The sequence below is a fragment of the Gossypium hirsutum genome, chromosome D12 (assembly GCF_007990345.1).
Source record: "Gossypium hirsutum isolate 1008001.06 chromosome D12, Gossypium_hirsutum_v2.1, whole genome shotgun sequence".
Classification (NCBI taxonomy): Eukaryota; Viridiplantae; Streptophyta; class Magnoliopsida; order Malvales; family Malvaceae; genus Gossypium; species Gossypium hirsutum.
The window spans coordinates 49,450,595-49,522,683 of NC_053448.1; the positions used below are offsets into that span (position 1 = coordinate 49,450,595).

Below are 72,089 nucleotides of genomic sequence, written 5' to 3' on the forward strand. Positions count from 1 at the left end.
TTAAATTTGTTGTTATTAAAATAATATAACTTAAAGTTTAGAACTTTAATATTGACTTTAGATTTTGTGATAAATATTTCAACATCCAACATGAATTAAGGTGAGATTAGTTATCGGATGAGATTGGATATTATAGTAGTAAGATTAAATTCAGTGGTGAGATATGCATTTGGATTTAATCGCAGTTATAGCAGTGAAATAAAAATAGAAAATAATTATTAAAGATAATAATATGTATCATAATATTTTTTATAGATATTTTAATTATTTATTATAATAAATCACTATTAAGTACAATAGTTTGAGTTTATAATATAATAATTAATTATTTAGAACCATTTATATTAAAAGTTTAATTATGCTTTTGTTAAATAATATTTAAAAGTATTAAAAGGGAATGTATATTAAAAATTAAATTATTTAAGATTATGTTATATTAAATAATAATTTATATTGTATTTATGATAATAAAATTTTATATTATTAAAATATGAATAAAAATATATTTTTTTATAATTTTTATATAACAACAAAATTTATTTGTATTCACTTTGAATAATTATTATATTTTACATTTATATTATCTAATGATACTATTATTTTTTTTTATAAAAACTCAAAAATAAAAAATGGTAATAAAGAATTTCAACTTAGTTTTTTCTCCACTAGTAACTTTGGGGCTTTTTTACTTTTATAATACAAATTAAAAAAATTAAATATTGAAATGGTATGCCAAAACTATTATTTATCAAAATGAGGTGTTTGAAACCGTTCCAACTTCCAAGGGGTGTTTGAAATTTTTTTTATCTAAAACGAGTAACAACATATAAAATCAAATAATTGTTTGTAATATGTTAGTCTAAGAAAATATTCAATAATATGATTGCTAATAAAATTAACAAGAAAAATAAGCATCTATATAATTTTATTTAATTGCTCTAGTATTTTGTATTTGTTAAGCTATTCTCTTTCCAACCTTAAACATATACTCATTGTCAATCTTCGGTTGGTCTTTGGCTAAATCTGAAAAATTAATAATAAATACTATAAAGTTTAGTTAAAATTAATATAATTAATTTATAATAAATACTATGTAATTTAGTTAAATATTTAGTAGGTCAAAATATATGAAAATTCTCTCATCTATAAAATTTTCATATTATTTAAACAAGTTTAGTGTACGGGATCGACCCGTATAAAGCAACGAACAAGTGAATGAACTAAATCGAAAATATCAAACACGCAAAATTTAACATGGAAAAACTCTTCAAATAAGGATAAAAAACCACGGGCAAAAGAAGATTTCACTATAATAAAATGAGAGTACAGGAGATGGAGAGAATTAAAAGAAAACCCTTACAAAGCAAAGAATAGAATTCTCTCAATCTAAATATTTCTGATGTGTGTCTAACTTAGAGTAACTTTGGCCTATTTATAGCCTAAAATTCATAGTATAATATGACTAGAATACATCAAGATTAATCAGAATTTAACTAGGAGAAGAAAAGTCAAAAACTTGAATTGGGCGTTGCGTCGTTACGGCGCTGCTTATCTGCTTGTCAAGATGAGCCTTTGTTTCTCGCCAGGACGAGACCCACTGTTTAGTCCAAATAGAGGCATTCTCCCACAAATCTCCACATTGACTCGTATTTGGACCAACTTCCTTGCCGAGCCCTATTACGGGCCTACTAATTTGATCTTTGTCAGATACTTACTAAGTCCAAGCAATACTCAAACTTTGAAATTGGAAGACTCTTCGTCAACATGTCAATCGGATTGTGTTCTATGCCAATTTTAATAATCTGAACATCCTCTTGAATGATCACTTCTTAAACAAAATGGTAACGAATGTCTATATGCTTCATTTGCTCGTGATGCATTTGATCTTTAGTGAGATGTATGGTGCTTTGGCTATCACAGAATACGACAGTTACCCCCTTTTCACTTACCAATTCATAAAACATGCCCCTCAACCAAATTACTTCTTTCATTGCTTCGGTAATTGCCATTTATTCTGCTTCAGTAGTCGAAAAAAACCAATGTAGCTTAAAGTGTAGCTTTCCAACTAATGGCACAATTCTCAAAAGAAAATAAGCAACCTGTGAGAGATCTTTTTCGATCTAAGTATCCTACATAATTGGAATCAACATATCCGATTAAGCCCTTTGGGCTTATTTCGAACTCTAAGCACATGTTAGAACTACCCCGCAAATATCTAAAAATCTACTTAATTGCATGCCAGTGTAACTTACCGAAATTGGCTATATATCGACTAACAACACTAATAACATGTGAAATATCAGAACAAGTGCATACCATTGCATACAACATAGTTAAACCAATGATTCTTTTATCGATGGATGGTTTAACTAGCAGACAAGTCTCATTCTTATGAAGGGATTTCATCATTTCTTCCATTTTAAAGAGCCATTTGCTAGAATTGGAGGCTTGAATTGCCTCATAATAACCCGAAGGATCGGTTGAATCAATGCTCTCAACAATACCAAGAGCATAAACCACTATGTTTCCTTCACAATATTTCTATGGTGGTCGGATTTCTCGTTTCTTCCTGTCACAAGCCAACTTATAGTTCATTAACTAATGTGGTGAGGGTACTTGAAGGTAGGATGAAACCCTAAAATGATCCGAAACAGATTCAAAATTACAAAAATCAAGATTCTGTGTCGTCGTCGCGACGTTAAGTGACTCATCATTGGGACGAACCCTCTATTCGTCGTGTCGTTATGACGTGGAGTGTTGACTAGTCGTGACGTCGCCTGCTATTTCTCCCTTAGTCCAAGACACTATGATTTGTTGTGTCTTTAAAGGTAAAAGGCCCATTTTTTTATTAGAACTTAGTAGATTCATCGAATGTAACTTATTTGCTAACAATGATTTTGTCAGATTCCAAACACCACAACTTAAAACCTTTTGTATCGATAGTGTATATTAAAAAGATTCATTTAACGACCATTGGATTGAGCTTTCCCTGGCTAACTTTAGCATAAGCAGAACAACTAAAAATTCTAATATTAGAATAATTTGGAGGATTACCTGACCATATTTCCTCTAAGAATTTACCGTTCAATGCTAAATGATTAGATTGATTCACCAAATAACTTGTTAGATTTACGAATTCAGCCCAAAATTCCTTTCCTAAGCCTGCATCGGGCATTTTCTAGTAAGGTTCTGTTTATTCTTTCTGCAACTCCATTCTACTATGGAGTTCCAACAACGGTTTTATGTATTTCAATTCCTTCCCGTTTGCAGAAATCGTTAAACTTTAACGAATAGAACTCAAGGCCATTATCCGTTCTCAACTGCTTCACGAATTTTTCGATTTGTTTTTCTAACAGTGTCTTCCACTATTTAAAGATTCTGAAGACTTCACTTTTCTGTTTCAAAAAAAATATCCAAACTTTTCTAGAGTGATCATCAATAAAAGTTAAGAAATGTTTATTACCTTTTATTGATATGTCGGGAGACAGACCTCATAAATCGGAATGAATGTAATAAAGAGTCCCTTTTGTTTTGTACACTGCTAAATCAAAATTAACTTTGTTTTGCTTCCCAAAAACACAATGCTCTCAGAAACCTAACTTATCAACTCTAGTGTCTTTTAGAAAACTTCTGTTGTACAAGGCTCTCATACCTTTCTCACTCATATGACCTAAATGCATATGTTAATGTTTGGTTGAATCAGAATCGGTGGAGAAAAAGTCACGTCACGTTGTCAGGACGTGGAGCGCATTCTTGTAGTGACGTCATGTCGTCACGACACCATGATCTTCCTCATCTCGACGTGGCGACGATTTTGGTTGTTCTTCAATAATCGCAATCGCACCAGGTATCGTAGATCCTTGAAAAACGTATAGGCTGCTATTTTTCTGTCCTCTAATCACAATGAGAGCTCCACGAGAGACTTTTAAGCCATTTGATTCAACGACTATCCTACAACCATTAGGATCCAAAATTCCCAACGAAATGAGCTTTTTCTTTAAATCAATTACATGGCATTTGACAGTGTTCGAATGATTCTGTTATGCGTCCCGATCCGTATGGTCCCTACCCCGACTATTTTACACGGAGAATTATTCCCCATTAGCACAACTTTACCTTCAACCAAACTGTACGTGGAGAACTAGTCTTTATTGGGACACATGTGATAGGATCACCATGAATATAGGATCCATTTGAAAGTATGAATAAAATTTTCACTTTGTGACATCAATAAGAAATCGTCACCTCTATATTTGGCTACACTAGCATCAGCAACATTAGTTTTCTACTTATCTCTCTCGTTGCTTTTGGCATTCCTTTTTATTTTATTTTGAAGTTTTTAACATTCTGTCTTAACATAACCTTTTTTTTTGCAATAGCCACAAAATTTGTCATAGTTTCTGGATTTGGATCTCGCTTTAGACTTGTTACGATTTGTATTTTTGGATTATTGTCTACCTTTTGCAACTAGGATTGAGGCTTGCCCGTTTGAATTTTTGTTTAAGTCTAACTCATTGTCGAGTTTATCATTGCTCAAAAAGTTTCCCTTCACGTCCTCAAATGAGAGATGATCTCTCCCATAGATTAAAGTTTCCTTAAAATTTTTATAAGAAAAGCGCAAAAAGCACAATAACAACATAGCTTGATCCTCGTCACTAATCTCTACTTCAATATTCTTTAGATCGTTAAGAAGGGTAACAAGCTCACTAATATGAGATCTAATGGACTCACCTTTGGCCATTTTGAACGTGTAGATACGTTGTTTTAATATTAACTTGTTAGCCAAAGATTTCATCATGTATAGGGCTTCTAGTTTTTCCATAACTGATATGTTGTTTTCTCCTTCAAAACCTTCTCTAACATATTGTTTGTTAGGCATAATTAAATTATGGATAGAACCTTTAGATCTAAACTATCCCATTCTAATTGTTCCATGTCTATCGATTTTCTTTTTGTAAGGATCCTCTCTAGATCCCTCTAGATCAAAATTGTTGACATGCAAACTTGCCACAAACTAAAATTTGCAATGCCATTGAACTTATCCATATCAAACCTTGATGCTGCCACCTTTGAATGGGTTGATTACGAAAATCGATCTAGCTTTGATACCAATTTGTAGGAGATTGACCCGTATAAAGTAATGAACAAGTGAATGAACTAAATCAAGAAGATCGAATACGTAAAATTTAATGTGGAAAAACTCCTCAAATGAGGATAAAAAACCACAGGCAAAAAGAGATTGCACTATAATAAAATGAGAGTACAAGCGATAGAAAGAATTAAAAGAAAACCCAAAAACTCACAAGAAAAACCCTTCAAAGTAAAGAATAAAATTCTCTCAATCTAAATATTTCTGTTGTGTGTCTAACCTAGAGTAACTGTGACCTATTTATAGCCTAAAATTTGTAGTACAATATGAATAGAATATCTCTAGATTAATCAGAGTTTAAGTGGGAAGCTGAAACAGAGTTTAACTAGGAGAAGAAATGTCAAAAACTTGGATTGGATGTTGCGTCTTCGCGACGTTGCTTCTCTGCTCATCAGGACGTCAAGATAGTCGCGTCATTGAGATGAGCCTTTGTTTCTCGTCGGGACGAGACCCACTGTTTAGGCTGAATAGAGACCTTCTCTCACAATCAGTAAAGTAACATACAATTATATTTTTAAAAGAATGTCTTAAAATTAAAATACTTTTATTAGTATAAAAATATCTTCTTAAACTTAAATCATGTATAAATGTGTTTGGAAAGTCATAGGGTAATTGAATTTAAGTGTAACTATTTGTAGTAATTACCTCGATTCTCATCTTTTCTTTGGAGTGTAATTGTGATACTTTAAATACACTCAATTTAATGAGATCCACTAATTATAATGATTAACCAAACTGCCATGAATGTATAATTACAAAACCACTATACCTAAATTCAATTATTAAGTTACTTTCAAAATGCACCCTAAAAATACTTTGCTAAATTAGAAAATATTAAAATGAGATAACTTTAAAATTAATTGATGAACTAACCTAATTCAAATTCATATATATACAAACAATGTTTTTAATATTTTATTTTATTAGTTAACTATAATAAATTAGTATAATATTAAAATAATTAAAATAATTAATTTAGAAAGATAAATTCAAAAATTATCCTTTTTTACGAAATATTTTTAAAACAAACTTTAAGTATTTTTTTCATTAAATAAAAAATTTAAGTTAATTTATTAACATTTTATAGTTTAATTAATTTTTAACATTAAATTAAAATATAGCAGAATTTTGTTAAATTTGTTTTCAAATCATATTCTTTGGTAAAATTTAATACACTTATATATTCTCAAATATAATGACAAATTTTAAGATAAATTTACAATTTAACCCATAAAAATAATATACTTCATTCAGAATCAGACCCTCTATAACAAAGAAACAAACCACGGCGTAGATCCAAGGCAGAGCGTTTTTCGTACGTGGAACCAAAACTGAAACCTTGGACGGAAGAATCTCCCACCTCAACATTCACAGTTTTCACTATCAGAGTAAAGCTCCACGTATCTTGTTCATGCAAATTAACCTACTATTCTCTTACAGAATATATAGAATCCCCCACCTCACAATGTATGTAAAATTGTACCCGAAAAGAATGGCCAAACTCACGCTCTTAGCAGCTTCCTTACTCCTTACTCTTTCTATTGTTAATGTTGTTGCAGTTTCTTCCTCTCGCAAAGGTCTCAGGGGTTGCGAGAAATTTTTGACTGAGAGCTGCCGGCGGGTGAGGGACGATAGCTGACGTGAACGAATGAAGTTATGCTGTGGGGAACTAGAGCGTATTGAGGTGCAACGGCGGTGTTCGGTGATAAGGAGGTTGGTGAAGGAACTGCTGGAAGATTTCAGAAGTAAACAAAAGCGAGAAATGTTGCAGAAGGCTAGAAACTTGCCGGCTTTGTGTCGCATGGGAATCGGCCATTGCGACATTCGAGTTCCATTTCCTCCGTCTTGGTTTACTAAATTTGCCTATGTGTTCGGTTGAAATTTAAATCTTAAATGTTTTAGATTACCACTTCTTTTTTTTCTTGTAACTTCTTATTGTCTTGCTTATCTGGTTTCTACTCGGATTTTGATTGCAATATCGTAGTTGCAGACGTAAATTTGATCGTATCTTAAGAAATTAGGTGTTGTTGAAAATCCAATACCTTCTTTTAATATACAAATGTTCTTTCCAATAATACATAATCAACAGTGTGTGTCTATATCCTTGCTTTATCTGTGTGTATAAATAAATGTGAAAGATAGTTGGATGTTTTGGTTGAAGGGATTTCATCACAAGTTACCAGACCAATCATAATCCTGATACATAATATTAATATGGCCATCATCAGCCAAAAGATGGGCCAAAAGCCCCGATTGCGTAGAATCCAAGTACTTCATCACCCATTTCAGGATATCTTTCTCGGTTCCAAAATCTTCATTGTACCATTTGATGATACGAGTTAAATAAACGGTCCTCTTTTCCATGTTAAACTGAATTGCACCTCTCTGGAAATACTCCTTGGCAGCACATCTTAACTCACTTTCAACACCATCAGCAGTGAAAAACCTCACTGCAGGGCTGGACCTTGTCCCATTGCATAGTCCAAAATGTATCAATGGATTCAGTTTGGGAGGAGCCAGCTGTGATTTTCAAAATAATTAATATTGAGATGATCAACTAAGACTGGTTACAACAATGGATGGGGATGAAGTAGAGAGGGTACCTCTAAGCGGCGGTCACCTTTGCTGAAGGGTCTGAAGAAGGAATAAGGGGAGGTCCGATTGCGACGGAGGGTACCGTTGAGAATAATGTTAAGGGAGTAAGGGTATCCACCAACTAGATATAGGAACTCATTGAAAAAGGCTCGCTTGTCAAGCACTCCTTCGGGGTGTCCGATGCTAATAACAGCATGGATGGCCATGGCGTTGTGCAAGTTTAAGAACAAGGCTAGCCTTTCATTGGGACTCAGTAATTTCATATTCACCCTTTGCAGATCTCGAGCCACATTTAAGTATCTGCATCACCCACACCCACCCACTCATAATCCATATGGCATGTTTGGCTGATGAGATAATTAGTAAAATAACAACAACATGGGGGGATAAGGATGATAAAACCTTCGGAATTCTTCACTTCTGTCGATGCCACTATAATTAACGTGGAGCCTGTCATCCGATGCATAAGCTTCGAGAATGGCAAACATTAGTTTGGAAAGCCTATCGGCAAGAAAAGATGCAGGTTTGGGCTCACTATCGTTGGTTGAACTTCGATAATTGAAGCATCCCATTATGAATGGCTCATGTTCTAGGAATCGGTAAAAGTGGTTTCCTTCTTCAAATTCATTCTCTCTACACCATTTTCATATCATTAAATTATTTATTATTTAATGACAATCTTTACTACTAAAGAAAAAAGACTAAAAATTGAGCTGTTCTTACCCGAAAACATGATGGAAGAAGTGCTTCTGAACCATAAGCTTTGCAGTTATGACGCTCTATGAAAACAAAAATTTGTAAATTAATGTTTGCGGAATTTCAACATGAGGAAAAAGAATATGTTGATGATTCTTAGAAAATATTAACCGCTGAAAATTACATTACCACAATCCACCCATTTCATATAATTTAAATAATTATATGAGTGCACTATTCGAATTTACGAACAAATTTTTTTATTTTAAATATGAAAAATCATATCCAAGGTCATCAAGATGATTATACATCTGGATTCGCTTCATCCAAACTAATTCAACTGGATTGTTTAGTGAGAATATTAATTGAATATTATAAATACGACACATACAAAATAATATCTATAAAATATTATGTGAAAAAGCAAATGACCTTAAATTGATTGAGGTTTTAGAGATCATGATATCAAACTTTCTATATATAGATTTAAATTAATTTTATTGAAATTTAAGTTGTATGGTCTTAATTTTTTCACACTAAATTTTGTGTTTTTAGTCTATAACACTAATTCAATAATAATTTTAAGCAGATTCTTACACATGGGTAAAAAATTATGTGAAGAGATAAAATAATTAAAGTTACATGTATTTTTTTGTACATATTCTCCTATCAACAAAAATATATGTTATATTGAACTTGAATTTAACAGAAGAAATTTAGTTATGTTAACAATTTAATTTACATTTTTAAATTCAAAATGTAGATGACTTGAAATAAAAGGATTAAATTCTAAATATTTCAAGAGTATAAAAATTTAGAGCATATTTTAATCTAAATGTTTATGTTTAAAAGCATAGTCTTATGTTGGAATCTTATCATGTGTGAGATTTTATTGATTTCATATAACAACATTTTAACAAGGTAAAAACATCCTTATAATAATATAATTTATTTTATAAAAATAATATTTTTTAATTAAATTAATACTCAATTGACTAATAACATCAACTTAATTAAGGGTTTAAATAATAACGTGGTTTACCAATTAATTCAACTTGAATTTTTCGATACTATTGAAAATCATGTATAATTTCAAACCTTATCAATAAATCACAAAAAATAATAAAATTATAACAGTTATATGGTTTTTTAAAAAACATAATAAATATATTTTTAAAAATACCAATTAATTTGTTAATAATATAAATTTATTCGCATGACGGTATTTTAAAAAAGTTACTTAATTCTAACATCATATAAAAAGAAAAAAAGTGCTAAAATTATGGCATGTAATAAAATGGTATGAAAATCCTTTGGTGCATCAGATATATAATTAGGATTCTAATTAATTTAAGATTATGTGATATAATTATAATTAAAAGTGATATAAAGTAAGAGTAGCAGTACCTTTTTCCTACCACGGTCAAGATGATCCATAATGCCTTCCACCAAATCAACACCAGAGAAGCAATTCTTAACCATTTTCATCTTAATCAAACGATCTTGAATAGGCAAAGTCTTCCTCAGAGACCTCACCGTCTCCAACAACACGTCATCTTCTTCCTCCTCATCATCCACACCATATACTGGTATTGGCGGCGCTCCCTCCGGGCATCTCTCCCCCACCATTTCCCTCAATTTCACTTCCATCTCCCCACTATTCCTTAATTCATTCAAAGCTGTCAATCCTCCATACCACTTCTCGTTGAAGAATATCTGCGGCACTTGGCTACTCCCCGTTCTTTCTATCAACTCCTTCTCCCTTTTCGGGAACACGTCGATGTTTATTTCCACGTAGATCAGCCCTTTCTCTCTAAAGAAATGTCGGACGGCGGTGCAATCTCGGCAGTTCGATCTCGTGAAAAATGATATCCGACCTTTCAAATCCAGCCCCAGTCGTTCGGCTTCGCTTTTCAGCTTTACTATTACTTTCACTCCTGGGATATGGAACTCCGTCACCTCTAAGTTCAACGAGTCGTTTTTCACCACCAAGTCCCCGTTATCCTCTTTCCACGACGATAAACGTCTGACGATTGCTGCTGAGAAACTGCTGCTTCGGTCGCTTATGTATTTGCCAATGGAAGGCATGGTTTCTGCGATGGACAACGATTGCGAACGTTCCACCCTCGGCGTCGCTGGTGGGTCGGGTTTAGGGAGATGTGCTTGTGATTTAATGGCCGGCAAGTAATGGTTGCGGGCATTGCAGTATATTTTAGGACTATTAATGGTGATCTCCTTATCGTTGAATTCTTCGGTTTTGCTGGAAATGGAAGTCGATTCTTCCTTGCTTTCTTGTGGGGGCTTCTCCTCTTTCTCTCCTTTGCTTTTCTCAATCTCGACGTCGTAGAAGTCTCCGCTATCTTGATCAGCCGACGAGGCGGTTCCTTTCGGTTCGCCGCCGTCTCCACCATAACCGTTGGCAGTCTTATCCTTCTTCTTCTCAACACCAATATCTCCGTCAACTTTCTCTTGCTCTGATGAGTCCATCGCTATTTGATTTGTAAAGAAAAAGTATAGAAAAGGAAACGAACAGTTATAAATATATAAAGGAGAACGGAGATTAAGCATAAACAAAGCGATGAAAACGGAAAGATTTAATGGAAGGGAAATATAGTTAAAGATGAAGAATAAAAAACAATGGTGGCCATTGGCAATAGCTTTTGAGTTGAGAGAAACCAGTAAAAATAGATTTTGGGAAATATTTCTACTTGCGTTAATTTTAGAAAATAATTGCATGAATTCACACGTCACAATATCACAATAAAACTATTTAAAATACATTTGTTGAGTCTCTACGTAATTACGATGTAAGAGGTTTTCAGTATGTTATCTACGAGTTTTGTCCCAATACTTTTTTTATTTTTTTTATTGTGATTTGTACTAATTGTAATTGTTTAGGTATGTACTCATATTATTATTTATATTCTTGACTAAGTTGATGTTACGAGTCAATTAGGTATTAACTCGGCTAGGGAAATTATTAAAATATTCTTTCGCATTTAAAATAAGTTATATTATTCGATGACACTTTAATATTTTTATTTTTTTTAAAAATAATATATATATATGTGGTTAGATTTCAACTCATGTCAATTGCATTAATAGAACTTTAAATTCTTTATTCAACCAAAGCTTTATTTTGATATTTTTTACATACTTTAATTTTTTTATGCACAATTCACCATCAAACTAATAATGTTGTTGATTCAGATGGTGTCTTAAATTAACTCGACATCAACTCATGATTGATATCAACACCATAATAAACAATTTTATATTTATCTAGTATTCTTAATCTAATGTATTTATGCGTTTAAATTTTGTTTTTCTCATAACTTAATTTAATTTTTTTATCTTAATATCATACATATTTCATATCTTACTATTAATTTGTTTCAAATTATACGTTTCATTAATTATTATATGTTATTTTTAAACGCATGTGATAGAATTTCTATTAAATATAAAATCTATTATTTTTATAAAGAACATAAACCTTGTTAAAATTTAAATAAAATTTATTTTTATAAGTTTAATATAAAATAAATTGTTAATACTAAATTATGGCACACTCATAATATAGATGAAAAAGATGTAATAAATATATTTATAAAATATTAATATAAAAAAATTAAATAGAACTTTAGTTGAAATATTAAAGTTGAGATGTTAATTAATCATTATTATGTTTTATGATCACTTACATGTAATTTTTCAATTTCTAAATAAAAATATAAAAGGCAATTACACTCTCATGGTAATATTTGTTAACTTTTTTTTTTTGTGTGTAATTTGTCAATCAAACTCATACTTATTGCTAAGTGGCACCAATCCAATTAGCCAATTAAAAAAAATTTTATACATGCACAATTTTTTTTACTACTTTAAAATTGTAAAATAAACACTTTTTTTATCAATAGAATTGATATCACAAATATTATAATATTTGTCTTTGTAATAGATGATTTGATTATTATTTGATAGTAATTGATTTTTCATGAATGAAGATGTAATGGTTACTATGAGATAAAATAGGATCATATTGGAAGAACAGATTTACTACAAATAGATTAAGGATATCCTATAATGGTAACACACTTATAACAAGGTCATTAGGCGAGCACTTATTAAGTAGCTTTAGTAATGATATGTAATTAGGGAGTCTTAGTCGCAATACTATAGTAGAATGACTTCGTAACTAAATAAATTTATAATTAATGGACAAAAAAACTGGAACTTAATTATTAATTATTTGAGCCTTAATTATATATGTCAAATTGGTCCCTTCGCTAGCTCGTTGAAACCAGAAATGAATTGCATATAGAACCAAATGAACAAAAATAAATAGAAATGAAGTTCGAGAAATAGGTCGCGTTCACAAATGCACATGTTTTCTCACTAAATATAGAAATCATTTGAGAATTAATTTAAGATTTTTGAATTATTATTTATTTAATTATAATGAAATAATTAAAGTTTGAAAATGGAATTAAATTAATTAGTCATTATGAATTCGTTGAATATTAAAATTAAATATATTTCATCATAGATTCTTTTATGGTAAAGTTGTTATGACTCTAACGGAATTAGAATTGGTTGAGAAAATTATTTAATTGAAAAATTAATTTATCTAATTAAATTAATTAACAAATAATATTTATTTTGGGAAATAAGAAAAATATGTGTTGAGTTTAATTAAATTATAAACTGTTGGATTAAAAGCCTAGAAAACACAAATAATTAGACTCAATAAAAGAGAGGCCCAAATAACATCTTGAAGCTCATTTGATATACCTACATGAATCACGTTATTGGTCCACTTGTTCAAGTAATATGTTATTCCAAAATATATAATAATGAAAAAAAATATGATAATTATATTATTAAATAAATCTTACCTTATTACGAGTGAAAATTTGTGAGGGAAATTTACTTAGGGACGTAAATATGGTAAGTGGCACCATGCCCCTGACTAAGGAAAGAATATACATCCACCAATTTTAATTTTCGGTGCTTTAGCACCTGGACACGTCTCTCGGTACAATGTAGTCAAGATAGTTGATCTGTAACACCCCTAATCCGTATACGTTGATAAATTAGGGTTACGAGGCGTTACCTGACAAAACACAACTTAACACAGACATTCAGTAGAATTCAAAAATTTTACATCTATGTTAAATTAGTCAAATATTAAGTAAGTATAATTATAAATTCTACTTTAACCTTTTATAACAAAACATAACATTTCTGTTTAGTTAAACCATAAGAAAAATAAGCTAATTTCGTATGGCTATTAATTATATATATATAGTACGTTAAAGTACGACTCCCAAAATATTATCTAGCCTATACATGCCTTAAGTTAAAATTTAAACATTTCAATACCGAGACAGTAGATAGAGTGATGATCTTCGCTAACGATCCCCGAGTCTGCAGCTTGATTTTTATCTATAAAACAAATGGACAAAAAACAATCAAAGTAAGCTTTTATAGCTTAGTAAGTTTATAGCATATCTAAAATACATATAAACTAACATATGTAATAACATTATATGCTATAAATCAAATTACAAACATTATCATTAATTGCATATACTGAATGCTAGTATACTTATCATTTGCATTTCATCGAATGCATATCTATGATCTTTCAAATACATATGTCAAAAGCTTATATTGTTACTTATCAACTACATGAGCCGAATGCACATCTATACTTATAATCCACATATGCCGAATGCATACATATATTCAACAATTTTCATAACAACCAATATATGTGCCTACTAACTAAACACAAAGATCCAAACGTTTATATGCTCATCAAATACATATAAACAAGTGTTCATATACTTATCCATTACATATAACCAAAATCATATATATATATCAAATGCATATAATCACTTAATTTAACAGATTCACCGGCACTTAGCCTGCTAGGCTTATAGCCTGATTCAGATCACCGGCACTTAGCCTGCTAGGTTTATAACCTGATTCAGATCACCGGCACTTAGCCTGCTAGGTTTATAACCTGATTCAGATCATCGGCACTTAGCCTGCTAGACGTATAGTCTGAATAATTTCACTGGCATTAAATCCAATTAGTACTGAGCTTTAACAAAAGAATCTCAATTCACAGAAGTTGTATCTCATATTTGTATATAAAATCCACATAAAATTCAGCTCAATATTCATAACTTATATCAATATAAATATTTATTCATAAGTATACATGCTTATTTGCTCCAACTTATACAAATATTTTATACTAAATTCACACCTTATTCACACATACATGCATATGTTTGAATATATCTCATACCTTTGTAATTTCATACCTAAATTCAATACAACAAAATTTACATGTATACACATGTATATTCGAATATAATTTATACGTACATATATGTTCATACCTAAATTTATTACAAGGACATTTATATGCATATTTGCATATTCATAGTCATTCGAACCTATCTCACACACACACACACACATATATATATAATTTCATACTTTCAATTCGAATTTTATACTTTTAAATTTAACTCAACAAAAATAAAATTGATATACATACACATATACTAATTTAATAAAAGTAAATAGCTAATAGACTTACCTCAGATATTAGTGGACACGGTCGACTATTCAACTACTTTCGTTTTTCCCCGATCCAAATCCGTTTTCTTCGTTCTTGATCTAAACATATTCAAATTTAACCTTTTTTTATTCATCAAAACATTCAATTAAATCCAAAAATACATAAATGGGTAAATTACCATTTTGCCCCTGACATTTTACACTTTTTACAATTTAGTCCTTTTAGCACAAAACACAAAATACACAAAATTTGCCCACACTACACTAAGCTAGGGCCGAATGTTCCTATACTTCATACAAGTCCACACATTTCTTTTATTTCACATTTTAGTCCCTCAAAAATTTATTTTCACAATTTAACCCTATATATTCAATTTCACCAAAAATTTAAAGACAAAACATATTAATCTAACACCTATATTTCATATTTCATCAACTAATATCATAAAACTCAAACATTCATCAATGGCATATTCCAAAATTATCATCAATTCACAAAATTGAAACATGGGTTTTGAAGAACATAAAGTAACGATTCCAAAAACATAAAAATTATCAAAAGCCGAACAAAGAACTAACCTCAATTAAGCTTCAATATTGCCGAATAGAACTATGTTTTCTTTCTTTTTCTCTTGTTTAGTTTCGGCTAAGGAAGAAAAATAATAACCATGGCTTTGTTTAATTTTATTATAACATATATATTAACAATTTATTAGTTTACTAACTTAACCTTTAATATAAAATATATATAACATATAATTCAAGGTCTTTCTTGACCTTTGTCACCCACTACCAATAAAATGGTCTAATTGCCACATAAAGCCTCCATTTTATAAAGTCAACAACAATTAAGTACTTTCTTATTTAACCATCAAATTTTCATTTTACGCTATTAAGCCCTTTTTATCGAATTGAACATTCAAATGATTAAATTTCCACACGAATTTTTCACACCTATAACTTAACATATAATAGCACTAAAAATAATATTAAAATATTTTTTTGATTCGGATTTGTGGTCTCGAAACTACTATTCCGATTAGGGTCAAAATCTGGTTGTTACATGATCCCCAACTAAGCTGCCTGACTTCTTTTAGGTCGATTAATTCAAAATTTATTTATATAATACATAACAAAATATCTCCGTAAATAACAATATTGTATAATAACTACCAAAAACATCAACTATTTACTCAAATTCCTAATGAAAGCACAATTTTCTAACCAGATACTCAAAGTCATATTAGAAACGCAACTTTGTAAAAGATCTTACAATTTTTTTAAAAAAAAAAGTGAACTTTTTAATGCTAAAAAAATATACTTTTTATGAATTTTAATAATTTTTTTTATGATTTATCAACATATTTATTTATATAACAACATTTTATTTGGATAACAAAATCTATAATATATACCAATAAATCTATTTATATAATAAAATCTCTCTTGGTCTGCACATACAAAGTAACTTATAATCGGTTGATTTGGTAAAAGCTTTTACTATTTTTTTTGGAGCCTACAGCAGAAGCTCCCTGTTTATAAACTTGGTATTCCCTTTAAGCCTTAATTTTTGGGTCACACTTTCTAAGAAACCGCCACGATAACCATTTAAAATGTTACCACTTGTCACATATCTCATAATCACCTCCAAAAGGTGTGGAACTCAAGTAACGATTCAAATCATGCTCCGCTAAGCCACGCCTTAACATCAACTTAACAATCAAGTCATTATTTGAAATTCAAAGTCCAAAAAATTTAAAATCGTTGGATTTTCAAATTTTGTTCATTGCAAGAAGAAGTTATCCTCCACATTGGATAGAAGTGAGAAACTTTCACCACACAACACAAAAATGTCTGTCTTTGAGAAGGTGTAACAACCTAACTTTTAGTGGTACTGAAAAATGTAATTTCGGAACCCATTTCTGTAAACTAAGTGTGTAAATATTAAATATGAATATTTATAGGGTTAATATAAAAATATATTGATGTTTGGTCCACAATTTTGTCAATTAAATATTTAATTTAGGCACAGAGACTAGATTGTAAAGTTCCAATTACTATAAATTTTTAATTGCCAAAAGGCTTGAGGATTAAAATAGCAACTAGCCAAGGGTCCTAGATAGCAATTGGACCATTTCTCAATAGGAGAAAGTGGATAGTGATGTTGGAGTCCACTAAAGTTGATTAAAATTAAATTAAGTTAATTAAACCTCGATTATGTTAATTAAACTAGTTTAAATAAATCTTAATCAAGGTATATAAGTTAAGTTAAGTTAGTGGGAAAATAATGTCATCTTCATATTTTATCTCCTCCTTGCCATCCATGGAAGGAAGAAAACCATATTTGAAAGCTTAATATTCAGCCAACAAGTAGGTATGAAATTTAAGTCATTTTCTTGTAAATTCTATAGATTTAAGCTCATGGGAGCTACATTTAGCTAGCCCATGTACCAATTTGTAAAACTAATAAAGTTTTAGAAAGTTTTCAATATTAATTTCTTGAAGAATTATGCTTGAAATTGATAGATTTTAAGCTTAGGTTATGAAAAGGATTAGATTATAAAGTTATTTAACTTGTTAGTTAACTTTTTTACATTAGGGACCAAATTGAATAAAAGTAAAACTTATTATGAAATTAGGTTAAAATAGAAAGTATAGGGTCCCTAGTGAGAATACATGAATTTAGATTTTTATTCGAAGCTTCAAATCGAAAGTTATGACTATCCTGAGTTCAAGGACTAAACTGAATAAAATATAAAATTTTAGGGATATCAAAAAATGAGTTCATATAAGTTCATTCATATCATTATATAATATGAAAACATTTAGTATTGATTGATTGTATAAAATAATTGTATAGATTAAGATTTGGGTCCAAGCGGCGAATTAGTCCTTGAAATATCCACTTTTTTCACATTTTGAACAAGAAGTTCATGGAAACTTACTATTTATGTTTGTTATGTATGATTTTATGGTTGGCTTCATATATGTTTGAATATAATAAGATTATTTATTAATTGGCATGAAAGGCTATAAATGGACCAAATTCAAATGTTATGTGAAAATCGGTATGTATCAGTACAAGATTCAAATGTGATGGTTTGATTTATTACATGCATGTAAATGAAATATGTGATTGCGTACAGGGTACGATATGAAAAATGGATAATTACAGAGATATGTGATGGTTATATGTGTAAAAGATACTCGTATCAACTTTGTAAAGGGTTAGGATACAACTGACATGCTAATGGGGTCTTATGCGTTCTTATACGAGATATGTGATTATACAGAGATTGTCATAGGTTATATCGAGATCCAACATTTGTTGCAGATCATCAAGTTTTATATGTCTCTATGGAGACCCTGGTGTGGTAGAGGGATGTATTAGCATATGAACATGCATATAATGCCTGCGGGGTTTGCACTTCTATGCCCTAGTGTGGTGTAGCTTTAGCTTGGACGAACAATCTGGTGTGGTGTAATTTACCTGTGTATCTGAGTCCGTTTACTAGGATTTCATCGGGCGAAATAGTTTAAACGGAATCAAAAACCTGAAAACATGATAAAATGAACTTGATAAACAATCAAAATGCTATTGAAAAGGTTCAAATGTAAATGTTACATAATTATGTATTGATAATAGGAAATGTGATTGAAATGAATTATGAATTATTGACTTACACTTATGAATTTTTGGTTGAATATGTTTTATGATCGATTATATGTACCATTGATATGATTTGAGTTGCTTATAATGTTTAATGTCATGGATATGTATGTATAGATATATGCTCACCTTATTAATGTTGTAAAGTGATATGATCTAGCAAACATTGTGCCAATTTAAGGTAGCTAACACGCTTAGGTGAAAATAAGGTAAGATAGTGCTTCCCATTTGAACTTATTAAGCATTCTATATACTTACTTTCATTGTTTTCCTTCCCTTGTAGATCGCCACCTTGCGGAATGTATTGAGTCGAATCAGTATGAAACACACACTATTAAAAGACAGTAGAATTATGTTCTTTTAAGTAGGGGTGAGCAAAACTCGATTCGACTTGAAAAAATCGAAAAAAAATTCGAATTTTGAGTTAAACGAATCGAGTTATTCGGGTTAATCGAGTTATTCGAATCAACTCGAATTTTTTTTCGAATTTCGAGTTCGAATCGAGTTGAATTTTCAAATTCGAATAACTCGAATAATTCGAATATCAAACTATAATATTTTACATTTTTACCCCAAACTCCTAAACCTTTTTACTTTTCCCTCAAAACTTTTACTCCTTCCCACTTTCCCCCTAAAACTTTTACTCCCCTCCCCTCCCAACCCCCCAATCTACCCAAAATCTATTTCCCACCAAAATTTTACTCTCCCATTTATTTTTTCTCAAAATTTTACTCCCAAAAACCCTCAAAACCTTTTATTTTCTCCTAAAATTTTTACTCTCTCCCACTTTTCCCCTAAAACTTTTATTCCCTTCCCATCCCACCTCCCATCTACCTCAAACCCTCCCCCCTCCAATTTTTTTTTAGTATTTTTCCTCCAAAATTTTACTCCCCCTATTTACTTTCCCTCAAACTTTTATTCTCCAAAACTTTTTATTTTCCCCCTAAAATTTTACTTCTCACCCTTTACCCTCAAATAAAAAATCAAAGTTATCCAAAAAAAATTTACTAAACATAAATAGTAATAATTTTATTTATATCTACTATTTATATTATTAAATTAAATTTCACATTTTATATTATTTATATTATTGAATTGTTTAGTAATATTGAATATTTATATTAAAATTGAATTATTAATTATGCCGTAAAATATTCGTGTTAAAATTTTATATTGGTATCAATTTCACATTTTATTTTTAAAATAACTTTTATTAAAAAATCATATTTTTAAATTTAATATATTTTTTAATTCTAAAATACATAGTGACAAGAATCTGAAGATAATTGAAACAACTACGCAAGCAAAGAAGCTAACCAATAAATAAAACATTAATAAATAAATTATGAGGTGATGAAAGTTAATAAAAAATTTGATTAAGGTGGGTGACAGTAGTTACAAGGACCCAAAATTATTTTTTAAAATTTAACTCGAACAAATATATTCGATTCGATTCGAATTCGAATTCCATCTCACTCGACTCGATTCGAGAAAACTTCAAATAAATTTAGGATGATAAAATGAGATTCGAAAACTCGATTAACTCAAAAATTTTCGATTTGATTCGATTCGATTTGATCGAATGCTCATCCCTACTTTTAAGTACAAAATTGTGGGATGTATATAGGAACACTTAAGTTTTCAAATGCTCATTTTGGATAGCTAGTTTTGTGACAAATTGAGCATAATTGATTTTGAATAATGTGAGTTCTTTGTGGCTTGGTAAGTCTATCGAAATGAACATATTTAATGCTATTACAAGTAATAGTCATAATATTGAGTGATTTGGTAGTTAAGTTGATGTTTAGCTAGTAATGGTATTAACTCATGTAATGCTTGAAATATGTATTTAGTACTTGGTGGTTGTTCTTCATGCTAAAGTCACATAAGTCATTGATGCACAAAATGTATAGAAATGGGTAATAGCCCGTTTTCAATAAATTTGGAACAGTGATTTCGGGACCACAAATTCGAGCAAGAAAGAAAAATTATTTTAATATTATTGCATAGTCTACATTATGTTAAGAATGATGTATGAAAAGTTTCGTGAAGAAATTTTACTGATTACATGATTAATTGATAAAAGGACCAAATTGCATAAAATGAAAAAGTTGAATTCTAGTAGCTAGAGGGATCAAATAGCTATGGAATTCAAAACTTGAGGTCCTTATATGGTAAATAGACCATTAACAAAAGTTAGTAGATAGTTATGATGATTCATCCATGGAAAATTATAAAAAGAAAAATATTAAATTGGAAAGTTGAAAAATTAATGGATTATAAATTAATTAAATGAATAAAATAATTTCATATCATCATCTTCCCCAAAATTTCTATAGAAACCCTAGCTAAGAGAGAGAATTTCAAGTAAGCTTAATTGGGTAAGTAATCATGTTCCGTTTTTAGTAATTTCTATCTTTTCGAGATTGTAATAACCTAATCTATCTATTTTGGGGATCAATTTGTAAAGTTATCAAAGTATTAAAATTTTTCCATGGATGAGTATGCTGAAATTTTGAAATTTATGGTAGAAAATGAAAGGTTGTTGATAGATAAACAACTTTTGTAAAGGAAATTTCCATGAAATTGTCATTTAGGGACTAAATTGAAAAGATGTAAACTTTATGGGAAATTTCTAATTTTTCTGAAATGCCTGAGCTGTAAATGTTATATGTAAAAATCGGCTAGGCTTGGATAAGGATTAAATTACACGAATTTCATTTTCCGAGCCTAAGGATGAAATTGGAATTAATTAAAAGTATAGGGGAAAATGATACTTTTGCCTAAGATGTGAATTGAGTTGAATTGAATATGAATTGTATTAAATTGAGTTAAATTTACTCGTATAGATTTGGATAAACCTAGTACAGAGTTGGATTGAGGAAAACAAAAAGTATCGGATTAGTAGATTCTTGTATACAAACAATTGTCGAGGTAAGTTCGTGTAACTAAATTATGTATATATATATGTTTGAATTAAATGTTGTATATGTGTGAATGGTATAAATGTCTTATGTATGAAATTGATCACATGGAGGATAATGCCCTATAAGTAACAAGTCTCGTTTGAATAAATGAAACTCAATGGATACAGGATTTTTCATATTGGTTGTGGTCCTGCATATGTTGCGGACACACCATAGCTCAAAAGAGCATTTTGTTATAAGCTCTCTCGAGCTTCCCGTTATATGGTTCTTGCGAGCATCCCGATCGGTATTAATCCTACATGTGTTGCAGATATACCACAGCTCTTAGTGAGCGTCCTGTTACATGATCGGTATGGATGCTGCATATAATGCAAACATACTGTAGCTCTTTATGAGCGTCCCGATATAAGCTATTTGTGAGCTTCTTGATATGGCTCGCTTGAACTTCCTGTTATATGGCTACCTGGAGCTTCCTGATAATAGGTCTTTGGAGTTATCCCGTTAAGCTCACATGAGCTTTCTGTTTTAAACTCTTATGAGTTTCTTGTTATTAAGCTCGGATAAGCTTTCTGTTACATGGCTCACATGAGCTTCCTGTTATATGGCTTGAGAGAGTGCTTAATGATTATGTATTCTATAAGTACCCCTGAATATGAATTGACGGATTACAGTTTTGTACACTTTAAGTGTACTACACGTGTATCCATTGATATTTCAAATAAATTCTACGGGCAAAGTTCTGACATGGTTAAACTGAATTTGAGATGATTTATCATAGAAATGTACATGTTATATGGAAATATGATAAGAAAAGTATATGCGTATGAGCTCATTCATGTTTCTTGGCAATTGTGTGAATTATAATGACTAACATGTTTTGATGAAGTTGGGTGTTTAGGCTATTAGCCAAACTTATTTGATGCATTTTGCATGTTTATTTTAATGGAAATGAATGGTAAGTTAAATTTCCAGTTATACGAACTTACTAAGCATTATATACTTACTCTGTTTATTTTCCTCTGTTTTATAGTGCTCGAAAGCTCGTAAAGGTTGGAAGTCGGTCGGAGCATCATCACACTATCCTTCAGCTCATTTTGGTATAAATAGTAAACTTATTTTGGTATAATGACATGTATAGGTTAAATTGCTCAATGATATATCATGTATAAGATTGGTTTTAATGTCTTGAATTGGTTGGTGAATGTATTTAAGAATTGTTGTAGGTTGAAGGTAAATTTGGGTGAGAAAAGTGGCCTTGAAAATGACCTATTTTCGTCCACACGGGTAGATGCATGGGCGTGTGTCTCAACTGTGTGTAACACACGGCCATGCGCACGGGCGTGTGGTTTGGCCGTGTGTCCCCTATATCCTTAAAATTGAAAAATAGAATTCCCAGGTATTTTAACACTAGCAGAGACACGGGAGTGTGTATCAACCGTGTGTGATACACGGACGTGTGATTTGACCGTATGAACCCTACACCTAATTAATGCAAGTCAGTATGCTTACACGGTCTAGCACACAGGCGTGTGGCTTGGCCGTGTGACCTAAGTCAATAGCTACCCTAATTTTGAGCACGGGCTAGGACATGACCGTGTGCCCCACATTGAATGCCCAAATGGCCTAGGACACGGGCATTTCACTTGGCCGTGTGAGCCACACGGCCTACCTATACGGGCATGTGTCCCCTACATCTAAAAAAAAATTGAAATTTCGCGAAAAATTCTTTAAGTTTTCGATTTAGTCCTAACTTATTTCTAATGCATAAATTGGGCCTCGAGGGTCTATTTAAGGGGCAATATGATTAAATATGATTGGTGTCAGATATGAATAGTAAATAACATGAATTAATTGTAATTGTTATGTAAACTCCGGTAATACTCTGTAACTCTATTTCGGCATGGAAATGGGTTAGGGGTGTTACATTTATTAGTATCAGAGCTACGATTTAGCCGATTCTCAAACTAATGTAGCAAGTACGAGTTTAGCTATACATGCCATTATATAAATTATGATAGCGTGATATCTCCTGACCATTTTAAACATGTTTTTCATATGGTAATGTCGTCCAACCGAGCTGAATCCGAGGAAGCTGAGAGCAATGCTCAAACTTCAGTTCAAAGAACTGCATCAAGTAGTAGAAGGCTCGTATCTGAGGGACAAGTTGAGGAGGCTAAATAATCCTTCTTTCAAATGATAAATGAATGGTTCACTGAATATTTGAGAACTAATCCCGCTATACAACAACCTCCCCCTCTTGCTCCTCAACCAGTTTCTGATATGCCATAAGGTGTTGAATCTGTTAGAACTGGAAAGCCTCCGGTAGATAAAATTCATAAATACGGGGCAGAAGAATTTAGGGCTACTACTAAAGATGATCCGAAAAGAGCTGAATTCTGGTTAGAAAATACCATCAGGGTTTTGGATGAATTGTCTTGCACACCTACTGAATGTTTGAAATGTGTTGTGTCTTTACTAAAAGATTCAGCTTATCGGTGGTGGAATACTCTGGTTTCTGTTGTACCGATGGAGAGTGTCACATGGGAATTTTTCCAAGCAAAATTCAAAAAGAAGTATATTAGTCAGAGAATTCTTGATCGGAAAAAGAATGGATTTTTAGAGCTTAAACAGGGGAATAATACAGTATCCAAGTATAAACGAGAATTTGTTTTGTTAAGTAAATATGCTAGATAATGTATCCCGACTAAAGTTTCCATGTGTAAATGGTTTGAAGAGGGATTAAATGAAGACATCAAGTTATTAGTTGAGATTTTGGAATTAAAAGAATTTATGGTACTGGTTGGTCGAGCTATAAAGCCGAAGGATTAAGTAAAGAAAAGAGACAAACAAAGATGAAAGCCCGGGCTTCAAGTAAAAGATTTATAGGAAAGTCACAACTGTCGACTTTAAAGAAATCGAAGAAATATCATAATCTTCCAGTCACATCTACGAGGTATTCTGGAAAAGATCGAGGTACTCAACGCTCTAATCTGATATCTCCAGTCCCAAGCCTGTTTTAGATGTGGTTATCTTGACCACTATCTTAAAGACTACCTGGAAAGGATTGAAAAAGATATTATTCAAACTTTAAGGCTAAGTAACCTCGTCTCAAGAGGTAGATCACCTTGTAACCCCGATAGTATGAGTGGTAACTGAGTACAAGAAAAGATTCAACTGTTAAATTAGAAGCACGAGTACCGGCAATGATATATGTTATTCATGCAAGAGAGGATGCCTCTGCCCAGACGTCATTACTGATACTTTTTCTTTTCTTGATACTGATATTACTGCTTTGATTGATCCTGGTTCAACACATTCATATATATGTACGAATTTAGTGTCTGTTAAAAATGTACCTGTTGAGTCCACTGAATTCGTGGTTAAAGTTTCGAACCCCTTGGGCCAGTATGTAATGGTGGATAAAATTTGTAAAAATTGTCTGTTGGTGGTAATGCGTTATTGTTTCCTGGTTGATTTAATGTTGCCGCCATTTGATAAATTTGATGTAATTCTGGGAAAGGACTGGCTAACTCAACATAATGCAGTGGTAAATTGTAAACAGAAGTATATTGTGTTAGCACAGAAATATATCAGAAAAGGGTATGATGCCTATCTTGCATATGTGTTGGTTACTAAAGTGTCTGAATCGAAGATTAAATCAGTGCCGGTTGTTTGTGAATTTCTTGACGTGTTTCCGGAGGAATTACCCGGCTTACCGCTGGCCTAAGAGGTAGAATTTTCCATAGATATTGTTCTGGGAACAACACCAATATCTGTAGCACCCTACAGAATGGCTTCGAAGAAATTAAAAGAATTAAAAGCATATTTGCAAGAATTTATTAACAGGGGCTTTGCTCGACCCAGTCATTCACCATGGGGTGCATCGATTTTGTTTATAAAGAAGAAAGATGGATCTCTAAGGTTATCTATTGATTACAAACAGCTCAGCAAAGTCACAATCAAGAATAAGTATCCATTGCCTCGCATTGATGACTTATTTGATCAGGTGAAAGGTGCTACCGTATTTTCAAAGATTGATCTCCGTTCTGGTTACTATCAGTTACGAGTGAAAGACTCAAACGTACCAAAAATAACATCCAGAACTAGGTATGGACACTATGAATTTCTGGTGATGCCGTTTGGTTTGACTAATGCACCTGCGGTATTTATAGATCTGATGAATAGAATTTTTAAATCGTATTTGGATAGATTCGTTGTGGTGTTTATTGATGATATTCTGATATACTCCCGAGATGAAAATGAACATGCTAACCATCTGAGAATTGTACAACAAACTCTGCGTGAGAAACAACTGTATGAAAAATTTAATAAATGTGAATTTTGGCTTCAAAAAGTTGGTTTCATCGGACATATAGTATCTACGGAAGGCATTAGAGTGAAGCCGAACAAAATTTTAGCAATTGTTAACTAAAAACCATTGAAGAATGTATCTAAAGTTGGAAGTTTTTTGGGATTAACTCGATATTATCAGAGATTTGTAAAAGGGTTTTCGATGATAACTTCTCCGATAACAAGATTATTACAGAAAGATGTAAAATTTGAATAGACTGGTAAATGTCAGCAGAGTTTTGACAGATTGAAAACTTTGTTGACTAAAGCACCCGTACTAGTTCAGTCTGAATTGAGTAAGGAATTTGTGATTTACAGTGATGCATTATTGAATGGTTTAGGCCGTGTTTTGATGCATGAAGGTAAATTAATAACTTGTGCATCTAGACAGTTAAAATCACATGAAAAGAATTACCCGATACATGATTTGGAATTAGCAGCCATTGTATTTGCTTTGAAAATTTGGCGACATTACATGTTTGGTGAAAAATGCCATATATTCACCAAACATAAAAGTTTGAAGTATCTGATGTCGCAAAAAGACTTGAATTTGAGACAGCGCATGTGGCTTAAGTTATTAAAATATTATGATCTAGTTATTGATTATCATCCGGGGAAAGCTAATGTGGTTGCAAATGCTCTAAGCAGAAAATCCTTGTTTTCCTTGCGAGCAATGAATACTCGTTTGTCTTTATCTGATGATGGTTCAATCATAGCTTAGTTAAAAGCTAAATCGACGTTTCTGCAGTAGATTTGCAAAGCTTAGAAAAATAATGATGAGTTATAGGCTAAATGGGTACAATGTGCGTCAAATTTTGATTCAGAATTTTAGATAGGGTCTGATGGCTGTCTGTTACTCAAAGGCAGAATATGTGTACCGAAGAATTCAGAACTTGTACAAAAAATTTTGCATGAAGCTTATAGTGGTACAATATCTATTCATCCTGGCAGTAACAAAATGTACAATGATTTGAAAAAGATGTACTCGTGGCCGGGAATGAAACGCGATATTTCTAAATTTGTATCTAGATGTTTGGTATGTCAGCAAGTTAAAGCTGAACACCAGGTGTCTTCGGAATTATTATAGCCAGTTACGATACCAGAATGGAAATGAGAAAGAGTTACTATGGACTTTGTGTCAGGACTACCCATATCTCTAAAAAAGAAAGATGATATTTGGGTAATCGTCACCGATTAACGAAGTCTGCACACTTTATTCCAGTATGTATGGATTTTTCTCTGGACAAGTTAGCAGAGTTATATGTTTCTGAGATTGTTAGATTACATGGTGTAACACCCCTTACCCGTATTCGATGCCGGAAAAGGGTACGAGGTATTACCAGAACACATACACTTTTAACCATATTAAATCGAGTTGTAAAATTTCATCTAAACTAAAACTTTCAAATTGTTATTCTTGATTCGCTAATTAGGGTTTACGTGGCCCAATATACTCACAATCTTTCACATCCTCGTCGTATGAATTCATAAATTTCTACTTACTTGTTGAATTCATCACGAGTACCTGAATTGATCTGTATCATTGCATATTCTCATGTCGTCACATTTTCCTATTTAACTATTGTAATATATCAATTACTCAATATCTCATAAGCTAAGTATCACATATACATTATCCATTCATCTCCCATACAACTATCAATATTAGCCACAAAGATAGTAAAAATTTTTTCTATTCGATGTTAAACCAAAACATATTACTTCATTACCAACTAACCTTACTAAATATACACCTTATACTAGCCCAAGTGTTTAACCATTCACCCATGACATAAATATATTTTATCTATTATTACAGAATATAGATGTGCTACCCAAATCATAATTCACTTCACATAGTAACCGAGTTAATTTTTATCATTTGTCAAATAAATTACAAAACAAATTATATAACAAAATATAGATAAATTTTAAACCTCACCAATAAACAAATTCTTATGGCATTAAATAATCATCACGCATCAAAGACAAACGTGCTTGACATTTCCATCACATAAACCAAATTAATTAGTGCAACCTCAATGATGTAATCATCCTTTTAACTTACTTAACCAAGCCAAATTATACTATCATCTCACACATAGAATGACCCACCTATCATACTTCTCAATTATGTTACTTAATAGACCAAATATACCTAACCTTTATCATCATGATCAATCCACAACCAAAATACATCCATATATCAAAATTACCACACACATATATATACTATGACTAAATTTCTTAAACATTTGATCAATTGCTTTTCAATACCGCAATAATTCTTTCAATACCAATACGTATTTACCATTCAATTTACCATTGACCGATTATAATCGGTCATATAACCATTTATACACAATTCATTCATATATTTTATTGTCCTCCTCCTTCTCTCCATTCCACATCCTTAATGCATATAACACACTTAATAACATTATACCTAATTTCATTACTCACTTATATGTAAATTTAAAGCTGCCCATCTGAGTCAGAGTCACTGAATTATTTTATTAAAATCCGTTAATTTTCCCTGAAACTACATTTATATATCTTTTTACCATAAAAATTTCAGAATTTTTTACTTGGCCAATAAGTACAATTTATTCTTTAAAGTTTCCCCTGCTGCATTGCTCGACAGTCCTGACCTCTCTTCACTAAAAATTGATTATCTCATTGTACAGAATTCGGATGGTATTCCTGTTTATTTCTCATGAAAATAGACTTGTTCAGGATTCTAAAAATATAAATTTTAACCCATAATTAATTTTGAACAATTTTTAATGATTTTCCAAATTCAGAATAGGGGATTCCGAAATTATTCTGACTCTGTCTCACAAAATTTATTATATCTCATGATTTACAATTCCATTGCTTACACCGTTTCTTCTATGAGAAACTAAACTTAATAAGCTTTAATTTCATATTTTATCATCTTCTAATTCGATTCCCATGATTTTTGGTGATTTTTCAAAGTTGGCACACTGCTGCTGCCTAAAACTGTTTTAGTGCAATATATTGATTACCCTTTTGACTCTAAACTTTTAACACATGACAATTTCATCCCTAGGCTCAGAAAATTAAATTCTTGCAATTTAATCCTTGATCCAAGCCTAATAATTCTCATACATATCAATTACAGCCCATGGATCCCATGAAATTTTAGAATTTTTCCACAATTTCAATACCTTTCAACTTAATCCCTAAAACATATTTTTATCCAAATTTTTTTAATAAAACACCTTTAAACATCCATTAACATACCAATTTCATCATAAAATAACAAAAATCATATGAACTTATCAATGGTATCTTGCTAAACTTTCAACAAAATGAGAAACTAGTAGAATACTAAGTTGGACCTAATTGTAAAAGTCTAAAAATATAAAAAAATTCAAGGAAAAAGTAAGAATTACACCTACTTGAAGCTAAAATACGTAAGACCAGCTCTAAACCCTCTTCCATGGCTGTTTCCCACCAAAATTTCAAGAAGAAATGGTCTTGAAATCCTTAAAATAAATTTTGGCCACATAAACTTTATTGTAATTCCAATTTTGTCCTTAAATACATAAAAATCTTTGATTTTTTAACGGTATGCCGTCTCTGCCACTTAAGTTGGTCCATTTACTCTTTTAGTCCTTTCTTATTTAATTTTTAAGCTATTTAATCACTTTAGCAAGTTTTGCATCTTTTTAATTTAGTCCTTTTTAATTAATTGACTGCCGAAACGTTAAAATTTTCTGATGAAACCTTAACACTACCATATTGACACTCCGTAAATATTTATAAAAATATTTATGGCTCGATTTATAACATCGAGGTCTCGATACCTCTTTTCCTCAATTTCTTGACTTAATAAATTTTTATAAAACACAAATTACTAATTCAAAAATCTCTTAAAAATCATATTTGACTCGTAATTATTAAATAATAAAATTTATGAGCTTATTTTCTGAATTTTGTGGTCTTGTACCACTGTTTTCAACATTTCTAAAAATCGAGCTATTACACATGAGGTACCAGTCTCTATTATTTCTGATAGAGATCCCCAGTTTACATCCCGATTCTGGAGCAAGTTGCAAGAAGTTTCAGGTGCACAGTTACATTTTAGTACCGTATTCCATCCTCAAACTGATGGTCAATTCGAACATGTAATTTAGATACTAGAGGATATGTTTCAGTGTTATATGCTAGAATTTGAAGGTAATTGGGAAAAGTATTTACCTTTAGTTGAATATGCATACAATAATAGTTATCAGTCCAGCATTAAAATGGCACCGTACGAGGCTCCGTATGGTCGTAAATGTAGAACCCTGTTGTATTGGACAAAGCTCAGTGAGAAAAAGATACATGAAGTTGACTTAGTCCGTGAGACTGAAGAAAAGGGTGAAGGTGATTTAGGATAGTTTGAAAGCAGCCTCTGATCGTCAAAAGTTTTATGTCGATCTTAAATGAAAAGAGATAGAATTTCAGGTCGGTGATAAGGTATTCTTGAAAGTATCACCTTAGAATAAAGTTCTCCGATTTAGCCGTAAAGGAGAACTAAGTCCACGGTTCATTGGACCATATGAGATCATAGAAAGAATCAGACCTATTGCGTACCGATTAGCATTACCACCAGACCTTGATAGAATTCATAATGTTTTCCATGTGTTTATGTTACAGTGATATCGGTCAGATCCTTCACATGTTATCTTTCCGACAGAGGTTGAGATTCAACTTGACATGACTTACAGTGACGAACCAATCAAAATTCTGGCATGTAAGACGAAAGAGCTAAGAAATAAAAAGGTCGTTTTAGTAAAAGTTCTTTGGCAACGACACGGGATAAAAGAGCTACCTGGGAATCGGAGGAAATAATGAGATCTGAACCTCTTTATTGGTAAGATTTTCGAGGACGAAAATTTTTTAAAGGGGGAGAGTTGTAGTAGCTCGTTTTTAGTAAAATTGAAACAGTGGTTTCGGGACCACAAGTTCGAGTCAGAAAGAAAAAATTATTTAAATATTATTGCATGGTCTGCATTATGTTAGGAATGACATATGAAAATTTTCGTTAAGAAATTTTACTGATTACATGATTAATTGATAAAAGGACCAAATTGCATAAAATGAAAAAGTTGAATTCTAATAGCTAGAGGGATCAAATAGCTATGAAATTTAAAACTTGAAGTCCTTATATGGTAAATAGACCATTAAGAGAAGTTAGTAGATATTTATGATGATTCAGCCATGGAAGATTAGAAAAGGAAAAGGATTAAATTGAAAAGTTGAAAAATTAATGGATGATAAGTTAATTAAATGTATAAAATAATTTCATATCATCATCTTCCCCAAAATTTCTATGGAAACCCTAGATAAGAGAGAGAATTTCAAGCAAGCTTAATTGGGTAAGTAATCATGTCTCGTTTTTAGTAATTTCTATATTTTCAAGATTGTAATAACCTAACTATCTGTTTTGGGGACCAATTTGCAAAGTTATCAAAGTATTAAAATGTTTTCATAGATGAGTATGCTGAAATTTTGAAATTTATGGTAGAAAATGAAAGGTTGTTGATAGATAAATAACTTTTGTAAAGAAAATTTCCATGAAATTGTGGTTTAGGGACTAAATTGAAAAGATGTAAAATTCATGGAAAATTTCTAATCTTTTTGAAATACATGAACTGTAAATGTTATATGTAAAAATCAACTAGGCTTGGAATAAGGATTAAATTGCACGAATTTCATTTTCCAAGCCTAGGGACAAAATTGGAATTAATTAAAAGTATAGAGGCAAAATGGTACTTTTGCCTAACATGTGAATTGAGTTGAATTGAATATGAATTGTATTAAATTGATTTAAATTTACTCGTATAGATCCGGATGGACCTAGTACGGAGTTGGATCAAGGAAAACAAAAAGTATCGGATTTGTAGATTCTTGTCTACAAACAAGTGTCGAGGTAAGTTCGTGTAACTAAATTATGTATGAAATTGATGACATGTATGATAATGCCTTATGTATGAAAGTGTCTTATGTATGAAATTGATCACATGTATGATAATGCCCTAAAAATAACAAGTCTCGTTTGAATAAAATAAAATTCAATGGATAGAGGATTTTTCGTATTGGTTGTGGTCCTGCATATGTTGCGAACACACCATAGCTCAAAAGAGCATTTTGTTATAAGCCCTCTCGAGCTTCCCGTTATACGGTTCCTGCGAGCATCCCGATCGGTATTAATCCTGCATGTGTTGCGGATATACCACAGCTCTTGGTGAGTTTCCTGTTACATGATAGGTATGGATGCTGCATATAATGCAGACATACTATAGCTCTTCATGAGCGTCCCGGTATAAGCTCTTTGTGAGCTTTCTGATATGGCTCGCTTGAACTTCCTGTTATATGGCTACCCAGAGCTTCCTGATAATAAGACTTCGGAGTTATCCCGTTAAGCTCACATGAGCTTTCTGTTTTAAACTCTTATGAGTTTTCTGTTATTAAGCCCGAATAAGCTTTCTGTTACATGGCTCACATGAGCTTCCTGTTATATGGCTTGAGAGAGTGTTTCCTGATTATGTGCTCTATAAGTACCCCTGAATATGAATTGACGGATTACAATTTTGTACACTTTAAGTGTACTACACGTGTATCCATCGATATTTCAAATAAATTCAACGGGCAAAGTTCTGATATGGTTAAACTGAATTTGAGATGATTTATCATAGAAATGTACATGTTATATGGAAATATGATAAGAAAAGTATATGTGTATAAAAGTTATTATATGATGGGCTCATTCATGTTTCTTGGCAATTGTGTGAATTATAATGACTAACATGTTTTGATGAAGTTGGGTGTTTAGGCTATTAGCCAAACTTATTTGATGCATTTTGCATGTTTATTTTAATGGAAATGAATGATAAGTTAAATTTCTAGTTATACGAACTTACTAAGAATTATATGCTTACTCTGTTTATTTTCCTCTTTTTTATAGTGCTCGGAAGCTCGTAAAGGTTGGAAGTTGGTCGGAGCATCATCACACTAACCTTCAGCTCGTTTTGGTATAAATAGAAAACTTATTTTGGTATAATGGCATGTATAGGTTAAATTGCTCAATGATATATCATGTATAAGATTGATTTTAATGTCTTAGATTGGTTGGTGAATGTATTTAAGAATTGTTGTAGGTTGAAGGCAAATTTGGGTGAGAAAATTAGCCTTGAAAATGGCCTATTTACGTCCATACAGGTAGACACATGGGTGTGTGTCTCAACCGTGTGTGACACACGGCCATCTGCACGAACGTATGGTTTGGCCGTGTGTCCCCTGCATCCTTAAAATTGAAAAACAGAATGCCCAGGTATTTTCACATGGGCAGAGACACGAGCGTGTATCTCAGTAGTGCGTGATACACGGGCGTGTGATTTGACCGTGTGAACCCTGCGTCTAATTAATGCAAGTCAGTATGCTCACACGGTCTAGCACACGGGAGTGTGGCTTGGCCGTGTAACCCAAGTCAGTAGCTACCCTAATTTTGAGCATGGGCTGGGACATGGTCGTGTGCCTCACATTGAATGCCCACACGGCTTAGGACACAGGCGTGTCACTTGGCCGTTTGAGCCACACGGCCTACCTATACGGGTGTGTGTCCCCTGCATCTAAAAAAAATTAAAATTTCATGAAAAATTCTCTAAGTTCCCGATTTAGTCACGACTTGTTTCTAGTGTATAAATTGGGCCTCGAGGATCCATTTAAGGGACAATATGATTAAATATGATTCGTTTCAGATATGAATAGTAAATGACATGAATTAACTGTAATTGTTTTGTGAACTCTAGTAATGCTCTATAATCCTATTCTGGCGACGGAAATGGGTTAGGGGTGTTACAAAATGTATGTATTAAAGTTGAATGACATGTCTTAAAATGATTTGGTATAGGTAGATTTGGCATTTGAATGAATGTGATGAAATAAATTGATTTTGAATAGGTTGGGCTCATGTTTCAATTGGTTTTGATTGGAATGGTTTGGTGATTTGTTTGGCATGAAATGGTATAATTTGAGTTGCTTTTGATGGTATAAGGTTGTATAAATCATTTAGGTAGTATTGTACATCTTGAATAGGAACCAAAAAGGTGTTTTTGCCAAAAATAGAGTCCTCGTCACGACCACCAACTCCCAATGTCACAATGTAATGTCAATTGTAAGGGATGTTGTGACATCAGTACGTATGAAGTCGCGACGTGACATACTAAATTGGCGATGTCATGATGTGGAGAGAGTGAGGTCACGACATCAACTCGGAAATTTTCAAACATTATAGTTTTGTCCTAATTCAAACTGGAGTTAGCAAAAGAGCTTTTCTAAGCTCGTGTGGGACCCAAAAATGATCATGTATGTGAATGTTAGTTATATACGTGTTGAATGATCGAATGTTGTTTAATGGTATGAAATTGCTCCAACAATGGTTATAACATCTCGTAGGTCAGACTCGATGACTGTGTCGAGTATAGAGTGTTTCAGAAGGTCAATTTGCAACATTCCCTTTGATTTAGTGCAACTGTTACACATATGTTTTGCCACAGAGTTACTTACGTCAAATGCCATGGTTGTTTGAATCAGTGGTCTAATCATTTCAATCTGTACCAAAAAATTGAAGAAGTACTAAATCGACACAAATTCGATTAAACCGGGTAAAAAACCAGTTAAAACATTTGAATCAAATTTAAATTAGTTTTAATATTTAATTTGATTTTTATAATTTATAAAATGAATGTTTATATTTCTATTATTATTCATTTTTATATATTACTTTTTCCTTATTTTCTTAATTATTTTTAGATTTTTTAATTTTGTAATAGTTGAACCGGAAATCAATGGTCCAACCAATTCAACCACCAGTTTGATTCTTAAAACATTACTGAATGCCACTAAGTAGAGGTGCTCATAGGTCGGGATGAATCAGGCCCATGCAAGGCATATATAGACCAAGTTTTCAAGCTCGAGCCCGATCTGAAAAATGGGCTTACTTTTATACCCAAGCTTGACCCAATTTAAGAAAGATAAACCTGAGCACAACCCGACCCTCCCATATTTGATTTTTTTAGATTAGTTTTTATTTAAAAATAAAATTTTTAAAAAATATAATACACTAAATGCACTGAAAATTTGCTAAAATAAAAATTTTCTAACACATTAGAAAGTATTTATATTAAAAAAACACTACCATAAAGATAATAAATGTTTTATTATATTAAAAACACAAATAAATATAATAAATATTTTATTATATTAAATATAAATTTTAAAAATTTATATTTTTGGTTGGGTTATTTAGTTGGGTAAGTTTTCTTTTAAGTTTTGATTAATGGGTTTAATTGTTATTAGGTTAACGATTTAATATAAATATATATTTATTATTTAACATATATAATTATTATAACATTTTTTATAATATAATATATTCGGGTCAGGCCGAAAACATCTTGCCCAATGCTCAGCACATATAGAAAATGGACCTTAAATTTTCATCCAAGTCTATTTTTCGAAACTCGTATTTTGTCCAAATCTTCTCATTTTCAAAGAAACCTTTAGATCTGGACGAGTGACTTGACCATGAACAGGCCTACCACTAAGCCACCCTCGTTAAAACACCACAACCATCTTACTACGCCTCCAGTCCTCCACCATTGGAACTATTTCACTAGATCATAGGAAATGAGCAAGCTACCTACTTCTGATTATCAACAGATCATTTCAATGAAACATCCATCAATTGTCACTCACATACCTTATAGTCTACTCAACTCATGTTACATTGTTAATCCAACAAGAAACAGTAGAATATAGTCTACTCAACTCATGTTACATTGTTAATCCAACAAGAAACAGTAGAAAGAACCTGTCGAGAAACGACGCACGGCAAGAGAGGACTAAAGCCCCTATAAATACTCCTCTTAACCCGAAGTAAATACTCCTCTTAACGCGAAAGGGCGGGGGGGGGGGTATGTTCACTCCTAACTCTCGAACTCTTATAATACCTTCTTCCTCCAGTCCGTCCTCCCTCTCAGCCCCTCAGCTCCATTAAAAACTGTACGGTGCCTGAGTAGGATGAGCCGACACTAGCCTCCTCCTCGCCACCTTGGGTATCAACACTACTCATTTGCTGTTTGTAACTTTGCAAAAGCAGAAGCCAATTTTCAACTTGAATTCATGAAGACCGATTGACAAAAATACAGTTACAGTGCTCCTTTGTTGATCAATTCTTCCTCACCTTCATGTTGGGTTTTCAGTTCTACTTCAAATATTCTAAACAAAACTCACACAAAACAGTTCCTAAAACAATGTATGATGTTCAAGCATGTTTTATTTCACCATAAGCTACAGTAAGTTACATTTCTTTTCATTGGTAATTAACATTTAATGATGTTTTACAAACAAAACACGTTTGCACACATATATATGAAACACCATTTGTTCATATAAAAAGTAAAACCTGCAACTACAGATCAATTACAATGTTCTTCTCTTTGACTTTCTATCCATCGTCAACAAACTCAAAGCTATGCTAATGATGGCGACGCAAGAGCAAATATTATAACCGAGCAATGACATGATTGAATGCAGAACAGGGACATTATCCTTAAAACAACATGCTCACAACATATTAGGCATTGAATTCAGCGTCATCTTCCATTTCTCGAACAGCTTGAAGAGGACCACTACCAAACATGAAGCCTCGATCAGAGAGATTGTTCAAAGGACCATCTCCATATAAACATACCTGTGGTTCAATCCGATTCAAGCGGTTCCACTCATCATCTGATAGAGACCAGTTAAATATGTCGATGTTTTGCTTTATCCTGTCGGGTTTTAGGCTACATGGTAGAACACTAGTTCCTCTTTGAAACCCCCACCGTAGAATTACCTGCAAACAAGCAAAGCGGACAGACATGCCCAGAACATATTCAGACATGGATACGGAGATACAACCCTCCAAAATCCTTTCAAATACATGGAAAAACTGAGAAAAATGAACATACCCAAATCTGACTTAGAGTCCAAGTAACATAGTTCTAATAAAAATAGCTGTTATGATCAAACATTTGCTCTACCATAAATGATCCTGATCCTAAATGCTCCGAAAAAGACAGACATGCTAAATAACCCACAAATTTGGATTCTTGTAGTTGCAAGTTATTTGATAAGAAAACCATGCACTATACACATAAGCTTTAAATACATAAGATATACTATGCCAACTATCATGCTGATGTTAAAAGAAAAAATCCTTGGGCCAATCCTGCTGCACATCTCATCGCATTTCCAAACACATCTATTACAGACCAATCAAGATAATACAAACATATATACTCATAAAAGCATGAGACTGTTCCTTGCACAGGTAACTTTAATCAGTCTAGGCTTCCCTTATTGTATGGTGTTATTTTGTTGGGACGGAGTTGAATGCAACTCGTTTTCTCCAATGTTCAAGCTTTGTGTTAGTTCTGTGAGTCTTTTGTCCACTTTGCTCAATGCAAGGTTATAGCATCTGAAAGATCTAAATTCGGCTACTAGAAAGCAGTTGGGCATACAAGACTGACCTAGAGATTCAACAAATTTAACCATAAGCATATGGGGAAGAGTTGGGTAAGGAAGCCCCTCCCTCTTTACTTTTGATGTGAAATGGCAACTAGTCTTAAATTGTTTCATAAAATCCGACACATTGATGCATACAAGTGAATCCTACAATATGGATTTTTGTTTTCTCCCGCAAAAGATACTGATATTCCCAACTCTTCTCAGTTTTGTTTCTGCTAAAAGTATAGACTTAGTTTTGATAAATGATAAACACAAGCTCTAACCGAGCTCTTGTGTCAGCTCAGCAAATAGCTCTATGTTCAAGTAGACCCTAAGCTGGATGCATCTAAATTTTGTATCCGTAAGCATTCATTATATACTCATGCACTTTCAGACACCGGTAATAATCTAAAATAGTTCAATTGTGTTTATTATTGTATCTTCCACCTTATATCATTTTGACATTCGGAAATGATCCCATAAATCCGACAACAAAGTAAGGGATAAAAGAATTTGTCAGTTACCAGGATCAATAGGTTGATATTTTACATCAATGAATGAGGTCAACATACTGTCAACAAATTTGAAGTCGTTCATTAGCCTACTTTAGGTCCGAAGAAACACAGAAAACGGAAGGTAGAATGATAAATAAATTGTTAATAAAAGGTATACCTGCTCAGGTGTCTTTTTGTGCCTATCTGCTATCTCTCCAACAACTGATAATTTCAGCATCGGTCCATGTACTGATCTAGACCTCCGAAATGAAATCCGAGGAGTTCCGGGTTCATCTTCCCCACCCGATCCACTATCGGACACTCCAGGACTTGAAGTAGGTACTCCCAAAGGTGTATGAGCCGATACATGGATACCCTTCATTTGGCAGAACTTCACCAGCTCATCTTGCCTCCAAAAAGGATGCAACTCCACCTATAAAAAAATTTGAATTAGTTGTATAACTCGATGAATTTCGCCAGATATGGGATTCGGATAACAGAAAGCAATCAACGAGAACAATAAAGGTCAATATCTGGAAAAGTATTACGAGATCGAAGTGACAAACAAAACAATATGCATCAACTACAACATAAACAAATATTCTAAGTGCATCATCAACTAGTAAAGTTTGCCTCAAATGTTGCGGACTCACATTCGAACATTGTAGAAAAGACTGGAGCTCACCAACTCCATGTTCTTAGCCAGGCAAATAGATTTGGATCAAAAAGAGAACTTAGAAATCATCTCAAATTAAATGAATGCAAGCAAAAATTCATTGATTCATGCTAGCAAATCCCGTATTTGAGTCGCCAACAATTATTCCAATAACTACACATCAATCAACATATGGACAAATATGCAAGCATTCCTGTAATTTCACGGTAAAGTTCTCAACAAATCTACAAAAAGATCGAAGACTGTAACGAATGCAAAGTTAAAAAATGCGTGAAAATCTATCATACCTGATTAACAGCAGGTACGATTTTTGCGAATTTAAGCAATTCTTTGATCTGATGAACACCGAAATTGCTAACACCGATAGCTCGAACTAAACCAGAATCGACTAGGCCTTCCATGGCCTTCCATACCTTCTTGAGGCGATTCAGAAACTGCCTATGCTCACTCCCAGACTTCAAAGGCGGATCAGTTGCATCACCAAAACCAGAGCTCTCAGGCCAATGCATCAAATAAAGATCCAAATAGGAGACTCCAAGATTCTTAAGAGACACCCTAACATAATTCTCAATCTTATTCAAAGAGTTCATGGTACAATAAAGCTTAGAGGTTAAAAAAATATCCTCTCTTTTTAAAGAACCTTTGAAAGCTTCATTCAATGCTTCCCCAACTTCGATTTCATTACCATAAAGATGTGCACAATCTATGTGTCGGTAACCGACCGACAATGCTGTTTTAACAGCATCAACACAAAGGTCTCCTCCACTCTGCCATGTTCCAAGCCCAATGGCAGGGATTTTAGCTCCAGTGTTCAATACATAGAAATTCCCTGGAATCCCAGATTTTCCTTTCATTTTCCTTGATTTTCTCACCCACCAAACAAGAAAAAGGGGCAAGCTTTTCAACTATATATTCACTTCTGTTTTGGTATTTGAATTACCGGAAACACTCTCCCAAACCCAAAAATCTCAGTATTGCACTAAAATATGCAAATTAAACCAAAAACCCAGTAATGGAACAAAAACAAAACAATCAGCAAAAGAAAAAAAAATCAGCAGTAAAAGAAACTAAAGAAACTGTCTTTTATCCACACATAAAAAAAAACAAAACTTAACTTCAAATGAGAAAGAACCCAGCTTGTTTTTATCCATTAATCTGAAAGAACACAACAATGGATCGTTCATCAAAAACACCACCCTATACAAATCTTAAAGACAAAGCAATCGAATAAACAAATCTTAAAAATTCAGACCACAACAACCAAAAAACTAAGGACTTGTTTTTTTTTCTTTTTTTCTTTTTTTCCTATATATCATACATATAATATTACAGCTAAACTTCAAAAGAGAGGGTCATGGTCAACAAAGACAACACAACAAAAGGAAGAAAAATAAACTTGCAAACTAAAACTCTCCATCAAGAGATAAAACAAACCTCTTACCTGTAGGCTGGAGTATATGTATATTTTTTATATATACCGTATCAAATTACCAATCTTTATATTTATTTTTTTATATATAAAGAAAAAGACAAAAGGTCAGAGATATAATAATTGTATTCATATTATTTTGTTGGGATTTTGAACACTATTGTGTATGTTTGTGGAATATTAAAAAGAAAAATGGAAAATTTAAGGGCTACCTGCCAAGCTATTATTATCAACTTCACATCTACGCTCACTGTACATTGTTCTTTAAGATACCTTAAATTCGAAAAAGAAATAGTAAATTTTGAGATTCCAACAAAAAATTTAACTTAACGAAGTAAAGTTTAATTGTTTATTATTATTTGAAGATATATTTGGTGGTGATTAAGATTTCAACGTGAGAATATTCCTTATGCTATGACTTGGTAACTGCCTACAAACAAACAAGGAAACTCAGGGACATTGTTGTAGAAACCTAAGTAAAGTTTCATCATACAAATCAAAGGCACCCCCAGTTTCGCTTGTGCCAATTTTATTTTTTATTTTATGTAAAATTGTTTCTTGGTTTTTGTTTATGAAAATTTTCTGTAGATGGTGAACGAAACTAGTTAAAATTCAATGTACCCTATTTAATACTTGTTCTTTTCTAGTATTAGTAAGTGTCTTTTGGATGAATTGAATAGTTTTTAGGTCTTTTTCAAGTTTATAATTTTATACAAAGAAAAGAACATAAATAAAATAAATAAATACTATAAATAAAGATGAGAACTTTTTTGCACGTTTCTATTCTGAGAAAGTGTCAGCAATGATGCAAGAGAAGACCAGAAGTGGTGATTGAACTATTATTACAAAACCCATAAATAATTATAATGATAAGTGCTTAAACTTTTATTTAATATTCATATATTCTGAAGTATTGGATCGTCTAGATAACAAAAAGAATTGACTTGTTCATTTTTTTTAAAAAAAAAAGAGCAATCTTTTAGGTTATTTTATTAGGATCTAGACGAGTATGAGATACAGAATTATTCATTTTTTTTCTAAAAATATATAATTCTATATATATTAATACGTGTCTAACATAATATTAAACATAAATACTTAATCATTGATGTTTCCATCTATGGTATATGATATAGTCAGAGTATTATAGAAGGCAAATATGGATTTATGCATATAATCGAAGTCTTAGAAGCTAAAGCAGAGTTGTTTTTTTCACTAAAAATAGAGCAACCCTTTTATTCCTAACTTCCAACTCTCTCAAACAATTTCCCTTTTTCGACTAAAACACAGAAAGAGAAAATAAATATTAAACTCAAAAGAAGGCATCAGAAATTCATATATACATGCCCTTTATGCTCTCTTATGTGCTAAAGTCCCGTTGCTTCAGCTCCCACATTGCCATTTTAGCTTGGCTGGGAAGTACTGCAAATAATTGTTTAACCAATAAATTAACTATGGTACTCCGATTCTTCACTTTTTTTTGAATATATGCTCGAGTCAAAGCAACATAGTTATGTAGTTAATGTTAATTAAAGATTTTGAAATGGGAATTTTACCTTGTTGATGAGATATAAATAGTATGGCTTGACTTTCTCAACACGTATGTGAACTTTGCTTTTGCTGTAAAGATCAAATTTACTGAAAATCCAAACAGAAAAAGGGGGGGGGGCAATAGTGTTTGGATGAAAATGATCTTCCTGTTACATATCGAGTAAAATAAATAAGAGAAGGGGTTAAATTATTTACTTGAATATCTTCAGCCATTTCAGATTCTCAATATCTTCTTCATTAATTAAGTGCATATATGCACCGCACCTAAAATGTAATTAAATTTAACTCTTGTAAAGAAAAATCAAATTCAACTCAATTATTGTCAGTTAAGATAAAGAGTGACCTAAATTTGAGTATACTAATATTTGACTTGTGAGCTTAATAAAGCTTTCCTTATTTTTAATTAGGATTGAAGATTTTTTAATTTAGACTAAAAATCAAACATAAATGATCAAAGTTGAAGTTTAGTAATCAAGCTCTTTTTTAATAGGTAACTAATTAACTAATTAGATTTTATCTCAAATTGAGCTTTACCTAAGCTTCAAGCCTTGAACTTCTTGTAGAGTGAGATTGGTTCGACTTGATTACAACTCGAACCATAGTGTTGAATAAAATTCAATTAAAAAAAAAAGAGAAATGGGGTTGGAAGTGTACCAAGTACATGTAATCAACATGCCCCCATGACATCAAGACATTGTGTAAGCCACAACCTTCAGAGTAAATCCCATATTTAGTGTTATAAGCAGGATTTTTGTTGTCAGGATTTTCCTGGAAATAGTGTAAAATATGCCCAACAGAGTATAGCAATTAGAAGATTTAAGTAAGCTGATGAAAAGAATAATAAAATTGAAGAACAAGTATAGAAAGGAGTAATGACCTTATGGTCAACGATTGATTCATCAAAGGCACATCCAACAGGAAACGTGTCTCCTGGAATGACAGCAATCATCATTAATTAATTAGTAGCTGCAATAATGGAATCTCTGTATATCTTAGAGACTAAATACTATGTGTGAGTGCCCACTATATATATATATATATATATATATTAAATATGGAGGATCTTTGAAATTGAAAGATAATAATCCCATGCCATAGCCAAAAATGTGTTAAACATGCATTTACTCGAAAAAAAATTCAGAGCAATATAGATTTATATAGCAAAACAACAGAAAGAAGAAAGAAGTAGGAGGCACTCACCCACCATAGCCCATTGAGGAAGCTCACCAAATGCAGGATGAAGAAGCACTTTTCCAAGATCTGCAACACATTGTGAAATAACAATAAGTCTAAAATAGCAGCATATCTAAATCAAATAAGCTAGTTAAAAAGCTCTGTATGGTATTCAATCAATCAGGTTATGATATATAAAATGTACCATGGATAAGGGCAGTCAAGTGGAGCCAGTCCTCATCTGGATAGTCTTTTCTAATAGCTTCAGCAGTTTGCAGCAAGTGCTGAATTTGAGGTTCATCCAAGTCAGGATCACTCTCATCAACATATTCATTCAGAAGCTCACAGCATTCCCATATGCTCATTTCCACCCTCTCCATTTTTCCACATTCCTGTCTCATTCTCCTCACCTGCTCATTTTCATACATACATACATACATACATACATACGTGCATGCATGCATGCGTACATAGTTTTTAGAATCATTTATTATTTAAGAATATGAAACAATTTGGTAAGAGAAATATCACTTACAAAGTCAACAGTTTGGGTTTTTTACAATAATATTATAAAAAAATAAAAATTGACCAATATATTATAATTTTTTTATTTACCAAAATATATAAAAAAAATTATTTATCAAAATATATCAAAAAAAATTAAAAAAAAAACCAAAAAAAATCAGATCGATGTGACAATTAACTGGTCACGCCAATAGTATTGGCGGCACCAAAGGTGCCAAAACCATTGGCGGCACCAATGGTGCCATACTAATTGGCGGCACCACTCGTATTATAAATACGACATCTGTCCAGCTGAAGAGAGAAAAATCAAAAGAAAAAGAAGAAGAAGAAGAGTTGGCGCGGAAAGAAGAGAAAAAGAGAGAAAAAGAGGAGAAAAAGGAGATATTTTTTTAAAAATAATTGATTATATTGTTGTTATTATTTTGTATATTTTGTAATATTTTTTGTTTTAGTTTAGTTATTAAGATTAATAAAACTCAAAATAATAGTATTAGTTATTATTATTATTATTATTATTGTTGTTGTTGTTGTTGTTGTTGTTGTTAGTATTAAGATGTTATTAATATATTAAGATGTAACTTAGTAATATTATTGTTAGCAGAAAACTAGTATTATTATAGTTAGTTAGTTAGTTATTATTTTTAGTAAAATTAATAATTTTAGTGTGTATTATTTTGAGTATAAAATTATTAATATTATTTTGAGTATAAAATTAATAATTTTAGTGTGTATTATTTTGTTTATTATTTTGAGTATAATTTTTTTTAAAGTAATTCAGTTACCGTTCGAGATTTTTTATGAGATTTTGTTTTTTATTTGACAGATTAAATATTGAAGATGGATGCTAAGTTTCTTGTATGCGTTTATTTCGATGGAGTCATATTGACAACAAGTGTTGGATGTGTCTTTGAATGTCGGCAACAAATAGCAATGAGATTTAATAGAAATGTATCGTTCGATGAAATGAAGGCAAGGATTAATGCAAAAATCCATAGACGTTGTGGGAGAAGGATATCAAAAATTTTCTACAAGTTTCCAGTTTCGACAAATCCGGTCAAATTCGTCAAAATGGAACTTGCAGACGACGAAGACGTGGAGACGATGGTCGATCTCTACTGTGGGAATGGGAGTGAGAAGAATGCACCGATTCACTTATTTGCTGAGTTAGTCGGTATGGAGCAAAATGCATTTGATGAAGAAGACGGGGCTGAAGAAGCGCGGATGGTGGCTCCAATATCATACGTTGATAGTGAATCAACTATGGGTGGGATCGGTATCGACCTGAATATTACAGCCGATGTTGACATGGTTGGTGGTGAAGAAGAAGGTGCCGGCAAAGAAGAAGGTGGTGGCGATAATTGGGATGAAGAGGTCGATAGTGACGCTGATCCCGATGTGGACGATGTACCTGATAATGGGTAAATGATAACCTTATCTTTTCAATCTAAGTTGTAATGGGTAAATGATAAGTCGTGGCAAGAGACAAGTTTGACAACCTTATCTTTTCAATCTAAGTTGTAATGTTTGATGTTATCGACTTACTAGAACTTATTTTTCGTTAATACGTATGCAGCGTACGAGTTAGAGCCACATATTTTCCGACAAAGAATGAACTGACTTGAGAGTGACATGGAGGGGCAGGCAAACACATCTTTCCGGAAATGGTTGAGCACAATGGAGCCGTGGCAGTGGGCTCAAAGTTTTGACGAGGGCTTTCGTTATGGCCACATGACCACAAACTTAGTCGAGGGGATCAACGCTGTCTTGTTGAAAACACGTCATCTTCCGATTGCATCGGTATTTTCTGGTACTTTCTACAGGTTGGCTACGTTGATGCCAAGAATGGGGGGGCAGCAAGTCGACCAGATTCAGGCGGGACATGTGTTTCTCGAACATGTAAGGGATGCAATGGTCGTAAACCGTCGGTTGGCGAGGTCAATGAACGTGGAAATATATTCACGACGACTGGAAACGTTTCGAGTTACTGAGAACATCGGTCGTCGAACTAGGTCCTACGGAGTTGATCTCCGAAACAGACGGTGCGAGTGCAGGAAGTTCGAAACACTTCATTATCCCTGTGCGCATGTCGTGGCAGCGTGTGCTAAAGTCAACCTTGATGCTGAACAATATGTCGATGATGTGTACAAGCTGGAGCGCACATTGCGTGTCTGGGAGAATGAGTTCCCCGTCCTGCCGGACCTATCTACGTGGAGGTGCCACCGATCACTTTTGAGCTTCTCCCAGGCACAGGGCTACGGAGGAATCCAAGGGGTCGTCCCGCAGTCAAGCAGAATCCGTAATGAGATGGACATTAGGGAGAAATCTGACGGAAAACGTTCTGGAATATGTAGGTTAAGTGGTCATAGCCGGAATAAATGCCCTAACAGAAACTTTCATGTCGGGCAGTCATCGGGATCGGGGCGAAATTGAGCTACTGACCCAAAATTTTTATGTATATTGTTATAAAAGGTAATTTTAAGATTATATCGATTTTTTTATTCGGCTTATGCTTACGCTTAAATTATATTCAAATTGTAACATTACCATTTAAATGTTAAAAAAAACCATGTGAGCGTTGTGAAATTATTAAGATTATATCGAAAATAGAGGCATTCATAATTTGATTGAGCTTTAATATAATGAAAAAAGTCGTGGCAATGGATATTTATACATAAAATTCAGAAGTAAGCAATAACTAAAATACAAATATGGCATTTATGGAAAAATTGCATTAAACCCCTAAATTTGATGGTTCGATGGTGTTGTCCGGGGGGTATGCCTACGTGGAGGTCGACGCTCACGACCTGGGCGACGACTAACATCCTCATCGTCTGTAGGTGGGGGCGTGGAAAACGTAGAGGAAAGGTCCTGTTGCTCGTTCGCCGCCGACAAACTTGAACCATCATGAGTCCTATAATGCTGCGGATACGTGTCGAATGGGCCGGGCATGCCGTACTGTGGCCGGGGGGATCCAAACAGTTCAAAGTCGTAGGCGTATTCGTCTTGTTATTAGCCGCCCAAACAGTTCAAACATAACTCCTGATTAACAAATAATAAATCATACTGCGTTATTAGCCGCATCAGATATGTGTCTAATATCGGTTCGTATCAATCGAGCCATTGCGATGCCTGCAAGTTGAAAAAAAAATTAGTAAATAAATCTTACTTCGGCCATTTATTCGTATTTTTTTCTTCGCATTTTATTACTTTAAAAAATATCATAATTTCTAATTTTATAATTTTACATTATTTCTGTGCATAATGTTTGAAATTTATTACTCTAGTGTGTTATTTAAATTAATTTGGTGTAAAAAAATAACCCTTACCCCTGCCCTTTGCTCGTATTATTTTCTCGATTTTTATTACTTTAAATAAAATTATATTATTCTCGTATTTTATTGTTTTATATTATTTCAGTACATTTTCTTTGAAATATTTTGTATTAATTATTTCTGAATTTTATAAAAGTTAGTAATACACTCTTACTTCTACCATTTGTTCGTATTTTTTTCTCCGCATTTTATTACTTTAAAAAATATCATAAACTTAGTCTTTTATAATTTTACATTATATCAGTGCATCATGTTTGAAATTTATTAATTTAGTGTGTTAAGGGGGAATAAAAGAAAATAATAAATAAGCAGGGATTAAAAGGTAATTAGCCACATATTTGTGCCGCCTTTTTTTCCCCTCCATCACCCTTTTTTTTCCTCTATTATTTTGGTAAATAAAGAAAAAGTTTATAAAATTTTGGTATTTTTTTTTTGTAATATTTTGCTAAAAAAGCCGCAATAAACCATTTCCCCTGCCCTTTGGTCGTATTATTATTTTTTCCGATTTTTATTACTTTCAATAAAACTATATTATTTTCGTATTTTATAATTTTATATTATTTCAGTACATTTTGTTTCAATTATTTGTATAAATTATATTACTGATGTTTTTAAAAAAAGTAATACACTCTTACTTCGGCCATTTCTTCGTATTTTTTATCCTATTTTATTTTTTTTAAAATATCGTAATTTTTATTTTATAATTTTATATTATTTCAATTTATTATGTTTGAAATCTATTACATGTGCATTTTTCGCATTTTTTCCACATTTTATTATTTTCGATAAATATACAATTCCCGTTTTTTCTTTTCGTATTTTATGTTTTCTTAAACATATTTCTTTGTCATTTTACTTTTAATGCTATTTTCCTAAAATTTTAATTTCAAATTCCTAAATAAATTTCATAAAAAAAATCCCTAATCAACATACAATGTACATACCATTATTTTTTCTTTCTAAACATATTTCATAAAATATATAGGCTAAATAAAATAATAAAATAACTATAATGAAATAACATAAATTTTAAATACACAAATATTACAAAAAAAATTAAATTTATAAATAAAATTACATTTTTTTTCTTTTTTTTCCTTCCCTCTTCTTCTTCTTTTTTTTTCTCTTCTCATTTCCTTTTCTTTCCTTCTTTCTTTCTTTTTTCTTCTCTTTTCCTTCTCTTCTTGTTCTTTCTTTCTTTTTTTCTCTTCTCCTTTTCCTTTCTTTCCTTCTTTTTCTTTCTTCCCTCTCCTTTCTTCCTTTCTTTCTCTCTTTCTTTCTTTCTTTCCCTCTCCTTCTGCCCCCCACCACCGACCCCCCTATTATTAACTGGTGCCGCCAATAGTATTGGCACCATTGATGCCGCCAATGGTTTTGGCACCTTTGGTGCCGCCAATCCCATTGGCGTGACCAGTTAATTGTCACATCGATCTGATTTTTTTTTGCAGGTTTTTTTTTATATATTTTGGTAAATAAATTTTTTTTATATATTTTGGTAAATAAAAAAAAGTTATAATATTTTGATAAATTTTTATTTTTTTTATAATATCCTTGTAAAAAACCCTCAACAGTTTGGTTAATATGATTTGTCCTGTAGAATTCCTCAACTCCCTTTTGCCTTTCACTTTGCACATGATAATCTCTGTTATGCATTTTCAGGAATAGGTTACCTCCTCATCAAATCAAATAATTTCGAAATGGCCTATGTTTTCAAGTGGGATCAAACCCTTTCCTTCAGCAGTTTTGGATCAAACTAGTAAAAAAAAAACACAGAAATTTTATATGAATTTTAATAACAAATGTAAAGAGAGCAAGACCTGAAATTGTGGCCAAAAGAGTTGATATGTGGAGCCACAAATCCCCCATCAGAAGTTTTTAATTCATTCTCATCAATAGCAACCTTATGCCTCTCCTCAATCCGAGCTTCTATATCATCAAAGAAAAAAAAAAGAATCATAATATAAACAACAAAAAATGTCAAAAAATTGAACACTCAACACAAGATCATTAATGGAAGAACCAAAAAAGAACTCACCAAAATCAGGCTGGTCAATGAGAATTGTCATCCTGAACCAAAACTGAAGCTGAAAAAAAGGAAGAAAAAAGTAGCTATGGCTGCTTGTAATGTGTTAGGTTGAAAAGAAGGGGAGAATTTATAAGAATGAGGGAAGTCCTTCCTGAGAATTTTCTGAGTATCAAAGTCCTTCCCATATTTGCATGGCAAGGACAACCCATAAGTCCTTGCATGAAAAACTACGTACACGGACACGTCATAGGGACATAGAAGAAACGAGAATTTTAGAAACTAAAAAGAAAAAGCATGTGGACTCTTTAATCATGTCTTCCTTATGTTTTATTTATATTTGGATTTTAGTGTTATATATTTTTAGCATGCCTGACATGTATGTATCACCATCCTTATCAAAATTATGTCTGTAACGTAATGAATACGTGTGGGAGGTTAATGGCAGGAAATAAAACCAAGAAACTTGAAAGGCTAAAACTAAAACTAAAAGCAGCGAAAAGAGCAGAGGCGGCGATGATTTTGGGTTTAGGGTAGTCATCGAATTGTGGTTTTAAAGATAAAGTTGGTGTCCTCTTCCAACAGTTAAAGAGAGTGATGACTCAGTTTTTGATTGAGACCTACAAAACTTGCCATCTACTCAACTCTTTTAAACACGAATTCCTTTTGCTTTTCCAATTTAAATAATTGTGTTATTTTGATATGCAATTACCACTTCAATGGACAATAGTATACAAATGCATGCAATTTACGTAAATGAAGTTGCCCTGTTGTAAATACTGGAATTCAGGGTTTAAATGCATGGGATATTATTATTTTAATTTAAAGAGAACTACATGAATTAATTGGGTTCAAATTAAAGATGTAAACGAAACATTTATACTAATTAGCAACTTGAATTCGGCTCCAAAATTTTAATTGACCAATATTAAATGAGTATTTTTACATTTGACAACTTTTTTATTTTAATTTTCAAATTCAACTTTGAGCACAATAATTAAGTTCACAAAAATTAATCTCCTTTTTCTGTTAGGTAAACAAGCTTAATGGAATGTATTCTAGTTACTTTAGGAAGTTTAATTTTTCTCTTGATTTATAATATCCCATAAACTCAAGGCATGAATTTTGAATCGAGCTAGAACTTCGATTACACCCTACTTCAGAAGACTTTCTTCTCTTTTCTCATAATATATTTCAGCTACCATTCAAAAAAGAATAGAACAGTAACTGAAGGCAAGTTGACACTCAGGTTTAGAATGGTAGGTTTTTCATGGATCTACAAGTCAACCTTCAGATAGGCTTTATATATTTGCCGTCTAATTGCTGATTCTGCTGTTCGCAATTGAAAATTGCCCATCTAATCTTCTCTCTCTCGTCCACATATTTTTGATTCAGCTATTAAGGAAGAAATGTAATCATTTTGCCAAGGTACGTCTCAGATTTCTGTATGTTTTTTTCTCTTCCTCAATATCAAATCTTTATTTCATAAAAACTGTTAGAAAGTTATTTCATAAACACTGTTAGAATAGCATTCCATAAAATCAGAAAACCATCCTTGGTTTTGCTTACATGACTGTATGGTGTACCAAAATAGTCGATATTCTCCACAATTTCTACTCCAAAAAAATAAAAACCCTACAACACCTTCATTTGAACACAATGATATGTTTAGAATCCAAGAGATCAGATTGTGCGTACAAAACAAACCACAAAACTATCTGTTTTAGCCTTCACTATTGCTAATTTTCTGTCCTTTTTTTTTGCAGGGTACACAAGAAGAGCCATGTTGTAAAATCATTACAAAAGCATCGGACATCGTTCAGCGTATGGGATGATACTGTGTAATACCTCGTTTTGGTGGCAACTTCCTCAAAATGAAAAGGACCAGAGATGAAGGTAATATCTCCACCAACTGCTCAGCAAAAGAAACCGAGTCACTTAAAATATAGTTCACTCTCTTATTTGTAATCAACACTAAGAAACAAATACACCCTTTAATTTTGAACACAACAACAAATACACCTTTTAATTTTGAACACAACACGAAAATAACTAAAAGACCACACAAATCACAAGACAACCACCAAAAAAATTTTGAAATATACCAATTCCTCTCAATTTTGGTAGCAAAAAGTAGCTAATCGCTAGGTAGCTCATTCATGAACATAGTGGTGCACATGAATACTTCACCAAAGTAAGACCACTTCTTCATTCAATTTCCCCTCTATTAAAGCCCCTTAGTCTAGCATTATCAGGTTCCTCTTTTTTACCCGATTTACCATCATTGCTATCCACATATCTGATACCCAGCAAAGAATTATTATTTACATGCCTAAAATTTAAAATTTTTATATAATGGGTCTTAGTAGCGTATAAAATAATGGTAGGGAGATTTTTGCACTCTAATTGTTTCATTCAGTTATCTTGTAGACTTGAAACTGCTCATTGCTCGGTAGGTAGACACTGACTTAGCCTGTGATTATTGTCTATATTGAAGTAATAGATAAATAAAGCATTTGACTAATAGATAAATAGTATGACAAATTCCACTCAAAGAGCCAAATCACACGTAGCGCAAGACATATGTGTTGGTTATATTAAAAAATAAGTACACATTCAACAATAAAATCAGAATGATGGTTGCGATAATAAATCTATTTTATTAATTAAACAAAATGAAAAGAACAAATTTCTCAAATAATAAGAATACAGTTGTTCAATTTCATTAGTTAAAATTGAAAATCCTAAGATGTCTAGCAGACGCAAGTCTCAAATATCAGTGAAACTACGCAAGTAAAATTATTAAACCTAAACTCCGAGGGCTAGTTTGCAATGAGGATAAAAGTTGGGTGATGGAACTCTAACCGACCTAATCGTATATGTGGTGTTAAAACAACCTCCTGCTCTTCAAAATGTCATAAAAGTTTTATTAAAGCAGACCACAAAACATTCTTTGACATAACAATCTGATGTCAAAGACTTGTAAATTGGTTACTGAACTATCAGTTTCCTGAAATATACATTCCTATTTAACTTAAAAAAAAAAAGTATGAAGCAAAATAATGAGGCAATTGCAGCAAAATTTTCAGTTTTCATATGGCAATAACATGAGTTGGCAACCTTCCCACTGTTTCAGTAGGAATCTCTTAAACAGTATCAGTAAGCAACATGACAGAACTATTTATCTAACTTACCAGGTAATATATGAGGTTTAGAACTGGATGGTTCAAAACATCAAGGTCAGCAGCTTTGTCAAATGCATTAAAGCACATCTAGACAAAAAATAACATTAGAGATCAAATTTTATAAACTTTGGACAAATAACCAATGATTGATCAATTAGATAGTGATCTAAATCTAAACCATATAGCAGCTAAAGGTTCAACTAGAATACATTCATTTTGTAGCAAAAGTCCTTATAACACTATATGTATCTAAAAGTTTCTAAGGTCTAAGAAAACATGCTTAAAGCATGTCAGTTTGAAACATGTAGATCGTAAAGCCAGAAAGTGAGGAAGAGATCTACCATAATGCATCTGACTAGGAAACATAAGAAGCAAATGGTGGTCACGTAACCGACCTGCCCAAGCCAAAAAGAAATAACAATTAAATATTGTCAATAAAAGGAAAACTTACTGGAAAAAAAACCACAACTACAGAGTAAATATGTACTTCTTGCAGCTTCTTACGCCGCCCTTTGGACTCTACAGGAAAGCGCTGCAACATTAAGAAAAGCCTGCAAGGAAATATATGATTATATTGCTTTTCCATGCAATATGCATACAAATCATATGAAATGCATCACATTAATTACAAAAAGCATACAGGTAAGTGGAATTCAATATTTTAAAAGAATAAAAAAATTCAAATAAATGTATCGAAAATAAGGAAATGCTATTTCTGTTCTCACAAGATCCCAAACCCCTTAAGCCACTTTAATACGTAGTATCTACATTATATATAGCTTGAGGACCAAGTAAGATGTCCTGGACATTATGCTAAACCTGTAGATCAGAAGAAAGACCTTTTAACAAAGAAGATGAAGAGCTACGAATAGAAGGCACAATTTCGAATTCAATAGGAAAGACAATGATATACCAGTTTCAGCATGCAGCCTAAACGTAAAACCAAATACTCACACAAAACTTGACCTTATGCCATTAAAACAATTAGAAACAGAACAACAAATAGAACATAATTACCTTCCACCATATAGTAAAAACCCAAGGGCTGCAAACAATGATACACCTGCTCATACACATATGTCAAGTTAAATAATTTCATTCATTACTGAAAAATTTTAACTACCATGAGATTAATGTCTACAAATCATCTAAAATTACTAAGGTTCCATTAGCTAAATGCTTCTCTTTTTTTCTTTTTCTTTTTCTTTTTTCAAAAAGTAAATGAATAGGAAAAGAAAAAATAGCAAAAAAAATGTCTATTTGAAAGAATGTCTTGGAAAACGCTTGGAAACGCTCTCAGCACAAATTACCATGTCTATTTGCACTTGAGATTTTTAAGCAAGTCTTAACCGGTTCTTCTAATAGATTTGCGGTTCTTGAAACTGTAAATTTGGTGGAAGATCAAATTACAGATAGAATCGAAACAGAGAGATCTGAACATATCGAGATTGGGAAAATTGCCCACGGGGAAGCTGAGTCTATAGATCTTGTTGATATGGGTGTTTCTCCTAAGAAACCTAGAGCTGCAATTGCTGGAGTAGCTGACTTAGGAAAAAGCTTGAAGAGTAAAAGAAATATGCAAATTTCGAAGGGGAAAAAAGGAAATAAGGTAGTAGTAGCTGCCTATGGAAATTTACCATCTAGCTCTAAAGCATGAATTGTTTTGTGTGGAATGTCAGAGGGCTTAATAAACCTCTGAAGCAACATGCAGCGTATAATAGAATTAAAGATAACAGGGCTAGGGTTGTTTGTTTGATTGAAACTATCTTAAAGCATAATAAGATGAGGGCCATTCTTGAAAAATGGTTCAATGGTTGGAAGTCTTTTCACAATTATGTTGAAGCTGATAATGGGAGGATCTGGGTTCTATGGAAAGACTATCTTCAATTGTCTTTGGTGTGTACTACTGATCAAAGCATCACAGTCAGTTTTAGTGCTGATAATTACCTTCTTTTCTTGACTGCCATTTATGGGAGGAATACGGGTAGTGAGAGGAAAAGGCTTTGGAAGCATTTGCAAGGATTGCATAAACTGGTGGCAGATCATTCATGGATCCTTGTTGGCGACTTTAATGTCATAGCAAGCTATTTTGAAAGCTCTGATTTCAGGGTACCTTTAACCTGACTCTGGTTGTTTTGGTCCCAAAGTAGCAGAATGCAAGCAGCATTAAGGATTACAGACCTATTTCGTGTTGCATTGTTTTATATAAATGCATCACTAAGGTATTGGGTATGAGGCTCACCAAATTTCTTCCTAGTAGCATTCCTAGAAACAAAAGTGCTTTTGTTCTTGGGAGGAGCATTAGTGACAATATTCTACTGGCCCAACAGCTTGTTAGGGGTTATAATAGATGCACCTTGTCACCTAGATTTACTTTGAAAATTGATCTCCAAAAAGCCTTTGACTCTCTTAATTGGCAGTTTATTCTTGCTGCTTTGGCTACTTTGGGATTCCCTAGTCAATTTGTTAGTTCGATAGAGAAGTGCATCACTAAGCCTCGATTTTCAATTTCGGTAAATGGGGGTTTGATTGGCAAAATTAGAGGTGCTAGGGGAGTAGGACAAGGGGATCCACTTTCCCCTTACCTTTTTGTGATTGCCATGCATGTTCTGTCAAAATTACTTGATCTTGCTGCATTTTCTGGGTTGTTTAGCTACCATTCAAAATGCCATAAGCTTAGGTTGACTCATTTAAGCTTTCCTGATGACTTATTAATTTTCACTAAAGGAAATTTGGAGACAGAAGTGGGAATACAATGTGTTTTGCAGCAGTTTTATTTCTTCTCAGGCCTACAATTAAATCCTGCCAAGAGTGAGATTTTTTTTCTTCAGGAATCTCAGAAGAGGATCTTCAACATATCTGCAGTCTTACTGGGTTTAAAAGAGGACTGCTTCCAATAAGGTGCTTAGGAGTTCGATTAATAACTCGAAATTGACAGTGGCCAATTGCTCTCCATTGATTGAGAAGATAAAGGATAGGATTAAAGGATGGACAACTAGACATCTTTCTTATGCTGCAAGAATTTCATTCAGTCTGTTTTATTCAACATGCAAAATTTTTGGTGTAGACATTTTATTCTCCCAAAAGGTGTTCTTAAAGCTATTAATCTTTGCCTCAAATTTTTCTGGAAAGGGCAAAATATGGATGCTAAAGGTGCAAGAGTGGGATGGTCTACAATTTGCAAACCCAAATCAGAGGGAGGGTTAGGTTTGAAGGAGCTTGATAGTCGGAATCAAGCTTGCATTATGCAAAATTTGTCGTCTATTTTGATTCAAGCAGGACCTCTTTGGGTTGCTTGGATCCAAGCTTATGTTCTTAGGGATAGGGATTTGATGCAGGTTTCTCCTTCTCAAACTAGTAGTTGGAGCCAGAGCAAAATTCTCAAATTGAGGTGTTGGATCGGGTTGATTAGAGATCCTCAAATGGGTGAACTCATTGTCCCAAGACAAAAATATTCTGTTAGTTAAGTATGGAACGGAATTAGAGGTAAAGTAGCCAAGGTAAATAGGTGTAAGCTGCTGTGGTTCCCTTATCATATTCCAAAGCATTCAATGATTGGTTGGATGGCAATGCTTAATCGAATACCTACGAAGGATAGGCTATTGGCTTGGGGATTGCAAGTTGATGGCTGTTGCTGTTTTTTTCATAGTGAGATGGAGACTAGAAACCATTTATTTTTTGAATGCAACTATTCTAAGACTGTTTGGAAAGAGGTGTTAAGTCTTTGCTCATTGCAAAGATCCCCTAGACAGTGGAATTTTGAGTTACAATGGCCAGTACTGAAATTAAGAGGAAAAGCGTTGATTTCAATTGTATTGTGGTTGGCATGGGGAGCTTTCTTTTACTGGATCTGGAGAAAATGAAACTGCAGAATTTTTGGTAACACTCGTTTGTCTGAGCAAGTAATCTCGGAAAAGATTAAAGATGCATGCAGTTCTTATGAGTTTATCTGGTACTAGAATTAGATCTGATGAAATTGTAAATAATAGAATTTGTATAGCTTGGGTTATAGAGTGATTTTACTGTATAGCTTTTGTTTACATTGGAATTTCCTATGTTGTTTTGTTGTAGCAGATTTTCTGCTTCTGGATAAATAATATTTACAGAATTATAAATAATAATAAAAAGCAAAAATAAAATTTGAATAGAATACAAAAAGCAAAGCATTTTACAGAACAGAGCCTAAGTGATCATACATAATAAATCTAGAAAGCACCCAAAGTTAATCAACAGTTAACTATTATGAACCTATTAAGGATACAGCACATAATTACCTGCAAAGAACACCTTTGAGAGGACGACCAAAACTGGGATATATTTCCACCATAATATCAGCCACATTCCAATCTGAAATCAATTCCGCCAGGCCCGCATCACAAACAGGAACTTTACTAACACCTTCTAAAAGTAACAGTTCCAAAGTAAAACATGTATGCAACAATACTTACAAGGTTCCTAGAATGTCTACCCTGCTTGGATGAGATAATCGATACTGTGGTTTCATATCTACTACTAAAATCTAGAACAAGTTCCATTAACATCCTTGTCACCGTTCTAGCCAAAGTAATATTGTACCCTAACCTATTCGCTTGATTTTATGATTACCATTATCCAAACAACACTTATCTTATAAAAAACTGTAGCTTATAAGCATTGTTCCAGCAAAGAAATCATGAAAAGCATGAAGGAAAAATAAGCTACTGCAAACAGTGTGCAGAAGTTCAGAGCACCATAGATAATAACATAGTTTTGATTTGAGCAGTGAAGTAGGAAAACATAAGGTATTCAGAATAACGTAAAAAATGAGAAGTTCCAAACTTCAAATCACTTCTTATCTATGTAGCCTTCTCTAAATTTATCTTCTCCCTAGAAGTTGACATGTGCCTTTTGTCTTGAATCCCAAAGCCCGAGCTTTATCTCATAGATGTAAAAGAGTTCGTTGTTTTCAACTAATGACCCCGCATATTGGACCTTTGATTATTTCCTAATTCAATTCTCATACAATTAACACTATGTTTGGATTGCATTAAAACTAGGGAAAGGAAAGGAAATAAAGGAAAGTAACATCCTTTCCTTTGTTTGGATAGTTTCGCCTATTTGAGCAAAGGAGTTGTTTATCCCTTGGTTTACTTGGTTTTTAATTACCCCAATTCAAGGGGGAAAGCTAGGGAAAGGAAAGTGAGGTTACTTTTAAGATAATGAAATTACATTTTTATCCTATTAAATTTTACATGAGTTATTTTATAAAAGGACATAATTGAAAAAAAAAATCATTATAATCAATCATTTCCTTTACTTTCCATAGTTTAACCAAACAAAGATTGTAAATATTACTTTACTAATTCTATCTATCCCAAACAAAATAAACAGACATAATATCCTTTCTTTAACCCTCCTTTCTTTTCCTTTCCTTTATAATTATTTATCGAAACATAGGGTAAAAGAATTAAAACAGAAAATTAGCCTAACAAAAAACTTTTCATGTGGAACAGAAACTTTAGATCCTCCCTCCAAGAAAAACGAAGATCATTTATGAACAATATGCTTATTGATGTCATCCCATTTACACTATTTACAAAGTCATAAATGGGTATCAATCACTGTCAAAATTTGGCACCCTTCTCCCAAGTAAACATTCATAATTTGCAAGAAATTGGCCAAATAAGTTAACTGGGGATACAATAAAATAGCAATGTGTTATAAAACATAACTAGCTTCCAAATAGAAAGAATCCAACTTCCAATTCTCTTTTTGGTCCCACTTATACCAAAATAATAAAACATAAATTTCACCTGGATAGTATAAACCACTGCATTAATAGTAAAGAAACTTGGCCTCAGTCCATCAGTCGATACAGCACGTGCCTGTTTTAGGATAGGCTGAGTTAAGATGAAGTGAAGCAAAATGAGAAACACCAGGACAGGGAGACAAACTGGCAAAGCTCAAGTAACTTAACCTGGTAGTAGATCTCAGCCCAAAATAAGACCAAAAGAGCATATGTGGTGAAGAAAGCTAGACTTGGCATGTCAAGCAAGATGTGTTGAACAATCTAAGAAAAAGGGAACACCGGGCAACAAACCATAAACAATTCATGTTCAACTATAAATCGAAAAGAAACGTCAAACATGTACAGTTTATTGCAAACCTCTGGATGTAAGTTCTGCACGTCCCGTCTGAAAACAAATACAAACCCACGAACTGCAATATAATTGAAAGCAAAGTAAATACAAACAAAGCCCACAAAAAATTGTTAAAAATAGAAATTCTCTTCTTTCAAAAAAAAAAGAAGAAGAAGAAATTCTCAGATACCAACCCCCATTCACCAGAAAATTCAGAAAATGGAAGACCTTCTGTGTGGTCCAACCATACTCAGGAACCCTCAATTGTATCCGAATCAATTGGACCTAAAAACGTCAACAATTAAACGAGTTTATGAACAAAGCTAGTCATTAATAAGTATCATTCTTGACAACAACATCATATCAGGTTCTTAATTGCACTTAGTTCTTTTAGTTTCTCTTATTGGAACCTTCCTTCTGACATTAAAAGGAAGAAGCATCAAATAAGGAAAACCTTTTTTGTTTCAAATTGAAAAAGCTAGTCATCAATTTTCCTAGACAAACAAGCAATCAAACGGAAAGCTAAACCCTAACCACTAACAAATAGATTAAAGAAAAACAGTAAAATCTAAAGTATTGATGAAAAAGGGAGGAGATGCATACGAGAGCAACGGCGGCTACGAGACCGTAAAGAGCGGCGAGGATGTGAAAAATCCGATCCTGCCAGAGCGTAGATTCGTTAATGTCATGCCACCAATTCGATGCATCTTTCAGCTTCAAAGCTATCACCGCCTCATCCACACCGTAACCCTCCATCTCTCTCTAATCTTCTTCGTCTTCTCTTTTCTCCTTTTTCTTTTTTCTAATATTAATGTTATTAATCCAAATCAATATTTGATTGATTTGATTTCTGTTCTTTTATGTGAAAAAACAAGATTTGAGAATCAAAATCAAAATCCTAAAAGAAAAAAAGAGTTTTAATCAACTTTGATTTTATGATTTCTGTATTTTTGTTTTTCTTTTTTCCTTCTAAGAAATTATTTTGGAGCAAAGCAAACAAGGCCGACCAAGGGGAGAGGCGTGGAAGAGGAACGAAGGGGATGATTTTTTATTAGTTTCTTCTTTTGTGGAAGCTACCGGCAATTGCCGGTAATCAGTTCGAGAAATGACAGGATATGTATGGATGGGATGATCTTACGTGTCCTTAGGCAACCGTCAATGAATACTGTACTGCCAAATGCCGGAATTGTATTGGATAAGGCTTTAGGGTTACAGGTTTTAAGTAGACCCACTGTACGCGTGTCCTATTACGTGTTTTAAACTGTATAAATATTATTAATTTTTACAATCACGATCCCATTCCCATATGTACTTTTTTTTAATATACGTTTTTTTTTTTAATTTTTTTATATATGGTTTGAAATTTTAGTTTTAGTATAGTGTTGGAAATTTTGGTATAACTATTGAGATATTTTCTTATTAGTTCTTGTAATTTGCAAAAGTTATTAATTTAGTCTTTGTATTTCAGTTTGGTCATTTTTTTAGCCTATGTACTTTTTAAATATTAAAATTTCGGTCATCAATAGCTGTTAAATTCATTAAGTTCAGCTATTTTCAAAATCTAATGTGACAAACATATTATCATATGTATAATATCATGTTAGTTTTTTTTTACATATTACTTGCTAAAAATCTAGTTAATGAATTAGCAATGGTCATTTGCATCAAAATTGAAATTTGAAAACTTGAAAAGTATAGGGACTTAGAATGAATCATCTAGAGAATATTGATTTAATCTACAAATGAAAATATAGTACAAGACTAATATTGAATTTAATCAAGCAGGTTTAACCGTTACTGTTTGGATTAGGATTAAAATTTAAAAATTTAAAAAATACATGGATTAAAATTGACCAATTCAAAAAATCACAAAGTATAAAGATTAATAACAAAATTTAATCCACATTTCAACATTATCAGGTTTGGGTTTAAGAAGACTAATCATTTATAATTGAATTTTGTTAAGAAGTACCTATTTTTTAGATGATTATACATGATAATGTACTCATTTAAATGAGGTTAAATGGAGTTAAGTTGAAACTTTTTAGAAATGGAGTATATTAGTCTAACTACATTCAATTACACATCATCTAAGAAACGGGTATTAGGTTTTGGTTATTTTGGGATAAACAAGTAAATAAAGACATACTTTACAGATTTTGCCAATTCACGTCACGTGCATGCAACCTATATTACACCTCAGCTTTGTTTGTAAAATTTTACATATACTTTTATATGTATCATTTTTTTAATTTTTTTAGGGCGGGATTGGGTTCGACCAATTGACCAAAAAAAAGTCCTTTTCTTAAAAGAAAAATTATGGAAATGGGCTGATTTTTTTTTAAATAATAGGAATGGTTTATTTTTACAAAAACGAGTTGAGTTGGCGTTGTTTTCAGAGGAAACGTAAAAAAGTGCGTCCAACTTGGTACTTTTTCCCTAATGTCAGATAAAACGCGCTGCTGCCCGTGTTCCAACGGTTAACTCCAATAGCTATTTGAACTAGCCATTAGACCCCAAACGGTCCAAAAAATAAAGAGTATAAAACCCCCCAAACACATTTTTCAAACACAATTCTCACAAATTCTCTCCTAATTTCTCAAGTTTCTCACTATTTTCAAAAAGCTCTCAAATTATTATCCTAAATTCTATTTTTATCTAAGTTAATATTTTTATTAGTTTTTGTTTATAAATCCAAGAAATAGTATTTTTTATTAAAAATTTGTTCGTGTTCAATTTAGCAATGGCCGAGTCTTTAATTCGTCTTGATGACAAGTACATCTCCGTCAATCAATTGCAAATAGTAAGAATAAATTTTAATAAAATTTAATTTTTTTATTTCATAGTTATAATTGAACTTAATATTTTTTATAACTTTTTATTTAAATAGATGGAATATCGAATTTTGCAATGTCATATTCATAATCTACCCGGTCCTTCATCACCGTTGATCAAAACATACTTGAGTGAAGCTAGCTTTTTTTCACGTGGCCTACTTAGGCCGGGGGTGTAAGTTGGACCCAAAACTCATAAGTGCATTGGTGGAGAGGTGGAGACCAAAGACGCATACATTCCATCTGTCATGCGGTGAGTGTACTATCACTCTGGAAGATGTGTAGTTACATTTGGGGTTACCCATGAACGAATCGATAGTCACTAGGTCTGTTCAGTCTACTAATTGGGGGACCGTCTGTTACGAACTTTTAGGTGTGGTACCGAAGATGATCACCGGAGGTCGAATCGAAATGGCCAAGTTACGAAATAATTTCGTGGAACTGGCGAAGGATTCTACTAAAGAGAGAAGAGTACAATACGCTCAGACATACATCTTTCAAATTATTGGGGGTATTCTGATGCCTGATAAGTCACGAAACCTTCCACATCTAAGGTGCCTACTAAAACTCGTCGATTTTAGACAAGCTGGCGAACTTAGTTGGAGGTCCACAGTGTTGACGACATTGTATTGGGAGATGTATCGGGCGACGAAACCAAAAAAAATCAAAATTGATAGTTGCCTTTTACTACTATAATCATGGGCTCCGTACTGCCTTCCATTTTTACATCCTCGAGTGGACTACCCGTATACATTCTCACTCGTAACAAGGTAAAATTCAATATATATTACCATTATTAAATTGATTTAAAATAAAATTATTATGCTAATAAGTTATTTAATTAGGTGGAACCAAGCCTCGAGTCACGTAGGATTACCTACCGAGTTTGAAGATATACGGCTTCTATTGGACCAGCGATCAGAAGTGGATATATATTTATTTAATTTTTAACTATATACAAAAAACGTAGTCGATTTTGTATTTAGTATTTAGTATTTAGTAGTATATATATAACTAATGTTTTTATCGCATTCATATAGTTTGAATAGACACCATACGAGGACCCGATAATTCGGGCAATAATTCTTGAGGAATTCTTTGTGAATCCCAACGCCTAGCACGTTAAGGTCCCATTGGTAGTATATGCTACCGTCGAGATGCACGAGGCAGATAGAGTATTGCGACAGTTCAAATTCTGACAATCTATTCCCGTGGCACCTTAGGAGCTTGATGATCTATATTGTATCGACTTACGAATTGGTCAGTATTCCACTTGCAATACATCGAGATGTGGAATAATCAGTATGATTTTTTACCTACTTGTAACACAATTCTCGTTTTAGAGTTAGCATACGATCTGGATTACATGTCATGATTTAGGATCCATTGCAAGCCATATTTGTTGACCGAAGAGGATAGACGCTGGCATCCCTATATGAGTAGGCCATGACGTGCCCCTTTAAATTCAATGAGTGGCGAGACAGACCCATCATCAACACCCATGCAAGAACTAGCCCCGACGACATCAGCACCACCACCCTCACCACGTCTCATTCATTGTGTATCGTCTTATTTTGGTCCGTATCCTAACTCTTTTATTTTCACACAAGCACAAAATATTACACCGCATTTTTCTGTTTCTTTTTATGATAGGTTGGACTGTTGGTAATCCATCACTAATTTGGTACACGCCCAGGCCATCTCATTTCTCGATGGCGACGATACATACGATGATGTATTGGCCATCTAAATATGAGGCACCGATGGGGAGTCCACTCGTTATCCCATCAACTTATGGGACTCAACATAGTTACACTCATTCGCCATGGGTGACGCAAACACCTCCCGCATCTTTATTCTATCAAGGTGGGTCATCTTCCCAACCACCTAGGTATAGACTAGAGGTTGTATGATACAAATATCTACATTGACCAAAGTCGAACCCCAACAACCACAACCTCGACCGAAAGTTAAACCTAGAAGAAATCCAGTACATAACCGTCAACAACCCTGATGTGGCACATACTTCGACTTTCATATGCACTGATGAATTGTAAACTGTATCATTTAAATTAATATAAGTCCTTTTGAATATTTTTTGTATACTGTCTGATTTAGCTATCCATTAAACCCTAATCAAAATTCGAATTTACCTTGAATATTTTCACATAACATTACAATAAGATTTAATTTGAAAAAAAATATCAAATATTTTTGTTGAAAATTCACATGAATAAAAATTAAATTTATTTTGGATTAACAATGGCTAACAATTCTCGTAAAGACATACTATAATGTTTAACTTCGATGTAGATGGGACGACATTGTATGACTCGGGTTCCTACACCACCCGTATAATATCTGTTGGCTTGAGTGCTCCCGAATATCCATGTTGTCACGTATCCAGGTCGAGCATGGTCGACCTTTTAGTTTACGACACAGATCTTTATCAAGTAACAACTTAAATGGAGTAAGCGATATAGACGACCACTTATATTCATTTGGAACTAGTGGGAATACGTGTCTACACATGTTGTACGAATTTTCTAATTTGTACACTTTGTCAACAAAACCCATTGAATCCAAATGAAGATTTATACAACCTACAATTGCATGAGTGCATAGATAACAAAGTGCATCAAATATCATACAATCACAAGTCCTATTTCTCAGGTGTATCCGATACACCACCCGGCAATACCTTGATCTGGCTTGTCAAACTCCATCACTCGAAACCATAAGTCGTCGTGCGAGTGATAAATTATGTACATGCAATTTGCTCGTGCCTTACCATTATTAATTTCTTTCACTATCGTCGAACACCATACTTAGCCTCCTTACAATTGCTTGACATAACTCACCGCTCGCTTTGAGAATAATTCCGCCAGATGGAAGTATATCTCTTTCACAACTACGGTTATCGACAAATGACGCGTTCCCTTTAAAACAGAATTGATTCATTCCCTTTAAAATGTGAATCATGGATCTTCTTTATCTTCATCACCCCTTCACTGTCTTCAGGTTCAATTGGGATAGGCTCCAGTTCAAAAAATAATCTAACTTCTGAACTGTCGGCACCAGGCTTTTGGGGTGGATCCACATCGGATTCATTGTTATCTTCATTCTTCGACCCACTAACATCTGCCATGTTAGAGGTCCCCTCGCTGGTGGATGTCGTAGGGAGTAAATCATCTTTTCTCGTGTATGCTTCGAAACATCCAAAATCACATGTCGATTATCAATCACTAGAAGATGATGTCATTCCCCAGTAAGTATTCCCAATGTTGAACATCGACCCACCAAGTTGTATATCCCATCCACTAACTGAATGTCGTGCAGGGGTTATGTATTTCGTTATACCATAAAAATCTAATGGTTTTTCTGCCTCCTACGATTGAAATCGAAGGCTGAGACGGATGAGTGTCTTCCCATTGATGATCTCGAGATATCGTAATGGAAACTTTCTAACAGAGTGATTGTACTATCGACATTTTCAACCGTTCTCACCTCTTGGACAAAAAAAAATGTTAAAGTCGTAAGTCCTTCATCCGGTCTTGAAAATTCCATATATAACTCAAGAAACAGTGATCCACTTTCAAGGTGCGTTTGCAACATCGCCTCTAAGCCCCGAGCACATTTGATATCAAATGAGTCATATCTCACGGGATCGACCGAAACACAAAAGCAATACTTAATAGACAAAACTCTCATTGTAATATATCCAAATATTTTTTGCCTAATTCTTTTACGAAGTTCTGTCAACTCTATGTTCTGGTTAAAAGCCAGTCGCACTGTGTTCTCCGATAAAAAGGTCACGCTGGTCTCAGTGTCACAGACCTCACCATCGTAATAAATAATAGCATTAATTCATCTACTCATTTTCAACCAATTTATCTATCGAGAAAAATTTAAAACACGAAAAATTAACACGAAAAATCAAAACATAATGCAATAAATATAATTCTTCAGATAAATATTAACACAAAAAGTCAACTTAAACCTTCATCCCTAACTTCTATTCTTCTAAACTTCTTCAATTTCTATTGCTCTGACTTATGTCATCAAAGGCTGAAATATGAGTCATTTATAGCCTAAGGGAATGCATCCCACTCCTTTCTGTAAAATGCCTCGGATAGTGGGGATTGAAATTTGTAGAGGAAAAACTCTCCAAGCAGGATGCACTATCAGAAGCAGTACTAAAAAGGGAATCCAGTTGGAAGCTTTTTCAATACTTTTGCTGATTGTGCATCCTGCTTGGAGCGTTTGTCCTCTAGAAACCTCAACCCACACTATTCGGGACATTTTTCACAAACCTCATCCCGGAAATCCCATGATATTTTTTTAGAATCATCTCATCAAATTTATTTTCTCGGAAGCAGTAGTATTGAAAAGGGCGTCCAGTTGAAAACGTTTTCAGTTCTTTTGTTGACTGTGCATCCTACTTAAAGCGTTTTTTCTCTACAAAACTCAACCCATCTCGTCAAAATTATTTTTTCAGAACCCATCCCCTCAAAACTATTTTTTCAGAATCCGTCCTGTACAAATCATTTTTTTCATACCCCTAATCCCTAAAAAATAAAGGAAATCCTAAACCTAGACACTTAAAAATAAAACCTTAAACCCTAATTTCATAAACCACAAACCCTAACCTTAACCTTAAATAATTAAAAATTAAAAAATCCTAACTAGCTCTGGGAAAATACGGGCAAAAGCGCACCCACGTGGATGCTTTTTAGAAAAGCGCTTTCACTTTCACGTTAGCGCGTTTTACCTGACATTAGGGAAAAAGTGTTGAGCTGGACGTATTTTTCTGCGTTTCCCCTAAAATGACGCCAGCTCAGAGCATTTTTGTAAAAACAGACCATTCCTGTCATTTTAAAAAAAAACGGCCTATTTCTGTAATTTTTTAAGAAAAATGACTTTTTTTTGGTCAATTAGTCATTGAATTCAGAAGCAATTGTTTATAATTATGTACCAAATATATTTGGATAATCATTTTGGTTAATGGATTTACTTAATTAATTGTAATTAAATCATTTTAATTATTTTTTAATTTTTAAAGAAGGCTGAGAGTTACAACCATTTACATTTTAATCTAATTATTTTATAACATTTCAATTACACCAGCAAATGAGTACACTAAGTTTTATTTTATAGAATAACAATAATATTTTATTTTTATGATATATATTTTATTTATAAAATATGATATGTTATTTTACTAATTACAATAGAATAATATGAAACTTTTATTGGTAAAATTGTTCTAAATATTTAACTAAATTACATATTATTAATTATTTATATTTTTCGATGTCAATTAACATGATTTTACTTATATCCCTTAAACAAATATTTATATTTAGTCCAAGGATCATCCGATATTGACAAAAAGTATATGTTTAATATTAGAGAGGGAATAACTCAATAAATATAAAATGCAGAGTAATTAGATAAAATTACATAGGATATTTATTTTTCTTGTTAGCTTTATTATTAATTGTATTGTTGAATATTTTCTTGAACTAACATAATACATATGATGATTTCATTCTAGGGTTTGTTACTTGTTTAGGGTTAATTTGGATGGACGGTGCGTTTACTTGCGGTTAGTATAAAAACAGCGGTGGCGGTGAAATTAGATATTATAGCAATACTATAGCGTAAGACAACAAGTAAGCTAATCGTCCATCCAAACCCACCGCTAGACAATTTTGTTCTCAAGTATTATGGATAAATTTTTATAATAATTAATATTCCATTTTAAAATTTCATATTATGTAGTTCTGTAATTAAAATTTTAATTACCTAACGTTTTAGCTAATTACAATGTAATTACATTATGTTAGCCTAACACATCTAGAGCATTATAATTCTTTGTAATTACAAGATGGTGTAATTACACTTTAATTCAATTATTTTATGATGTTCAAATACACCCTTAATATATATACTATACTTAAAACACTTGATTATTGAATTGGTGCCATAAGTCAACTAGATACCAACTCAGTTGGAAAATGAAGAAAAATCCATGGTTGTTAGAAAATGATTGGATCGACCAATTGAATTGAAAATCTATGGTCCAACTGGTATCATAAAACCAAAAGGGGATAGAATGAGTGAGAAATTAATTGAATCAATAGAAAACCGGTTGAATTAGGCAAAAACCACTTAAAAATCATTTGAACCAGATTTAAGCTAGTTTAAATATTCTATTTTGTTGTTATGATTTATAAAATAAATGTTTATGCTTATATTATTATATATTTTTGTTTTTTTATCTATTTTTGAAGTATTATGGATTTTTAGATTTTTTAAAATTTTATTTTGTGATCGTTAAACTAGTTAGAGATATATTTCCAATGCTATCTCAATTTAATCTTCGCAATCTAAGTGATCCAATCCAATCCAATTTTTAAAATAAATTACTCCAAAAGAATTGATCTTCATAAATGAATTTGTATACATAATAATTATATTTTATCCCAGTCAATTTGAATAAACTCAAATTGAGTTCGAAATTCATGACTTCTAGTATATTATTATATTTGTTATAATTATACTTTATTATTTATTAATATAATAAAAAGAAAAAATAGAGAGAATTATATATATATGCACGGTTGAATAACTTTTATGTTAACATATACATATAGAGTACATCTATACACGTGGGCTAAGGTTATAATATTTATGTACATACGTGGGCAATGGAAAAGTCATTTCCTTTAACCGAACCATTAATACATAGAAGAGCAAGAAGATATGCTCATTCCCTGGTTATATCGACTTTGAATGGCAAAGCAAGATGGCCTTGGACTTTCGAGCGTTGATGACGTGAGAGAGACGAACCCTTTTGTCTGTGTAGCTTCGCTCTAGAAGGAGACCCGGAAGCAACTCAAAGTGATCAGTTAGTTGGTAAAATAATTCCTTGATTTGATCATTTACCTTTTATATTTTTAATATGATCATATGCATAGTTTAATATCTTGAGAAAGTTCAATGGTTCTTCCATGTGCCATAATTTCCCTACGCAATAAATTTATGAGAAATTAATAAAAATTTTAAGGTGTGTATCAATGTCACTTTCTTTAAGGTTTTATTCACCTTACTTATGTCATGGTATGCAAAAGAATTATTAGTAAATAAATGTTGAGGATACGATGGAATCCAATGAGTGTTTACGTTTTGCACTGACAGAAACAATCCACTGAGCACTAAGTTGAGCATAGTAAAGATATCAATTTTTATAAAGAATTACTATAAAAAAAATTTATAGCACAGTCTATGAATATAAAATATGGTAGAAGAATAGAAAGAAACTTTGTTTCTATATTTTAGGTGTGTCATGCAAATGGAATCTCATCTTATTTATAAAACTACTCATGTCGCTTCATAAGAACATAATTATCCAATGAATAGTCATATTTTTAGTAATAAATATAATTATTATTAAATATTTATTTGAATAATTTTTTATTAGCAACTACTAAAGTAGTATATATATTTTGAAAATATTTTAACACTGTCGTGATTAGTTACTTATATAATATGTTTTTTATTTCATCGTCTTTTTATATATTGTGTTGCTAGTTTTTGACTTAACCTTGGAATTTAGTGTGTATATACATGTTTGTATAATTCATGCGTGCATAGCTATTAAAATCTTGTCTGATTTTACAATGTTGATTTAAACGTAGTTCAGCATGTGTGCATTTACCCTTGATTTCATTTGCTTTTTTATTAGAAAAATTAATGAGATTGTTATCAAAATTATTGGATACGCTGTCGTTTATTTTTCTAAATGTTAAAAATGCGGGGTTTTTACTTATATAATATAAAATTAAAAAATATTGAAATGGCATGTTTCAAAAATTATGTACCAAAATGATACATTTAAAGAGTTGGAGGGTGGTGCATAGGCGACACCACCCTAGGATTCTGACAAAATTCAGTTAAAAATAATAATATTTTAGTAGCGGTGCCAAAGTGATAGGCGGCACCACTTAGTCCATTCTGGTGTATACGCGGTATAAAAATACGAAAGGGGTATGGGGGTATGGTGCCTATCTGATAGGCGGCACCAGTAGCATTTTCCCCCTACCCTATTCGGCTCAATTTTAAAGTATCAGTTAAAAAAATATCGGAACAAAAGAAGAGATGGAGAAGAGAAGAAAGAAAGAAAAGAGAAGAAAGAAAAAGTATTATTATTTTTATTGTTATTTTCAAATACAATAGATTATGATAAGAAAAAAAATCATTTTGTTAGTATTGTATAGTTTGTTTAGTGTTATTTTTATGTTTTGTTTTAAAGTTATTTTGTTTAATGTGTTTTGTTAGTAAGTTTTGTGTTTAGATTAATTATGTGTTTATTGTGAATGTTATGTTTTAAATTTTTTTAATATATTTGAAAGTTTTTATCTTAGTAACTATTATAAAGTAATTGTTAGTTAGTGATAACAACAGGAAAAAATAGATAAATACTGAAAATATTTCTATCATAAATATTGTTAGAAATGACAATAAACTTGAAATTGTTATGTTTATGCTGTTCGAAATTGTTTTGAGAATTTTTGTTTATTTTTTAATAGATTGAGTATTGAAGATGGATAATCAGTTTTTCGTATGCGTTTATTTCGATGGAATCACATTGACAACAACCGTTGGATGTATATTTGAATGCCGACAATAAATAGCAATAAGATTTAATAGAAATGTCTCGTTCGATAATATGAAGGAAAGGATTAGCGCAAAAATTGTTAGGCGTTGTGGGAGAAGGATCTCGAAACTTTTCTACAAATTTTCAGTTTCGACAGATCTCATCAATTCACCGAAATGGAACTTGTAGATGATGAAAACGTTAAGACAATGATCGTTCTTTATTGTGGGAATTGGAGTGACCAAAATGCACCAATTCACTTATTTGCAGAGTTAGCTGGTGTGGAGCCAACTGAAGATCTCACTGCAAATGGTGAAGAACATGGAGCTCAATAACCGTGTATGGTGACTCTAATATCGTAGTTGATAGTGAATTGACTATAAGTGGGATTGATACCGATCTTAATGTTGCACATGATATTGATGTGGTTGGTGATGATAGATACGATAGTAGTGATTCTTGTCATCAAGAGGTTGATAGTGATAGTGATCCCGATGTGGACGAGGTCCCCGATGATATTGACGACGAAAACGTGAACGACAATGAAAACATTAATGTGTCTTCAGTCGGAAACAAAATTTGACGTATTGTGATGCACAAAAATCCTGGGCCACACATGTCGCTCATAAACCTCGACACGACGCGCGTAGCCGAGTTCTCGGAGTACCCTGAAATACTACCTACTCACTGGCTGGCCGTAGATTCTGATCTTGAGGAGTTGTTCGTAGGCCAGAGATTCGAAAGTAAGGAAGATTGTGTATTTGCTATTAAACGGTATATCATGAATATATCAATAGACTACAAAGTCGTAGTGTCTAAACTGACATTATATATTGGGGAGTGTTGGAAGTCGGCGGAAGGCTGCAATTGACGGGTAAGAGCTGTATTTGTTCAAAATTCGTAGATGCAGGAGATATGAAAATTTGTTAGGCCTCACACATGCACATCAACACGTATGACAGAAGATCATCGAAAACTTGATTCCAAAACTATCTGTACGTGTATCATGTCAATGGTGAAGGACATGCCAACCATTAAAGTTTTGGTACTAATTGCCAAAATGCAAGTACGATTCCAGTACTGAGTATCATACCGAAAGGCGTGGATAGCTAAACAGATGGCAATTGAGCAATTGTACGGTGATTTTGATGCGTCGTATAATGAGCTACACTGATGGACAGTCGCTCTGTGGGAGTACGTCCCGGGGACTGTCATTGAGTTACAAACACTACCTTATTACGGCCCGGATGACCAACTACAACTGGGAAAAAGAATTTTCCATCGGATGTTCTGGACGTTTGATCCATGTGTGCGCGCATTTCCCCACCGTAAGCCGTTTGTGCAAGTAAATGGGACTTGGCTATATGAAAAATATACACAGATCCTACTTCTTGCTGTTGCTCAAGATAACAATAAGAACGTACTCCCGATAGCATTTGCCATCATAGATAAAGAGAACATGAAATCGTGAGAATTCTTCCTTACCAACCTACGGAGGTATGTTATTAGCAACGATAATATTTGCATCATCTCCAATAGAGGGAAATGATTAATTACCGCCATTAGGCATTTCGGTGTGCCAATGGAGATTCATTTACTGCATCCGGCACATCGCGACTAACTTCCGTTGAGATTATAAGAATACAGACTGGCGGAGACAAGTTGTGAGAATGGGTAAAGGATAACCTTATCTTTTCAATATAAGTTTTAAATGTTTTAGAGCAATACTGCAACTTATCTTTTCTTAATACAAATACATCACACGAGCTAAAGCTACACATATTTCGCCAAAGAATGACTCGACTTGAGAGTGACATGGAGGGTCAAACGAACACATCTTTCTGATAATGGTTAGGTACCATGGAGTCGTGGCAATAAGCTCAAAGTTTTGACAAGGGCTTTCGTTATGGTCAAATAACTACAAACTTGATAGAGGGAATCAATTATGTGTTGTTGAAAACACAACATCTTTCGATTCTATCTCTCTTCTTGGCTACATTCTACAGGTTGACTATCTTGATGCCGAGAATAGGTCAGCAACAAGTCAACCAAATAGAAGTGGGACACGTATTTATCGAAGATGCCAGGAATGCAATGGTTGCAACCGTTGGATGACGAGGTCGATGAATGTAAAAATATATTCACGACGTTTCAAAATGTTTCGAGTTATAGAGACCATCGGTCGTCGACCCGGTATACCATCTAGGTCCTATAGAGTTGATTTCTGAAACAGACGGCGCGATTGCAGGAGGTTCCAAACACTTCATTACACTTCATTATCCAAGTGCGCATGTCGTGGTAGCGTGTGCTAAAGTCTCGTTCAATGTTGAAAAATTTATCGATGATGTGTACACTCTCGAGCACACGTTGCGTGTCTGGGAGAATGAGTTCCCCGTCCTGCCTGACCTGTCTACATGGGAGGTGCCTCCAATGACTTTCGAGTTTGTCCCAGACAAAGGGTTACAAAAGAATTCGAAAGGTCGTCCGCAATCATCCAGAATCCATAATGAAATTGACATTAGGGAGAAACC

General features: G+C 32.8%; 3 protein-coding genes and 2 long non-coding RNA genes across 7 annotated transcripts; 1 reads left to right on the forward strand and 4 right to left on the reverse strand.

The window, feature by feature from the left end:
- Window positions 1-7,262: 7,262 nt before the first annotated feature.
- Window positions 7,263-10,927, reverse strand: LOC107943689 (uncharacterized). Its single transcript, XM_016877474.2, has 5 exons — window positions 9,848-10,927; window positions 8,468-8,523; window positions 8,147-8,377; window positions 7,753-8,044; window positions 7,263-7,669 (listed from the first exon to the last, which is right to left on the reverse strand). The coding sequence occupies exons 1-5, from the start codon at window positions 10,925-10,927 to the stop codon at window positions 7,319-7,321; spliced, it is 2,010 nt and encodes a 669-aa protein (XP_016732963.2). The 3' UTR covers window positions 7,263-7,318.
- A 25,429-nt stretch (window positions 10,928-36,356) lies between these two features.
- LOC107946322 (aldo-keto reductase family 4 member C10) lies at window positions 36,357-40,213 on the reverse strand. 2 transcript variants are annotated; one of them, XM_041106953.1, is made up of 4 exons: window positions 40,167-40,213; window positions 39,013-39,880; window positions 38,228-38,482; window positions 36,357-36,902 (listed from the first exon to the last, which is right to left on the reverse strand). In XM_041106953.1, exons 2-4 carry the CDS (start codon window positions 39,577-39,579, stop codon window positions 36,642-36,644), a joined length of 1,083 nt encoding a protein of 360 aa, XP_040962887.1. In that variant the 5' UTR covers window positions 39,580-39,880; window positions 40,167-40,213; the 3' UTR covers window positions 36,357-36,641. The 2 variants fall into 2 exon arrangements, with proteins under 2 accessions (XP_040962887.1, XP_016736080.1); XM_016880591.2 differs by having other exon boundaries at window positions 39,013-40,213.
- Window positions 40,214-41,280: 1,067 nt separating this feature from the next.
- LOC107947590 (inositol oxygenase 1) lies at window positions 41,281-43,265 on the reverse strand. Its single transcript, XM_041106954.1, has 6 exons — window positions 43,084-43,265; window positions 42,906-42,965; window positions 42,583-42,635; window positions 42,360-42,482; window positions 41,711-41,851; window positions 41,281-41,576 (listed from the first exon to the last, which is right to left on the reverse strand). The coding sequence occupies exons 1-6, from the start codon at window positions 43,256-43,258 to the stop codon at window positions 41,538-41,540; spliced, it is 591 nt and encodes a 196-aa protein (XP_040962888.1). The 5' UTR covers window positions 43,259-43,265; the 3' UTR covers window positions 41,281-41,537.
- Window positions 43,266-48,425: 5,160 nt separating this feature from the next.
- On the reverse strand, window positions 48,426-49,064 carry LOC121203397 (uncharacterized). Its single transcript, XR_005921755.1, has 2 exons — window positions 48,771-49,064; window positions 48,426-48,661 (listed from the first exon to the last, which is right to left on the reverse strand). It is a non-coding gene; the product is annotated as an uncharacterized lncRNA (long non-coding RNA).
- A 481-nt stretch (window positions 49,065-49,545) lies between these two features.
- LOC107946324 (uncharacterized) lies at window positions 49,546-59,369 on the forward strand. 2 transcript variants are annotated; one of them, XR_005921756.1, is made up of 2 exons: window positions 49,546-50,203; window positions 50,525-59,369. It is a non-coding gene; the product is annotated as an uncharacterized lncRNA (long non-coding RNA). The 2 variants fall into 2 exon arrangements; XR_001696898.2 differs by having other exon boundaries at window positions 49,546-50,186.
- Window positions 59,370-72,089: the final 12,720 nt, after the last annotated feature.

What these genes read in the sequence shown, in the direction of transcription:
- LOC107943689 (XM_016877474.2), bottom strand. Translation starts at nt 10,927, where the DNA reads ATGGACTCATCAGAGCAAGAGAAAGTTGACGGAGATATTGGTGTTGAG. An exon ending in TTGACCGTGGTAGGAAAAAG is followed by an intron (nt 8,524 to 9,847) that starts GTACTGCTACTC and finishes TTGTTTTCATAG; the next exon opens with AGCGTCATAACTGCAAAGCT. An exon ending in TTCTTCCATCATGTTTTCGG is followed by an intron (nt 8,378 to 8,467) that starts GTAAGAACAGCT and finishes AAAATGGTGTAG; the next exon opens with AGAGAATGAATTTGAAGAAG.
- LOC107946322 (XM_041106953.1), bottom strand. Translation starts at nt 39,579, where the DNA reads ATGAAAGGAAAATCTGGGATTCCAGGGAATTTCTATGTATTGAACACT. An exon ending in TCGTACCTGCTGTTAATCAG is followed by an intron (nt 38,483 to 39,012) that starts GTATGATAGATT and finishes ATTTTTTTATAG; the next exon opens with GTGGAGTTGCATCCTTTTTG. An exon ending in ACAAAAAGACACCTGAGCAG is followed by an intron (nt 36,903 to 38,227) that starts GTATACCTTTTA and finishes GCTTGTTTGCAG; the next exon opens with GTAATTCTACGGTGGGGGTT.
- LOC107947590 (XM_041106954.1), bottom strand. Translation starts at nt 43,258, where the DNA reads ATGGAGAGGGTGGAAATGAGCATATGGGAATGCTGTGAGCTTCTGAAT. An exon ending in CTTGACTGCCCTTATCCATG is followed by an intron (nt 42,966 to 43,083) that starts GTACATTTTATA and finishes AATGTGTTGCAG; the next exon opens with ATCTTGGAAAAGTGCTTCTT. An exon ending in AATCAATCGTTGACCATAAG is followed by an intron (nt 42,483 to 42,582) that starts GTCATTACTCCT and finishes CATATTTTACAC; the next exon opens with TATTTCCAGGAAAATCCTGA.